Source organism: Dioscorea cayenensis, chromosome 15, assembly GCF_009730915.1.
Source record: "Dioscorea cayenensis subsp. rotundata cultivar TDr96_F1 chromosome 15, TDr96_F1_v2_PseudoChromosome.rev07_lg8_w22 25.fasta, whole genome shotgun sequence".
Classification (NCBI taxonomy): Eukaryota; Viridiplantae; Streptophyta; class Magnoliopsida; order Dioscoreales; family Dioscoreaceae; genus Dioscorea; species Dioscorea cayenensis.
Window position 1 is genome coordinate 10,597,926 of NC_052485.1, and position 60,948 is coordinate 10,658,873.

General features: G+C 33.1%; 1 protein-coding gene and 1 long non-coding RNA gene across 2 annotated transcripts in view; one reads left to right on the forward strand and one right to left on the reverse strand.

Moving 5' to 3' along the window:
* The window catches only part of LOC120278045, a 2,008-nt gene extending 1,331 nt beyond the window's left edge, over positions 1 to 677 (reverse strand). The window contains exons 1-2 of the long non-coding RNA XR_005541547.1: positions 481 to 677; positions 121 to 380 (exon numbers count right to left, since the gene is read on the reverse strand). This is a non-coding gene — a long non-coding RNA (uncharacterized LOC120278045). The remainder of the gene's footprint in view (positions 1 to 120; positions 381 to 480) is intronic.
* Positions 678 to 52,892: 52,215 nt separating this feature from the next.
* On the forward strand, positions 52,893 to 57,813 carry LOC120278096 (WD repeat-containing protein 13). Its single transcript, XM_039285003.1, has 12 exons — positions 52,893 to 53,257; positions 53,345 to 53,454; positions 53,553 to 53,622; positions 53,788 to 53,932; positions 54,026 to 54,163; positions 55,290 to 55,429; positions 56,152 to 56,199; positions 56,325 to 56,435; positions 56,521 to 56,699; positions 56,786 to 56,907; positions 57,441 to 57,517; positions 57,597 to 57,813. The coding sequence occupies exons 1-12, from the start codon at positions 53,036 to 53,038 to the stop codon at positions 57,705 to 57,707; spliced, it is 1,473 nt and encodes a 490-aa protein (XP_039140937.1). The 5' UTR covers positions 52,893 to 53,035; the 3' UTR covers positions 57,708 to 57,813.
* Positions 57,814 to 60,948: the final 3,135 nt, after the last annotated feature.

Below are 60,948 nucleotides of genomic sequence, written 5' to 3' on the forward strand. Positions count from 1 at the left end.
CATGATTGAAATGTCAACTCCATGTGTCATCAAGTTTTTGTGCAAATTTGTAGTTTCCTCCCTCAAAGATTCATTTTTTTGAGGGCATAATGATTTCACCCTTTCAATTAGCTTATTTACCCAAAAAGATTCCAAGCCATTGTCTTTTCTAACAAGTTGAGGATGAGATGAGCTCATAGATGCAACCCCCATAGCTTTTGGAGTAGAGTCTTCTTTTGCATGTTGAGGAAAAGGGATGACTCGTGGTGACTTTGAAGCTTTTTTTTTAAATGGGCTTTCTATGGGAGGATTAGCATCAAGGATGGGTATGTAGTTATCGTCATGTGCAAAATCTGGAAACAAAGAGTCATGTGTGGAGGGGCTCATCTTTGGGGAAGAAGCTTCATGAGGGCATGCAATAGAAAATAAAAAAAGGGTTAAAATAAATAAGATTGACAACTAAGAAGAAATAGGGAGAGAAAGATTTGTTAAGTAACATACCTATTGGGTTAGATCCCAGTCTGGAGACGCTAGCTTGATCTTCCCCATGTTCACTTATGTCAAGAATATCACCTAAATAGAAGGAAACCCACACATTTAATAAGCTCATAATATATTAAAGCAAAAAAGGAGAGTCTGAAATCTATTCAAAATAAAGTTTGAGATCTACTCAAAGATAAGGTTTTAAATCAATTCAATTAAAAAAAAAAGATTCTGAAATCTATTCAAAATAAAGGTTTAGATATACTCAAAGATGAGGTTTGAAATCAACGAGAGAGATAGATAGAGAGAGAGAGAGAGAGAGAGAGAGAGAGAGAGAGAGAGAGAGAGAGAGAGAGAAGAGAGTTTAAGACTCACTAAAAAAAAAGAGAGTATGAAATCTATTAAAAATAAAGTTTAAGATCTTCTCAAAGATAAGGTATGAAATCAATTCAATTAAAAAAAAGAGCTTGAAATCTACTCAAAGAAACTTTTAGATCTACTCAAAAATAATGTTTGAAATCAACTAAAAAAAAGAGAGTTTGAGATTTACTCAGAATAAAGTTTGAGATCTACTCATAAATAAGGTTTGAAATCAACTCAAAAAGGAGAGAGAGTTTGAGATCTACTTGAAAAATAAAAGTTTGAGATATATAGAGAGAGAGAAAAAAGAGGAGTTTGAGATCCATTCAAAAAAGGGATTTAAGATGTATTCAAAAGAAAATAATAAAAAAATTATGAAAATAAATCAACAAATAACAAAATAGAATAAAAATAATATATGAAGTGCGAAGCTTGAGGTGGCAATTGATAAAAATTATGCGAAGGTAACAAGTGAGTTCGCGATGATGTGGTAGTTCAAATCCTTCTAGGAGAAATCCTTGATTATGCTGTTGAAGATACATGTGTTGCCACTGGTCCGACTGGGCTTTTTCCAAGATGAATTTCACGACTATCTCATTTTCTTTTTTGAGGAGGGGTTTCCTTTTCAATTGGAGCTTTATCCTTGAGAATTTGTGCAGATTGGTCTTTTTCATTAAGAAGATCATAGATGGACTTCAAGGTTGTATGCAACCTAATTGACCAAAAGTGTGCATACATGTATAGAGGTTATCCCTCACGCTTGTGAGATGGGATGTAAAATTGTGCCCTTGTTTTTCTTCGACTAAAATGATGCCAATAGCCTACCAAGAGGCCAATAGATTGGGGATGTTTCGATACTTGGATCTCTGTAGGGAACCCTTGGTCGTAGCCAATCTTTCGGTGAACCTGTGGGGGTTGTATTACTGAGCATGAAGATTATTTCCAAGACGTAGAGGAATGATACTCTACCAAAGTGAGATGAAATACTCTGCTTGGGTCAATCCCAACCTATTACTGTCTCTTGGCTCTTTGTGATCCTCATACCAACCCTCACTTCTGAAATCAGTATAAGTAATTAGGCGCCATTTCAAATATTCTTATTTCCTTAGTACGCTATGAGCTCTCTTAAGAAAGAAGGTGGCAGTTCTTACACTTGATATGTAAGCCAAACTCGGGACCTCTTGCAATCTATTTATATTTCTGATATGATCATTTGGCATGTTAAGCTGAGAATAGGTCCCTTCAAAGTGTGCATCAATCCAGCCATAAAAAAAATGATACGGTAATGAAATTGAGGTATACCATGGCCCTTGTGATGCAAAGCTATTACATCTAAATTGGTGTATATGTATCCCAATACAGCGGGGCTAAAGCGACCCTGGTTCCCCTAGCTAATCTGGATGCCATTAGAAAAGTCTCTAGGCGAATGAGAGATCCTTTGTGTGGCATGATGAAATAGCACAACCACAAGCATAAAAAGGCGGCAAGTCTGCACTCATCTGAAACATGTGGTACTGGATGGAGCTTCATCCACTACAAATTTACTTTTTCCATGCCATTCCCTAAAGGAAAATTCTATCCATATGAGGTAATAGACCTTTTTAGTCTTTCCTAAATCATAAAAGTGGATCCACTGGTAAATGTTAACTAATTTTCTCATAGTGGTAAGATGAATGTCCTCGGAGTAAAGATCATTGTTTGAGGGGACGTATTCTTCATAAAGATGTCCATGATTGGCAATCCCCCAATGCATCTCAGATCCCATAAAGAAATTCCAATTTCTACAAAAAGGGTGATAAATGTGTTGGTATTTGGACACCACATTTAATAAGCCTCTTCATGATTGATGGGTCAAAATTGTATGATCTGGTTGAAACTGCAACTACCACAAGAATACTGACTTGCTTAAGTGCATCAGATGACTTCCTTATGACTTCAAATGGCCACTATTCATAACTTGCTGGATGGGGGGTATATTTGTAGGATGGAATCTACCCAGCCCATATAACAGTTCTGGGATCTGCGTTGACATGGTAGCCAAGTGTGTTTAGATTGAGATTTGTTGCAATAGACTAGCATGGATTTCATAATATCACTTTGTTTTATCCTTTCCACTCAAAACTATTTGGTGTGAATTTACCAAGGTCATGAAATGCTTTTGGTATACTAGTCTACTCATTGAAGTTGCTTCCATGGTACCAAATTGGCTTTCCCGAGTTTTTAGAGTTGATGGGATATGTCGTGGAATTGGTAGTCTGTCGGGAGCTTTATCATATGGCCCTTAACGAGGCTCTATTAGTTTTTCTTTGGAAGTGGGAGCCATTTAAAAAAAAACTAAAAAAAAAAAGAGAAAATTATTAATGATAAGTATTGGCAAAGAAATTTATTAAAAAGATTTTGGAAAAAGGGCAGTGACAATCCATAGGAAAACTTATGTAATCAGAACAAGCTACCCATGGATTTTTTTTTTTAAAAAAAGGATGGACTTTCATTGCAAACAAATAAAAATAGTCAACGAAAGGTGACATGCTATTCATGGAATGGGCAAGCATAGGGTCATGATTTCAAGGAAAGGACAAACAAGCACAACTATAAAAGAACACACATAAAAAAAAAGAGAAAGAAGCTATACATGAGGTAGTTAGGAGTCTTGGTTGCATGAAAAAGAAAAAAATTATATAAAAGAAAAAACAGAGAAGTTGCACATAGAAATAAAGTAAAACAAAAAAAAGGACAGTTAAAAAAAATATAGTAATAAAAACTCTATCCTCTTACTTCAAATAAGAGTAGGAGAAAGGAAAGGAACAAAAAAAAGGGTTATTATCCTATTCCAAATAGGAGTAGGGGAATAAGTAAAATAAAATAAAATAATTAATATATAGATATATATTTAAAAAAAGAAAGAGAGAGAATATATATATAAAGATATATTGATTTAAAATAAAAAACAAAGGGTATGAAATTCAAATTCAAAATAAAAAAAAAATTTAAAAAAAATTGAATTGAAATTTTGAAAATAAAATCTCCCAACATATGGGGAGTTAAGGATATGGTGGAACAATAAAAGGTGAAAAAAAGAGACAAAGGGTTTGTTTTTTTTTCTTGGAGAAGAGGACGAAGAGGAAGAGAGGAAGAAAATTTCTGAGTTCTTTTTGGGGAGGGAGACGGAAAATTTGGAGAAGAAAGATCGCCGGAAGGTCATCATTGTTTGACAACAAGACATAATATCCCTCAACTAGTGTTCAACAAGGTACACCACCCATTTTCCATGCAAGAAATACAAAATAAAAAAAAAGATTTATATTTATCAAGAGAAAGCCTTATATGTATGTATGATAAGCATATGGATATTGAATATGTTCATGGCATGATTCACATGGGTCCCACTTTCTCATAATGTTTTCTTTTAAATAAAAATGCATACCATGCATGTATGCTGCCATGATACTTCTTTTATGCATTTATGTACTGCTCATGATATTTCTTCTTAAAAAAAATAAATGCATACCATGCACGTATGCAAGCATGCACCATCTTGTACATCTCTCCCTCTCATAACTTTTAATTTGTGCAGAATGAGTCAACTGAATTAACAAGAAAAAATTCATCATCTTTGCATGGTGATGAGATCTTTTAGCGTTTCTTTAGATCTTTGTAATCGTTGGTTCAAACTTGGAAATGTTGGCCATGATGGTGGGGGTTTTAATTCCTTGTTGTTCATCCTCAAAAGCATGTATCTTGCCTGCGATAATGACGGCCATGGATGTCTCCAAGTACTCACATAAACCTGTTTACAAAGCCGTGATCTCCTACGATTGCGCCACCTTGAAACGCATCCTTAATTCCCTCCCTTGCCTCACCAACCCCTCTGAGATCTGCATCGAAGTTGCCTTCATCACCGAGGAAGACAAAGCCGACATAATATCTGCCATTATCGGCAATCGTGATGTCCTTAATTGTGAAACAACTCTCCTTCTCACTGTCAAGCTTGGTGATGCCACCACCGCTGAGATGTTCATGGTTGTCAGAGCCGATTGGAGTCTCCAGAACGAGAAAGGTTGGAGCGTGAACCAGGAAGCCATTTGCATCTGCGAGGAAACCCTAGTCAAGATCATTGTTCACCATTATCAACCCTTGGCTTGGGCCAAATGGTGCAGGAGACTAACCAAGTTTGTTGCTACCATGATGAGGACGAGGGACTTCTACATGGAACTTAGTGTTCATTTTGAAAGCTCTGTGATTCCATTCATCTCCAAGATTTCTCCTTCTGATACTTATAAGATTTGGAAGAGAGGTTCAAATCTCAGAGTTGACATGACTTTGATTTTTTTTTGGTTTGAGAATTTAGAGGTCTGATCAGAGTTTATAGTTTCTTAGTGATGGATCAGAGGATGGTATGGTGTTGCCGGGGTCTCTGTGTATAATTTCTCACAAGGATAAGGAGGTGATGAATGCCTTGGGTGGTGTTGGAGCTCAGGATGGCGAAGCTGAGATTTAGCAAAAGTTTATGACAATGTCTCTAGCTAACATTTTTCGGCTGGTGATCGATGTTACACAGGCGTTGTTGTTTTCACAATTGACTTGAAGAAGGTAGGAGAAGATGGAGATGTTTGGTTCTTGGAAGGCAAAGGTTTATGGCAGCATCATGTAATTGTTAGTATGAAGTATAGGCAGTGTCTGGTGTGCCAATGGATGAACTGCTGACATTAAAAAGAAAAATAAAAAAACATTTATGAAGGATGAGTTTATGTGTGTCAGGGGCATTTTGTAATTGTTGCAGGACCTCCTCTTGGAAAATTTTATGAGCACTTCCTTGAAACCTACCATGAGGTATTGACACCTTTTGGGGCAAAGAAAAATTTTCATAAAATTTCTTGAAACCTACCTTGAGGTCTTGACAATCTTGGGGGTAAAAAGAAAAAAATTTATAAAATTTCTTTAAACCTACATTCAGGTCTTGACACTCTTTAGGGTAGAGAGAAAAATTTATAAAATTTTTTGAAACCTACTTTGAGGTCTTGACACTCTTGGGGGTAGAGAGAAAATTTTATAAAATTTCTTCAAACCTACCTTGAGGTCTTGACACTTTTGGAGGTAGAGAGAAAAAAATTATAAAATTTCTTCAAACCTACTTCTAGGTCTTGACACTCTTGGGGGTAGAAAGAAAAATTTATAAAATTTCTTCAAACCTACCTTGAGGTCTCGACAATCATAGGGGTAGAGAAAATATTTCATAAAATTTCTTAAAATCTACCATGAGGTTTTGACAATCTTGGGGTAGAGAGAAAAATTTATAAAAATTTTTCAAACCTACCTTGAGGTCTTGACTCTCTTAGGGGTAGAGAAAAAATTTATAAAATTTTTTCAAAACTACTTTAAGGTCTTGAAACTCTTGAGGGTAGTGAGAAAAATTTATAAAATTTCTTCATACCTACGTTGAGGTCTTGACACCCTTGGGGATAGAGATAAAAAATTTATAAAATTTCTTCAAACCTACTTTTAGGTCACTTTGAGGTCTTGACACCCTTGAAAGAAAGAGTAAATAAAAAATTTTATAAAAATCTCTCTTTGAGCTCACTTTGAGGTCATTGGACACTTATTTTTAGTGAAAGGAAGAGTAAATGAAAATTCTGTAAAAATCTCTCTTTGAACTCACTTTGAGGTCTTTTGACACTTATTGCAGTGAAAGGAGGAGTAAATAAGAAATTTTATGAAAATCTCTCTTTAGACTCACTTTGAGATTTTTTGACAATCATTTTAGTGAAAGGAAGAGTTAATGAAATTTTTTGTAAAAACTCATTTTGAACTCACTTTGAGGTCTCTCGACACTCATTGCAGTAGAAAAAAAGAAGAGTGAATGAAAATTTCTATGGAAACTTTCTTTGAACTCAATTTGAGGTCTCTCGACACTTACTGGAGCGAAAGGAAGAGTAAATGAAAAATTTATGAAAATTTCTCTTTAAACTCATTTTGAGGTCTCTTGACACCATTAGAGTAGGAAAAAAAGTGTTGACAAAAATTCTCTTGAAACCCATTATAAAGTCTCATTTTCAATATTCACATGGCTGATGAGAATTTTTGCTCTTTGAAGATTTTCGTCACAGAACTACTATAAGATCTAGCGTTAGATGTTCATAAGGATGAATTGGAGAACTCAGTTGATGACTTACTTAATGAAAATCAAGTTCATAATTACAACTTGAGATCCATTCTAAAAGCAAGTCAAAATTATCAAGTTAATGACCCAATCATGTTGAAGGCCACGACTTGAAGATTTGATGGTCAAGGCTCAAAAGCATCAAAGAGTCAAGACCTAAATATTTCATATAAATGACGAATGCAACTTTGAAGTCTTAAGACACAAAGAAGTCAAAGACATAAGGGGCCATTTGGTTTGCGGTAATGATATATTACCACGTAACGAGATTTCCGTGGTAATAAGATTGGGCATGTTATATGCCCAGGAATGTTGTGGTAATTCATGATAACCATGTTTGGTTGGAAACTCATATTACACAGTAATCAACTTGATAATGTTCTAAACTTCCCAAAATACCCTTGTGTCTACTATTTTATGCAAGTTTAAATTTACAATAAAATAAAATTTTGGATAAAAAAATAACTTTTTGAAGCTGAACATATTCCCAAAATAATGTTATTTAAATTTAATTTTTTTATCCAACAAATAAAGTATGAAAATTATTATGTTTAAACAAAGGGCATATTTGTTCAAAAAAATTTTAGATTACCACCCACTTGGTAATCCAACATAGCCACCTATTTTGGTGGTAATGGGATTACCAAGTTTCTTAGTAATCTTCCAAAGTTGGTAATTATAGATTACCAACAATATTACCACCACCACCACCACCAATCCAAATATGGTAATCTGAAAAGATTACCACATAACATATGGTAATGTTTTCACATTACCGTGAACCAAACGACCCCTAAGGAGTTTCACACGTCAGAGAACTAAAAATTTCACTAGCATAAAGAGCCAAAGTCTTCAGTAATAAAAGAAACAAAGAAGATCAAGTAGATAATACATAAATGTAGAATGGCAGCAACTTGAGAGTTATGCGATGTGTCAAGATACAAACACACATAAAAAAATCGAAAAAGGCCACGATCACTGGGCTAAAAGGGTCTTCTAATATGCTTTTAGCAAAGGAGTCAAGAGCGTCAGCCAAGTCATGCAAATAAAAAAAGAGTTTGAAGAGCATGATAAAAAAATATAGTTATTTTAGTATTTTTGTATTCTCACTCATGATTATGTACTCATATGCTCTTTGCAATCAATAAAAAAATTAATTTTATGTTTGCTCAGTCATTTTTTATTCACACTTGTTTCTTAATCGGAGGTCCCCACGACATTATATGGGGTAATTAATATAAGGGATTGCCCCTAATGGAAGTCATGAAACTGTAATAATCTGAAATATATAATGATTAAATCTAATTTGTGATCCATGACTTTTAACCGGTCAATCCTAATTAAAGACCGGGTAAGAATAAAAGACCCCACAATACACACATAAAAAATACTCCTTTCAAATTTTCATTTTACTAAACTATTATTTTGTATTAAATATTTTGAATTTTTTTAATGATATTTTAAAAAAAATATTTTTTTTGGAATGTTTATAATATTTTAATATTTTTGTAATATTTTTATATTATTTTAATAATATTTAATGCCACATCAGCTTCCTTAACGGAAAACCTAACTGGATTAGGGGGAGGACCAATTTTTTCCTAATATAAATAATAGAGGGACCGCATACCGATAGAAAATATTTGGGGGACAAAAGAGGTATTCTGACTATAATAGAGGAACTATTCCAAGCATTATTCCAATTTTATTTTGCCTCATTTCACCATTCTTTATTACCATTTATACCATCTTTCCTATACTTTTTGTCCTTTCTATTTAGAATTTTGATCAATTTTTTTTTTTTTTACTTCAACTCACAATTGATGCAACTTTCCCCTCCATATATCTATATATTATTTGGCTTCAATTCACCATTCTCCATCATCATTTATACCACCATTCCAATCCTTTTCATTTAGATTCATGATCTTTTTTTTTTTTGGTTACTCCAATTCACCATTAGTACAACTTGCCTCTTTATGTAGCCATATTTCATTAGACTTCAATTTGCCATTGTAAGTTATCATTTATGCCATCCTTCTTAACCTTTTCATCCTTTTCATCCTTTCAATTTAGACTTTTGATCATTTTTTTTTTACTTCAATTCATGATTGACCTAAATTGCCTCTTTATATAGATATATTTTATTTGACTTCAATCCACAATTTTTCATTATCATTTTCATATTTTCCATTAAAGTTTTGATCATTTTTTTGTTTGTTTTACCACATTTCACCACTGATTCAATTTTTCTCTCTATATGGTCATTTTTTTTTTACTTCAATTCACTATTGGTAATTATCATTTATATTATCCTTCCCATCCTTTTAATCCTATTTATTTAGAGTTATGATCATCATATTCTTATTGACTTCAAATCACAATTGATGCAACTTGCCTCTCTATATATCCATATTTTATTTAACTTCCAATTCACCAATTTTCATTGTCATTTATTCCATCCTTCCCATCCTTTTTATCCTTTCTATTTATAGTTAAAATCAATTTATTTTCATTTTCCTTCAATTCACCATTGATGAGCATGCCTCTCTATATAGTCATATTTTATTTGACTTCAATTCATCATTCTTCATTATCATTTATACCATCCTTCGCATTTTTTCCCACCCATTCCATTTAGGGTTATGTTCAATTTCTTTTTTCCTTTTTTTTTTTTGTTTTTTTTACTTCAATTCACTATTAATGTAACTTGCCTCTTTATACAGTGATATTTATTACAATTCAATTCCCCTTTCCTCATTGTCATTTATACCATCCTTCCCATCCTTTCATCCTTCCCATTTAGAGTTATAATCATTTTTTTTTCTTCAATTCATCATTGATACAACTTACCTCTCTATATAGTCATTTTTTATTTGACTTCAATTCATCATTCTTCATTATCATTTGGACTATCCTTCCCACACATTTTATCCTTATTATTTAGAGTTATGTTTATTTGCCTCTCTATATAGCCATATTTTATTCGACTTCAATTCTCCATTCTTCATTATCATTTATACCATCCTTCCCATCATTCTCATCATTTTCATTTAAAGTTATGATCTTTTATTTTATTTTTATTTTTTTACTTCAATTAACTATTGATGCAACTTTTTTTTTTATAGCCATATTTTTATTAATTTCATTGCCTAATGGATACAAATAATAGTATTTTCCCTCACAATAGAGGAAATGATGCTTTGAACAAGTCCAATCTCCCTTCTAATAGTCAAAATACTTTTTTTCTTTTTATCATATTAGAGGTAGCTCTCTACAACCTACCCATACAACTATGATGTGTTGTGCTATCATGGCATGTATAGAATTTTCCCTGCCAAGACTGACTTCGTATTGTATATATAAAGAAAACGCATGAAATGGGAGAGATGAAATATTCTCAATTAATTTTGTTGCTTAGCCTTCTCTGTCTGAAACTTGTTGGCCTTTGCAAGGGTGGTGGTTTCATCTATAGAGAAGAAAGAAAGGTACTTATTGATTTCAAGAAAGGCCTTGAAGATCTCCATGAATGTCTCTCATCTTGGATTGGCCTAGATTATTGTTCTTTAATTAGTGTGCATTGCTACATTACTACAACCACGCTAAACATGCTGTAAGGCTTGATCTTTGTAACTTTGCTTATACTCAGTCAACCTTGGGAAGTGAGATCCAGCCTTCTCTAATTGTCATGAATCCCTTGAGATACTAGTATTTCAACTTTAATTACTTTGAAGGAACTGGATTCCATTTTTCATAGGTTCATTGGTGATTCCTCAATATCTTGTCCTTTCTTATACTGACTTCAATGGGTGCATCCCACATCAACTTGTTAACCTCTCTAGTTTATGCTACCTTGATCCTTTCTCACAAATCTTTATTCTCTTCGATATTTGAATGTAAATTACTTGAAACTTTTTAAAGCACCCAATGTGCTTAAATCACTATGAATCCTTCCTTTGATATCTAAGATACACTTATCTCATTGTGAGCTTCATGTCTCTTTTTGACTTGGTACACACATTAACTTTATAAATCTTAGATTCTTTGCCCTTACCTACAATGACATACACCCTGCTATCCCTCTTTGGTTGTTCAAGTGGACTTGAGTATGTTGATCTAAGTTGTAATATGTTTCATGACCTTATCCATCATGCTGTTTGAACCTTACTTCTCTCAAGTTATGTGGCCTTATAGAAAATGGAGTCGTAAGTGATGCATTATCAAATTCTCTAAGGAAACTCAGTAATTTAAGCATGTTATATCTCCCTGGGAATAAATTCCCTGATGATCAGAATAAATTGGGAGAAATTTTTTTCGAGTGTATTAAAAGTAAATTGGAGGACTTGCATTGGAGTGATGTAGAACTTAGTGGGTAGTTGCCAAGTTGACTAAGGAATCTCAAGTCTCTTGAAACTCCTAGTTTTTTTTCAACTCATTTTATGGGTCATTTATTCCATTCCAATTGCCATACATGCAAGACTTAAGCCTTTCTAACAAAAAAATGAATTGAACTAGTCCAAAATATTTTGGGCAATTATTTCAAAAGTTGATCTACTTAGATCTATGCTGTAATAATTTCTCTAGCATTCTGACAAAAGCACACTTGATAATCTTAGAAAGCTAAAATCTCTATATATCATCTCAAATTCAGCTAAAGTGGTACTAAGACCTAAGTGGGGTCTTTTACCTAAAATAAAAATTTTGGATATGAGTAATTGCAAATTGGGACCAAATTTTCCATTATGGATTTGAAAGTAGAACATTTCAAAAATTTATATGTCAAATGCAAGCATTATCAATGCATTACCAGTTTGGTTATGGAACTTTTTTTTGGATTTTGAAGGTGTAGATCTATCATACTATGGAATTAAAAGAAAGCTACTAGGTTCATCAAAATTACCCAATCTTTGATTCTTGGATTTAAGTCACACAACAACAAAATAGGTCTTTAGTGGCATTTTTTTTAAGTATTTAGTGACCCTTTGAAATGCTACTAAATATTGGAACGTCATTATGAAAAAAGCTAGTGACAATGGAGGTGAAGATTGCCTTGGTAATATGCCAGCAATTAACGGCACTTTTGAAAACGACATTGTTACCAACTTTTTTTAAAAATAAACTCCACAAAATTAGAGACATTTTATATAACATTTAGCAGTAATTCTAAAAATAAACTCAGCTAATTTAGCCACACTTTTCAAAAAATGACACTAATTTCACCTAATCTTTTTACAAAAATGGTAAATTAGCGGCACTTATATATAGAAGCGCTGCTAATTTACTTCATCATTTATTCCTTTCTATGGTGTTCTTGTCCTTTTTATTCTTTTTCTCTATTTTTTCTTGTTCTTCTTCTCTTTTTTAGTTTTTTTTTTGTTCTTATTTGTTTTCTCTTCCTTTCTTTTTCTTGTTCTTCTTTTCTTTTTCTTCTTCTTCTTCTCTTCTTCTACCTTCTTCTTACTCTTCTTTTCTTTTTATTCTTCTTCTTCTCTTCCTCTAGCTTCTTCTTACTCTTCTTTTCTCTAAACTTCATCATCTTCTCCTCTAAGCTTCCTCTCATTCTTGCCTCTTCCTCTTCTTCCTTGGCTCTTACTTTTCTTTTCCTTTTTTTCAGCTAAAGGGCATTTTTTATAGAAAATAAAAAAACTTGGGCATTTAGCGATATTTATTTCTAAAAATGGCTCTAATTTAGCACATTAGGTAAATTTTATTTTCTTTTTTTAGAAATGACTCCAAATTTATATTAAAAAAAATTCATTTTCGCTGCATTTCTTATAAAAACACAACTAAATTAATAAATCAATTTAAAAATATTCATCATTTAATAGTATTTATTTTTAAAAAATGGGCTAAATTAATAAATCAATTTAAAATATTTATAATTTAGTGGTGTTTATTTTTAAAACCCCTCTAAATCATAAATATTTTTTAATTGATTTATTAATTTAGCGATATTTTCTATTAAAATACAGTTAAATTGAAATTTTTAAATGTAAATTTAAATTTGTAAATAACTGTAGCGGCATTTATTATTAAAAATGCCACTAATTAGAAAATAAATTTTAAATCTACTTATATAATGTCATTTCTATCTATAAAGCGGCTAAAGTTTTATTTTTAGTGGTGTTTATAAAAAAAATGCCTTGGAAATCCTAAACTTAGTGGAGTTTTTAAAAAATGACATGGATTAAGTGTTATCAAAAACCCTTTATGGTGTAGTGTCATAACTATTTGGAAGAACAACTGTCATAGTTCTCATCAAAATTAGTAAAATTGGATCCGATGCATGGCTCATCCTCAAATTCTATTTTTTCTAATACAAGGAGCATGCTGCCAAATTTGTCTTTGTTGTATCTTTATTCAACAAAATAATAGGAATTATAACTTACATAATTTGCAAGACCTTGACATCTCACACAATATGATTGATGGAATAGTTCATAATTACTGGAATCATTCTTTATATTCAGGGTTGTCAATAAAGAATTTGTCCAATAACAATCTATATGGAGTCATTCCCACCTCTATCTACTCCCCATCCTTACAAATTTTGCATTTGAGCAATAATGAATTTTTTAGAGAGCTCCCATTGTCCTTCAAGAATTATAAGGTTGAAGACTTTAAATCTTAAACACAATAAAATTAGTAGAAGCATATCATCATGTCTTGCAAAAAAAAAACTCATAATGTTTAAAGATGCTTAAGCTCCGGGATAATATGTTTTAATTTTGGAACTATTCCTCCACAAATTGGAAACACCCTACAGATTCAAGTTATTGGTGTTACAATAATTATCTATCGAGTGCCACACCATATAGTTTTGAAAATTTCACTACTTTGAAAACTGGTTTCAAAGGAAAAGCATGAGAGGATATCTTGGCACTTTATATTGACAACGTTGACATAAATATAAAAGGAAGAGAAGTTGGATCTCCATTTCATTTTTTCATTAAGCTCTCAATTAAAGCAATGCTTGGTTCTTGGAAGTAATTATGAAGTTAGAAAGTCTAGAAGTCTCGCATCAATTTCGAATTTCTATTTCTAGGTGTTTGGTTGGTTGCATATCGAAGCAAAGCACCTCAGTCTTACTTCCACTGTTTGGTTTACAAAATTGGAAAATATTGCATTTAAAAGAAGTACTTGCCTCTGCACCTTCAAATGCCATGCATGAAGGCCACAATGTTATTATGATATAATATGAAATAAATAATCTTTAAATAAATTGTGTTTTCATTAAACTCTTTGTTTCATTTTTATAACTTACTTATTGTATTCTTATTGAATGTTGAATGTAAAACTAAAAAATAATTAATATTAATTTTAATTGAAAAGTTTTTTTTTATTTTCAGAGTAAAATATGAACAAACTATAGAATTCCAACCATCTATCACTCTTCAAGTGTTGGCCGGTTCAAAAGGTAATCTTGAAAGTTTGAATATTTAAACTATGCATATAAATATATATATATATATATATATAGTTTACTTTATACAAAAGATTAATTATATAGTTTTCATCATTTAAAAAATATAAATTGTATAGCCTCTACATAAGAATTGCTATGATTGAATATAAATTTTCTTAAATGATATTAACTACTTTAAATTATCAAAAAATAAAAATATGTAAAAGTTGATCCGAAAATAAATAAATTTTTTGCAATTATTCTTTCTATAAAGAATAGTTTTTTGTTTTAGAAAAAAAAATCTCCTTTCTTGCCTTAGTCCTTTCCATTTTAGGTTAAGAGAAAATCTATTTCATTCGTTTGAACGCATACCAATGTGCAATAATTTTAGTTTAGTTTTTATAAATTGTGGCTTTTCAGTAACAACTAATGGCTAATAATTTTTTCCAATGCTATACACGTTTAGATTGAAAAGATTATGGAGAAATATTAAGATGTAATTCTTCTTGATTAAATTTTAGGTTTTCGAAATACAAGGGTCAAAATATTCCACTTCCTATGTTGGTAGTAATTTTATAAAAAATCATATTTTGTTATTTATCCTACAAAATAGTTTTACATCTTTATTTACTTCTATAGCTAGAAATCAATTTTTAGATTTTATAAAACATAGATTAATTTTTGTTCTATTTTTTCTCCTTTTCCCTTTCCACAAATGAATATAGGGAAAATGGTCTATGGAAAGTTTAGTCTTTTAATTTATTATTTTTTTTTTACTTGATTTTTGGTTAGAAAGGTATGTAAGAAAGAAAAAAAAGTAAGGGTAAAATAAAAACTTTATTGCATTGGGAGGGATTTAATATTTTTGGATATTTATAGAGTTTATTTTAAAAAGGGGATTAATTAGATACTTTAATCAATAAAAACAATAATCAATGGTAACACCACTACATAACTATCACTTTGATTGAATATAAAATTTCTTAAATGTTATTAACTATTATAAATTATCATAATTTTAATTGGTAAAAGTTGATCTATAATGAATTATTTTTTTTTCATTTTTAAATCTCAACATTTTTTTAGATTGAAAAGTTTATGAGAAAATATTAAATGTGATTCTTCATGATTAATTTTTAGGTTTTCAAAATACAAGGATCAAACCATTCCATCTCTTATGTTGGTAGTAGTTTGATATTAAAAAAAAATTATTTTCTTATTTACCCTACAAAATAGTTATGTTTTTTTAATAGTTTTACTTTTTTATTTAATTCTAGATTTGAAAATCAATTTATAGATTTCATAAAGCATAGATTAATATTTTTGTTTTATTTTTGCTCCTTTCACCTTTCCATGAATGAATATAGAGAAAATAGCATATGATAGTTTGCTCTTTAGTTTTTCTTTCAACTTTTCACTTGATTTTGGTTTTAAAAGTATGTAAGAAAAAAATTAAGGATAGAATTAAAACTTTAACCTCTTTGAAGGTATTTTTGATGTAAAATTAAGAACTGAACTATATATATCTCAAGGATATTCGGAATAGAGTATATAAAACTTGAAACAAAATAACATTTACATATACATGAAATATTTATTTACAATGCATGAAAGGAAGGGGATAGAAAAGATCAAGGTTACAATAAAGGAGGATGGAAAAGACATGAATGAGGCTATGGTGTATAGGCTATAAATGAAAAAGATTTGTTGGGAAAGAATGACAGGAAGTCTAAGGATTTCGCCATTGATGGCCAAGAATTCAAGGTTACAATAGATAATCAAGGTTCCCATATTAGTCTATCTTCTGAACCAGATAGTCTTTTGGAACAACCATGGAAGTAAGTGATTATTAACAGACTTATAGACATCTTATTGATTATGGCACTTTGTGCAATAGTATACAATAATTATGGAAGCCTTCAAAAGACTTAAAGTTATTAATCTAGGCTATCAGCTCTTTGTGGTGCAACTATCAGACATATGTTAGAAAGTCCTTGGGTAAAAATGGGACATTGTCTTTTGGTTCAATAGTGGTATCCTACGTTAAGAGCCACAATGGATTTGTTTCTCATGTAGCAGTTTGGGTTTGGTTTCTGAATTTACCAATGCAATACTATCACGAAGCAGCTCTTACGAAAATCGGCAACATTATTAGTAAAACCTTGAAGGTTGATTATAATACCACTTCTGCTCAAAGAAGATGATTTAGAAGGGTGTAATACTGTTAGACCTGCCTAAACTTTTAATTCCAAAATTTTAGTTAGATGGGTTTTGGTAGAGAATGGAATATGAGGGTATTCCACATATTTGTTTCAGTTACGGATGCATGAGATATAGCTTATTTTTATGTTTAAAGATAGGGAGAATGATGAGGCCTCTACTACTGCTAATTCTCAGAAAACCCAATATAGACTGAAAGATGGAGTCATGATGAAGATAGCTACTGATAATTCATAGTTTGGCTCATGGATACTAGCTCCTAGCAGTAATCGGGGGATTACAAAAATGATGGTGTAAATCTAGCCAATTTGAATTAAGATGGAAAGACCAAAACTTTTGGCCCAAGATTTGACTTGATTCTTTGCAAGTTTTGGACCTCAAAATTAATGATATTCCTCCATTTACAAAACCTCATATGATTTTCAAAACTTCAAAATCGAATTTGCTAAAGGCTCCCTCTTGTAGTAGACAAGTTGATGGACGGAAGAATTAAGTCAACTTTGTTCATACCTCTGTCTCAGTTTCGAAGTCTATCTCTAATAGCCCAGTGCCTTAGGTATGGTGATGACCTACAGTGGGAGAAATCAAGTTGGTCCTTTTTTTGCCAAAATAAAGCCCAATTAATAATAATCTTGGCCCAATAGCACATGGTCTCTCTCTCTCTCTCTCTCTCTCTCTCTCTCTCTCTCTCTCTCTCTCTCTCTGTGTGTGTGTGTGGTGCTCTGACATCAATTTTTTTTTGGAAAATTTCTTTCTCGTACTTTGACAACAATTCTTTGGAAAATTTCTTTATCGTACTCTAACAACAATTTTTTCTTTGATTTTCTAGCTCCCAACACATCGGTAAATACTTTCTCATGTAATAAACCATTGGACTCAAGTAAGAAAAAAATTATAGAATTACTAAACCAATACCATAAAGAAAAAAAAAGGTGCTTCAGTTGATGACTTGAGAATGGTGTTGGCTTTCAGTTAAGGACTATCTCAAGTGATATTTCTATTGGTGCAACAAAGGCCCATGAGGTAAGTGATGGTGAGAATTCCCTTATGTAAGACTAATAGGCATGAGTTTCTCTTCTTTTTTCACCTTTATCAAATGTCTTTTATATCTTAGAATTGTCAAGTTTCATGTAGCCTCCTCTTTCATAGTTCTTTCTAGGATTTGAATAATCATTATAAACTTGATATTTTTATAATTTGTGAGAGAAGGGATAGTGGGGCAAAGGTTAATTCAACGATATTGTGAGTAGGCTTTAGTGATTCATTTGTTGTCCATTCGCAAGGATTTTCAAGTGCCATTTGGGTTTTGTGGAATTCATCCTGGATCACAGTTAATGTGCTCTGCCATGGAAATCAATGTGTCCACTTTAAGTGGATTCAAGGTTAATGTAACGACATGTGTACAGTTGTATATGCTAATCCTAGAGTAGCAGTCCGTAAAGAGTTATGGGATATTCTTAGTGTTGCTAGCAGAGTGGTTTATCTCTCCTAGGTAATTTGAGGGGATTTTAATGTTTATTTATCTAGTGACAAGAAGGTTGGCGAGTCTTTCATTAAAAGTGTGAGATGTAAAGAGTTTCATGGTTTGATATCTTTTGGTTTTTCTTTATCTTAGCTTATAGCATCTAAATTTACTTTGAGATAAGGCTTATTATAAGAAATATTAGATAGAGTGGCTTGCAATAGTAGTTGGAGAATTTCTTTCCTAGAGCTAGTTGCTCATCTTCTACTTATGGTTAAATCAAATTATTAACGAGCTCTTCTTAATATAGGGAATGAATCAGCCACCTAAATAGTGAACACAAAAAGAAGACTTCAAAAGAATCTAAACCTGGTTTTATTTGATAAATGTGAACTATTCAAGAAGTAGTATGAAGAGAGGCTTAATTGAAAGGAAGCTTTATAGTTCCAGAAATCCAGCTGCAAATGGATTAATCAAGGAGACCAGAATACAAGTTTCCTTTACTTGACTACTTTTACAAGAAGAAATAGGATTTAGATTAAGAGGCTAAAGGATAGCATAGAAGGGTAGACTAAAGATCAATTAGACTTAAAAAAATTGGCTATTGATTTTTATTTTACTTTATATTTTAAAGAAACTAATGTAGTTGCAAACATTTTTGGGAGCATTCTTTTCTAGGGTTGGATCCTTCAAATTTGGAGGTTTTAAACTCTGAAGTGGATATAGAAGAAGTTAAAAAAACAACTTTTAATATAAAAACATTTAAAGCTCTGGGTCTAGATGATTGGAACCCTTTTCTTTCCCCCAATCTCAATGGAAAACATTAAGGAGATTCAATTATTAGACTTATGAAAGATTTCTTTGCCATTGGTGTTTTTTCCTCAAGAGCTTGATAAGATTTTTCTTTCCCTTACTCCCAAAATAGAGAATCCAGAGAATTTTGTTGGTTTTTGTCTGATTAGCCTTTGTAATATGGTTTATAAGGCCATCATGAAGCTCATTGCTAATAGTTGAAAGGTGTGATGTCTAACTTTATCAGTCCAGAAGCAAAATAGTTTTTTCCTAGGAAGGAAGATCTCTAATAATATTATTATTGCTCAAGAGATTATTCATTCCATGAAAAAGCAAGGGTATAAGCAATAGATGGGCATTAAAGTGGATCCTAAAAAGGCCTATGCGTAGTCGAGATGGTCTTTTATTAGGGAAATATAACTATGGCAAGATTCACATGTTATCAGGTAAATCTCATTATGACTTGTATTTCCACCTTGTTCATGGGGTTTCTTTGAAATAGTGGCATTATAGAGTCCATTTCTCCATCCCAAAGAGTGGGGTAAGGAGATTCTCTATTCGTATATTTTTTGTCCTCTACATGTGCCTCTTCTTTCACACTTGTTTTTTGCAGATGAATTAGTCCTTTTTGTCGAAGCTTCTTTGGAGCAAGTTAGTATTTGCTAAAGATCAGTTCTTGATGATTTTTGTTCATGCTTGAGTTAAAAGGTAAGCAAGGTGAAAACTAGCATTTTTTCTTTACCAAAAATGTCATGACTAGCTCTTTTGGTTCTTCTATTCCAAGTAACTTGGGGAAATTCTTAGCTTCCTTTGTTATTCATAGTAGAGTTACAAGAGATACTTACAAATTTATCACAAGTAAGGTGAAGGCTAGATTATCTTCTTGGAAAGTGCATATTCTGTCTTGTATTACTTTGGCTTAATCTATATTACAATCTCTGCCTATTTTCTAAATGCAAATAGCGAGACTTTCAGTACATCTATGTGATGAAGTTGATAGAATAATAAGACTAAGAAAAAAAAAAAGAATGACCCATTTACTTAGATGATAGAGGTCTATAATAGTAAAAAGAAGGTGGACTCAAAATAAGGCTTACAATGCAAGTGAATGAAGCCCTATTGAATGAAGCTCAATATAAGGCTTACAATCATCTTTGGGTAAGGTTCTCACAAGAAAATATGAAGGAAGGATTTTTCTTCTAATTATGGTATCTCCCATTGATCTACAATGTCTTCTACTTGGAGATCTATTTGCTTAATTTTACTCCATATGAAGAAGGATATCGCTTCGTCTATTAAAGATGGCAGCACGGTTTGGTTATGGTTAGAGTAATGTGTTGAAAGGGCTAGAAAGCTAATTAATAATATTACTATCCCTTATCGGATTATGATTTGAGAAGTATAATGAAAGATTACACTGATGATTACAGGAATTTGGATTTGGGTAAACTCATTACAGTTCTTTCTATGGAGTCCTATGAGATAATTTGGTCAATCCCTTCTCCCAGTGTTTGATTAATGGCATGATAGCCCAAGTTGGCTTCATAGTAAATTAGGAAAGTTTTTTACAAAATCATCTTTTGATATTTTGAATCAGGGTAAGTATGTGTAATTTGAGAATAGTTGGAAACTCATTTAGAAGACCAAAGTCCCTTAGTTAATTTTCCTTTGGCTTGCTACAAGAAATAGGTTGCCAACTGGGAATTTTCATTCCAAAATGTTTGCTAATTCTTCCAATCTTTGTTCTCATTGCAAGAACAACATTGAGGCTATGTTGCATGCCTTAAAAAACTGTGTTTTTGCGAAATCTATTTTGAAAAATCTTATTATTCAGTCAGACTAGTATCAATTTTTTAATTTGGATGTTGCTCATTGGATGTTTGAGAATATTTGTGGGAGAAGAAATTGTATTTTCAAGCATGTCAAGTTGGAAGTCTTATTTGCCATTTCTGCTTAGAGTATCTGGCATGATCAAAATGTGTTTGTCCGTAAGGGTTAGAGCTAGCTTTAATTCAATTGAGCATATTTACTTAATAGTTTATATGGCAGAGGATTTTATTAAGGCGATGATCCGTGATTTTGCAATTAACAAGCAAACTATTAGTAATTTAGTCTCTTGTGTGGAGAAAACCAAAAAAGGATTGGATTAAAGCTAATATTGATGGCTCTTGTTTATTTCAAGCCTTTGCAATAGCAAAAATAGTCATTAGAGATCATGAAGTTGGCTGAAAGTGTGATTTGCCCAGAAATTATGAGTGTGTTTATTGCTAGTGCAAGACTTGTAGGGCACTCTCATTAGCCCTCATGTTGCTTGGCAAATGAGTTTAATAGGATTATTCTTGAGACAAATTCTAAGCAAACCTTTAATATTATAACTGACCACATTTCCTCTAGTTTAAAGTGTCAATTAGTTTATGATATCAAGCTCTTATTAGAAAGGAATTGGGGTATAGATTTGTTTGTATTTCCGTTCTATCAACTCTTGCGCTTATCCAGGCCCCGCCCTAGGCATAGGCAGCCAAGGACTATGCCTTAAGCCCCGAAATTTTTTTATTTTTAAAAAATATATATTTAAAATTATTAATTATTATTATCTTATCTTATAAAATTTAATTTATGATTAATATTTAATAAATTTATTGTTATAACAGGGCCCCACAATTTTTTAAAATTATATTTAAAAATTTTATTTATTATTATCTAATATCTATCCACATAGTTATGATAATGAAATTAAATTATTTTTTTTTTAAACTATAAAATTTATCTTATTTGATCATGATGATATCACTATATAATAAATTCGGCGAGTTATAATCTATTAAATTGATTAATGAAGTAATATTGGGACTTGGACCACTTGGTTCTAACGTTACAATATACTCCCTCCGTTCCTTTTTACTTGTAACATTTCCTAATTTACACCGATATAAAAAATTTGGTTAAAATTAGTTAGTCACCTATATTTTATAAAAATTTTCGTTATTTTTAAAAAACTACCCCTATTTAACCTTCCACTAGTGGAGTATGTAATTTAATACTTAGTTGATTGTGATTTATTAAAAATTGTACAAGTACATTAAATTAAAAGGTAAATTTAAAAAAAATTATTTAATGTTGCACAAAATTTCTAATGTCACAAGTAAAAAGGAACAGAGAAGAGCACCAAAACATGATAAGTAAAAAAGAACGGATGAAGTAGTTATGATTTTGAAATTTAAGTTTTTTTTAAACTATAAAATTTATATTCATGATCATATCAAGATGTAAGAAATTTGGTTTTATAATATTTATAATGGCTTTATAATCTATTAAATGGATTAATAAAGTTAATGTTAGGACTTGAATCTAACGTTAGCATTGTAACCTTACAATCTTATCAATTTTAACATTCTAACATTCCAAAATATTAAATTAAGGGTTGTTTGGTTACAAGATAAAAAAAAATATGGCATAATTTTATCATGTAATAAATGCAAGTGATTATTACAAAAATTGTAGCATATTTTATTTTTACAGAATGAGTGTTTGGTTAACAAAATAAAAAAATTATGGAGACTGGTCGGCCAGCGGCCAGACAGCTGGTGGATCAGTAGGCGGACTGTCGGTGGACCGCTGGTGAGTCATTAGAGGCCGCTCGGATGGTGGCTGACTGCCGGTGTACCTGTGGCCAGTCGTCGGAGGCCAGGTGGACCGCTGTGGTCGGTAGTTGGATCAAGAAAGAGAGAAACTTTTTACAATGTGAAAATATTTCACTCCAAGTGAAATATTTTTTTATGCCATAACACCCCCATTATAGCATAATTTTCTAGTCTAAAATAAGTACCTAAACAACTATAAAAAAAACAACAAAGCCTCTACACTTCTATTTAAAGGGTTAATTTATAATTTTGCATCTCAAAACTTAAGAAAAGTGAACTTTGATTGATTTTTTTCTTTATTTTTTTTATGCGTTGCAGTAATTAAACAAAGGACTATAAGGTTATCTCTAGATTTTTTTTCCCAAATTAATATTTTATTTATATAATTATTAATATTAATTCATATTTTTATTTTTATTATGTAATTTATTATTTAATAAAAATAATAATAATAATAAAATTTTACTATTTTTCCTAGGGTCTCATTTTCACTAAGACCGGCCCTACTCTTATCAAATGGCATCTATGGGTTGTAATCTCTCATGGGGTTGGTTTGTGTTTTATAAGCCTCCTTCAAGCTTACTAGTGTGGCTTAGTCATGATAATAATAATTTCAGTAACTCGTTTGATTATTCATTTATGGTTCAGGCCCTAGGGCTATGATGTAACAAAATAAGAAATATATATATATTTATTTACTAACTATTATTATTTTAAGATTTAACCCTCTTAGTCTATTACAAAAGTTAAATTTTTTTTTTCTCATTTATATATTATTTTTTTTTGAAATTTCTTAATTTTATTCTTCATGTACTCAATGAACAAACACAACTTCTCCACAATGGTACACCTTAACATGCTTGATGAATCTTTAAAGGTGTCTTTATATTTTTGTATTTTTATTAATTATTTAAAATATTTCTTTTATATTTTTTAAGTTAAGTTTATCTACTAAATTTATAATTACTTGGAATAAAAATGTCTTAAGCTTCTTAAGATAATGATTTTTTGTTCTATTTAAAATAATTAATAGATTTCAACTAGTTGAGCATGCTTGTGTTGTTATGGGTTGGGAAACAATGGGTCGGGGGATTTGGATAAAGTTTATATAAGATTATTTAAGTTTTAAAAATTTAAAAGTGGAAATTGCCAAAAAAAAACCCTTTAAGTTTGTAAAATTGCCAAAAACACCCCGTTAGTTTTGCAATCCCCAAAATCCCCCTCCTTTTAAACTCTATGTTTTTCAAACCCCCAAACCCTGTAACGGATGTGAACGGAGTGAGTTTCAAATTTTTTGGACGAAAATGCCCTTGCATGGGGAGTCTTGGCTGCAGCCATCTCGGCAATTTGAGAGGAAGTGGGCGGTTTTCCGTAGGGTAATCCCGAGAGACGAATTTATTGGAGCCGTTTACTTGCTTTTTCTCAACTCACGTCTTGACTTTTCCATTTCGAAGTCGTCTCCGAAGTTGTCTCTACCGCGAAGCCTCCGTAATTGCCATTTCATCGACTTTTCCCTTTCCACGGGTATCTCGAAGGAGAAGTCCCCACGCAACTAGTTGGCATTTCATCGGTTTGCAATCTAAGGTATTGAGTATGGTTTTATGTTAACTGTTCCGTTACAAAGAAAGATTTTTTTCGGTTTTGTTTTTGTGCTCCTGTTTTTGTTGGAAGATATTGAAGTGCAGAGGGGATTTCTGCTTTGGGGTTTTTGTTAGTCTGCAGGGGAGATTTCTCAGTGGGGTTTTTGTTTTGTTTTGCATTTTCGTATGTATACACTATCGAAATAGTTTTTTCGATTGTTATGATTTGTGTAATATTTATAATGTACATTTCCCCTTTCGTTTGATATGGTTGCAGTTTTACAAAGGAGGTTGACGTTTAAGAAATGAGATGTTACAGTTTAAAATTTGTTGTCTCTGTTTAAGTATTCTCGTCTCTGTTTAAAAAAATGGGTCTCTGTTTAACATGTTATATCTCTGTTTAATAACTGAGAGTTTACCGTTTAAAACCTTATATTTCCGCTTAAACTTTTGTCAATACTGCATGTTGAATGTGTTGTTATTGTCGCAGGCTTGTGATTATGGCGGTCAACCTAGTTAATGGGCGATGCTATTTGACACCGGTTGTGGAGACCTTAGCTGAATTGAAAGATAACATGACCCCTCGACACTGGGAGATTATTCGAAGGACACCGTTTGCAGCGTTCACTGAGCTGGAAGCTATATACCAAGAGAGGGCCCTTCTTGATTCTCTTTTGCAAAGGTACGATGGTCGCACCAATAAATTCAGGATCGGGGAAAGCCTCGCTGAGTTTCGAGACCTCAAGATGTGGCCCTCGTTCTTGGTGCTGCGTTGCGATGGCGACGCGGTGGTCTTTCGAAGAAGAAAAACCGGTCGGCGTTCGAAGGGCGGTATCTATCAAAGACCTACGAGAGACACGGAGACTCCATCAAGAGCACTCCGGTGCAACTTGTTCGACGAGAGGGAGAAGAAGATAATTTTTGTCAAACTCGATGGTGTACCTCATGGGGACGATCCTCTTCCCAAATACATCATGCTCGGTTCGAGCCGGATCGTTGATTACGTCGATGATCTACCGACCATGGGGCGATACGCATAGGGCGCAGGGCGACGCACAAGTGGCTTATGGAGGATATTCCATAGCGACGCCCGAGTGCAAGATAGATGCTGCGGGAAGAAGACCAACACAGGGTACATTAAGGGTTGCTCGGTCGCGCTTAACGTCTGGTTTTACGAACTGACCGGAACGGGGAAGAAAGTCTGTTTCGGTAAGATCCCAAGGATGCTGTGCTACGGTGAAAGTACTTACCGGAAGCAAGCGACGGTAGAAACGAGCTTGTCATCGCTCGATGGAAACGAGCTTGTCATCGCTCGATGGAAAAGAGGTAATAAATCATGGACAATGTTTAACATAAGTCTTTAATGTTTAAACATTTTATTTAGCGTTTAACTTTAGTATTTACCGTTTAAAACTTATTCATACTTGGTTTTAAATATTTTTGTTCTCCGTTTAATTATATTCTATAATGTTTAAATATATAAACACTCTGTTTAAATATAGTTTTTTTATAGTTTAAAATGAATGATTTCATTTGAAATTGTTTGGTTTACATATGTTAGTTTCCTGAGCTGGTTCCGGCGAATCCTGAAGAAGAAATATTTGTTGGGGCCAACCGACGGATGGATGCCATTGCTCCGGGAACCACTTGCTTGAAGGCGGGATGAGAGGGCGACCTCTATCGTGCTGCTACTGGGACGTCGTTCTCCTACTTCCAGCACACCACGCGCACGCATTCCTCAACGCCGAAGAAGCCCTCCCCTACCCCGGCAGATTGCAACAACACCCCTACCACGACAACGAGCGGGTCCCCCGCGATTGTGGCGGCCCCGACCATGGCGGCCCCTCCGGGCAGTAGCGGCCCCACCGGTGACATTAGGCGAAGATGTCACCGCAACTCTTATGCAGGCATGCCAGATATTGATGACCGAGTTTCCTCGGCTTGTCGCTCGTGTTGAGTAGCTGGAAGGGACGTTCACAACCGTGCGACATCCCTCGAAAAGAACTGAAGCACCCGGGGACGAGCGAGGCGTCGGGAATTTGGCGAGCGACGACATCATCGGGAAGGTCATTCCAAAGGCGGCCACATTCGAAGAGACTTGCGAAAAAAAGAGGAGAACAATCATCGCCTCTGTCTCCACCGCGGTGACGATGAAACAATAGCAACACCATCGGCGGTCGATCTTTGTTGTTGAGAAGGACATCGTAGATGATGTGGCCGCTTGCATTGTTGAGAAGGTCGTTGACTCTCTTCTCGATGAAATCCTCGACCCGGTGGAACCGGCTGCCGAGATTGCGGCATCATAGATGGACACAATCCCTGAAGATCAAGAACAAGTTAAGGGTGTGTCTCCAAATGATGTTGTTGTCATGGCCACGGTTGATAAGATCGTCGAATCCGTTGCCCTGGCCGACAGTACCGCAGCCAAACAGGACACAATCCCACCACAACAAGAACCATGTAAGGATGTGTCTGCGGTTGATGCTGCCGCCATCGTCCCCGCATCGAAGCCAGACACAATCCCACAACAAGAACAACCATGTAAGGATGTGTCTGCAGTTGATGCTGTCACCATCGTCCCCGCATCGAAGGAAGATGCTGCTGAATACCTCGACCGAGCAACAAGAGAGATGATCAAGGCCAATCAAAAATTGGACCAGACGGCTCGGAAAGCTTTTATTCCGAAAAAGAAGAAATGGGTTGGCTCGAGTCGTCTTTAACAAATCTGACGAGGGAGTTGATGAGGATCTTCCTCAGCGCTCTATGGACGAGTAAGTGTAAAGTTTTTTTATGATATTGTTTAAAGGTTTTTATTATAGTGTTTAACTATTACCTAATAGTGTTTAATACCTTTATGTTATCATTTAATTTGTCTACTTAACGTTTAATTATATATAATATCATGTAACAATTGATAATATCATTTAAATATTTACAATATGGTCTTATTATATCCATTATCGTTTAACCTCGACAGCATGCGTGTGGAAGAATGACGCTGTCGACTCACACGCGACAAATTATACATGCCGCTTGAGGGGAAGGAGATGGTCATCGATGATGTGATGGGACGCTTTTCGTATGCATAATACAAAAAGTCAGCTGAGCAAAGAGCCATATCCTTACAATAAGCGCACCTCCATCACCAGACCGCTTGCGCTGTTTATGTCAAAGCAGGACGACGCACATGACACAATTATGGTGTTCCATGGGGAGGGTTCTTCCTGGTTATTTATGGTGTGAATTCCACAAGCAGGCTGACTCTTCATATCCGAGAAAAAAGTTAAACGCACAGTGGCCGACATTGACTGATGAGAACGAACGGGTGTTCGGATATTTATGTTACCGTGCATAAGAATTAATAACGACATTAATTCTTATGCATGGGATACCATAACCTTGCCACCTGCCCGTGCCACTTGCCAACAATTCAGATCAAACGAAAAAGATCTCCGTTTTACGCAGAGACTTTGATAATTTACACATTAATATTAATAGTTATACATGTAAAGATAATGTTAAAGCGGAGATGGCAAGTATTAAAGCGGATATGACAATTATTAAACATATTAGTAATATATTTAAAGCGGATAATAGCAAATAGTTAAACATTATTTAAACAATAGTTCTTCTCGTCGTAATACAACTTTACAACCATAAACAAGAAGGCGACAATGGCACATCACGTGCCTCGACAATAAAAATCGACTACGACTCATTTGAAGATGAAGTGCACTTGACCAATCCGATGGAAATCAATTTCATTTTTCGTTTGAGAAACCGATTTATATATTTCGGGTATGATAATGAGGAGAACAACAAGATGTAATGCAACTCCTTGGCATTGTCTATCAGAAACCAAACAGAAAGCCCTTCAAAAGGTTGAACATGATGTTATTTGGCGCTTTCCTTTCCCACCATTTTCAAGGCCAAAAATGAGATTTCACAACATGGACCCATTTGAAGTGAACGGTAGGGGGTAAAAGGGAAGTTAAACACTAACGGAAGGGCTGTCCGGGGTGTGTAAAAGTAGGAGGGGGTTTTTGGGAAGTTTTGAAAATTACGATGGGTGAACAGTAATTTTCCCAATTTAAAAAGGTTTGCTTGTGTGTTGCCTGGTACACGTGACATTGTCATCTATATAAATCTTATGATTGTAATTCCATATTATATGAACAAAATAAGATTGTTTTAATGAAATCTTCAATTTGAAGTTTTTCTGTTTCATTTCTTTTCTTTCAACAAAGTAGACAAGTCATGTATCATTGGTGCGTGCACCGCTAAAAATTAATCTTCTGATTTGTGCACACTCACTGGCCAAACACATAAGATTGGATTATAAACCTGCTCCCATAACATCAAACGTTTTTTTTTGACATGATTGCGTATAATGTATTTTGGACTATAAAAATGAAAAACTCCATAATATAAAAAGTATATACACAACTAAAGCAAAACTGATAAAATAAAAAAAAAAATATCAAATAAAAATAGTATCACCTACGGGCAAGAACTATATTGGTTAAACCAAAATTATCTATTCTACAAAGCCCAATCATAATCTCTCTATTTTTAAGGAGAGAGCACCTCGACGAGGATCCCGTGAGCACCTTGATAAGCACCTAAAAGAAAAAAATCTTAATAAATAAGAAATACAATAATATAGTTGTACACACAAGTAATTGTAATTTCCATTGAGTTATTTCCACTCTTTTAGATAATCTCCCTAGTAATTTTATCTCCTTTAAATAATCTCCTTGGTGATTTCTAGATGTATCAAACATCCCGATCTAACACGAACTATCAACCCCAAGACCCAGCTCAGTCAACAAACCATTTAGTTTTAATTTTTATTTAAAAATAAAAACAAAAACAAACCTCAAAATTTTTAAAAGAACTCTAAGAGCATTTAAAAAAAATTATCCTAAAATAATCATGCACATAAAAAAGAATAATCCATTCCGTTAATAAAAAAATATATACTTAAAGTTATATATTAATTAAAATTAGATTTCTTGCGGCCTCATCTTTTTAACAAAAAATTAAGATATATACTTGAAGTTTTTATTTATTAGAATTTAAATTGCATAAATTTATCTTATCATCAAGATGAGGGCCTCAAATTTTTTGGGCTAACCACAATTCATGTTTTTTTAATTTATAGATAAAAATTCCATTTATTATTTTTATTGTTGTGGTTGTTATTATTATTATGTTATATGTATAATCATATTAATAAAAATATTAATTATTTTTTAAAATATAAACTTATACTATTTAATTAATTTATAATAATGTTAAATAACATTAATTTTACACACGCAGAGAGGGCGAGAGAGAGAGAGAGAGAGAGAGAGAGAGAGAGAGAAAAAAAGGACCACGAGCCACCACCATCCGGTCCACTACGGTCCAGAGTCCGTGCCATGTCTAGCACATCCCATTTCACAACTCTTGTGATTTCCTAAATAATATCAAAGGATTAATAATTTATGATTTAAATATAAAATTCTTTTATATTTAATGTGTATACTTCAAATCTATCTTACATTAAAGAATGAAATCTAGCATAAATGCATTATAACGAAATAATTAATGAATTCCTGGTCAACTCTTTTAGTAACTCCTATTCAATGCATATAGCAGACTGTTACCCTTCTGTTTTTTGTGTTTTTCCCTCTTTGAATGCCAATCCCTATATAAATATGGGCATCTCGCTTCTCTCTAGACACCACCAAAATTGCTTGTCAACATGAACCAAAAGCACATTTCAATTCTTTTTCTCATCCTATTCATTTTTTATGCCGGTAAGTTCGTTTTTATTTTTTTTCGTGCCAATGACTTCTTTTTCTGTCGATAATCTCTTAGTCTATTTGTATTGATCCAGTATCTGGATAGGGTGTTTATGTCTTTAGCAAAAAAAAAAAAAGAGTTCGAACTTCAATTCACGTAGAGTGAAAGCATAGATAGATTGAAGTATTAACCTCCTTGTCTGTGCACATCCTTTATCTTGTTCAACCATTTTGCAAAATGAAAAAAAATTTACCTTCATCTTTATTTTCACATAAAAACTCACAAGTGATAGTTAAAAATCAAAATTATACTTAATATAACAATTATGATATTATTTATGTGATTATAATGTTAATTTTATTGTAACTTATATTTTTGTTTGTTGATTGGAAGGAGGAATAGTTGCCAATTCACAAGACAAATGTGCAGAACCAATACCATTGGAGCATGAATGCCGTATTGATGAATGTGTTAATCTCTGTTTGGATTTGGGAAGGCCAGTAACAGTCTCTGCTAGGTGTGTAAAGGGCTCCAACATTTGTGTGTGCACTTTATGCTAAGCATGAAACTATAATATGATATGGAATTTCTTGCATTATCATGGGCGGTTATGTGCCTTTGATGAGAACAAATCTAAAATTTTAAATAAATTATTTTTGTTTCAGTGTTAATATCTTTTATTTATAAATATTTTTATGGGGCTTCTGTAATTATCGGGGGTTATCTCCAAGTGAATCTTTTGCTATTTATTTTTAATTTGGTTGATTGTCTTTTTCACTATTCATCATTGTGCTCGACATGTCGTGTATGTTTTCATTTTTTTTCCTCTGTCTGTGTTTTCTAAGTGTTTTGTGACTTATTTTTTCAATTAGTGGATTTGATTTATTTATTTATTTATTTTTTAAATATGGAATGTTAAATGTGATAAAAAAATTTCACTTTATTTATTTATTTTTTAAATATGGTAGTACCCGGCTTTTATTTTTTAAAATATTTGTTAATTATGTTGATATCCTAATTGAAATGTAAAAATGGCATGACACTAGTTGCCATATCACTAATTTTCCCCATATTTAAACATAGCTTTAAAATGATAATTCGGAGTTCCAATATCTACCTCAATATTCTCTCACATCAATTTCAAACATTCTCAAGGAATGAAACTATAACTTAGTATTCAATTTATTGTATTATCATATATTATCATGTGATTTCAATACAAATAAATCAGAACTTTTCAATTAATTATCTTTATTTTAATATGAAAGTTTGATTTATAAATGTTTTATTGAATGTTTGACTAAATGCTATAAATTGTGATGGAAAGTTTTAACATATGTTGCAAGTTATGAAACAAGAAATAAAGTAACTTTTTTTTTTTTTGAACATTTTGAATATTTATATTTATAGCTATGATGAAATGAAGAGTTATATATACAACTTTATAAATTTTATAATTATATATATTATAAGGAAATGAGGAAATTGTTTTTATTTTTATTTTTTGTAGTTCTCCTTCTCAAGAATGAACTTAGCAAAGTTACTTATAGATTATAAAGAATTAAATAAGAAAACAGTATTCGATAAATATTATATCCCCAATAAGGAAGTGTTAACATTTTCCAAAAATTTGATTGTAGAAGTGGATTTTGGCAAACAAAGCTAACAGAAGAATCAAATCCCTTATCATCAATTAGTGCCCTTCAAGGGCAATATGAATGAAACTCTGATTGTGGGATTTAAGAATGCTCTACAAATATTTTTAAAAAAATAGACAAAATATTTCGCAAATACTATAATAAAAATATTAGTTATATTGATGACATAATAATATTTTTGCCATAAAAAACAATATATATATATATATATATAATATAGGACTTTTTACAATTAGCTCAAAAATTCGGATTAGTATTAGCTAAAAATAAAACAATAATTGAAGTCAATAATATGCTAATAAAAAGTCGCCACGGCTCCTGTCTCCTTTTTTCTCCTGCTCCTGCTCTCCTCTCTTCTCTCCTCCTCTCCTTCCCCCCTTGCTATGGCAAGCGGGGGACCTGTTTCCTCTTCGCCTCTCTAGTGGGCGGAGATACCCTCAGTGGTTCATCATCGTCCTACCCCTTCTCCCCTCTATGATGGTCCCATCTTTGAGAAACTTAAGGCTTCCACAAGTGAGTTCATTCGCATAGATGATGATGCGTTGGCTAAAGCTCGTATGCATTTTCAACATGCTCTATATGGCAAGTTCTTTGGTAAATCTCCTCCTTTTGAGCAAACTAAACTGATTCTTCAATAAAAAAAGAAGTGACTTTAGTGTAGTGCATATCCCTAATCTCCCTAATGGTTATTGTCTCTTTCACTGTAAAACTAATGATATTATGCAGAAAATCTTATTTGATGGCCCTTGGGCTATTAATGGCATTGTTTTACAGCATGCACCTTGGCATCCTTTCTTTGAGCCGACCTTTACCAAACTCCCTACTGCTGCAATTTGGATTCAATTACACAATTTGCCAGTTGATTTCTGGGATGGAGATACATTAGAGACAATTGCGTCTTGCATGGGTCTCCGCCAGAAAATTGATGAGTATACCTCTACTTTATCTAGATCTAAATTTGCTCGTTTATGTGTTGAAATTGACTTATCAAAACCTTTAAAGCAAGGAATCTGGATTGGTGATGAGTTTAACAAGGTTTTTGTGGTTGTTTTATATGAGAAATTGCCTACTTTTTGCTATATTTGTAGCCTTGTAGGACATGGGTCCAACTTTTGCAGCCGCCGGCGATTAGTGAATCAGGGAATTTCCTCTCCACCCCCTGTCATGTTCCTTTGGAGCAACAGGGGTTGGAGGTCAGGGATTTTCAGAGTTCTTCGTATATTGGCAGGGAAGCAAGGGTTGATCCTAACCCTACAGGCATTGAGAAAGGTAAGGAGGTTATGGAATCTTCGGATCCTATTGAAATAGACTTCGGCTCCTGAATTCTAGTTTCACTGTGGTGTGGTCACGGTGGAGCTGGAGGCTTTGTCTCACGTGCGGAACAGTTCTCTTCATGTGATACCTCAAGCGACAAACTCAATGAGAAGGGAATTCGTAACGGCTCTACTAATGTGACATGTGGCGGTTCCTTGCCGCGGGGCAGTGGCGGTTGTTCTGTAGCGTAGACTTGTTATACTATTTCCCATGCTATAGACACCCTTCCCAATGCCTTGAATAGCGACCTTGAAAACAATCAATCAAATCCTCAAGAAATTGTTGGGATTCTCTCATATATGCTTGTCCCCACTTCTGGAGATGATATGGTTCCAATGCACTCAGATTCAATTATTGCTCCTAATAAGACTAAAGACGCCTCGAGTTCTAAGGTTGCAGGTGGCATAATGGCAGCCAAAAAAGTAGTGAAGAAGCTGGATAACTATAGTGCTTTTCCAGGAGTCTCTTCCTCTTTCTTTTCAATCCTCCAATTCTTAGACCATCCCCAAACTCACCAGCATTCCGAGAGCCTCTCTGCAGTGCATTTGATGATTGTGGAAAAAGTTTCAATAGTTGTTCTTCCCTCTCACCCTCTTCCTAACAACTCAGATGATGGCATGAATGATTTTGAGGAAGATGAAGACATGAGTGAGTCTGAGAATGAAGAGCCTGAAGATTCAATGACCTTAGACCAGTTTTAACTTGAGTTGCGTAAAGAAGTTTTAGCTCGGAAAGGACCGCAAATCACAGTTGCTTCCCAGAAGAAGGGAAGGATTGATATCGGTGGGGATGAACCCTAAGTTAGGTTGATGCCTTCTTCATCTTCTGTTCAGAAGTTGGTCAGTAGATGTTTTGATTTTACAAGATGATTTTCTACTCTTTTTTCTTGTTGCCTTTATTAGTTATTTTACGGATCTAATGAAACTCATATGTTGGAATTGTAGTGGCGTCTCTAGTAGAGATACTTCTTCCTGTATTCTCTACATGCTAAAAAAATTGAACCCTCTCTCTGCCTCGTTGAGACCAGAGATGACTTGGATGGTCTTAGCAGGTTCTGTTCTAAACTAAATCAAAACTGGACATGGGCAGTGAATGAAGCTGATGGGTACTCTGGAGGCATCATCTTTATTTGGCAAAATCATATTGGTATGGTCTCTCTAGTGGTTAATTACAATAGAGCTCTGCATTTAGTCATTTCTACAGGTTTCTCTAAAGATTGGATCCTTTCTGTTGTTTATAACTCCACTCGCATTCAAGGTCATTGGTGATTTTAATGATGTGGTTGATAGGTTTGAATTCTTTACATTTACCTTGGATTGTCATTGGTGATTTTAATGATGTGGTTGATGTTTCTGAGCACAAGGGTGGGTCTAATTATTACTATCTTCAGAAAACTCGTTTATTTTCGGACTTTATTGCTAAAAATCAGCTTTTAGATGTGGGCTTTATTGGTTCGAACTTTATTTGGTGTAATAATCAGTCTGAGTTATCTAGACGTTGGGTCTGTCTGGACCGATGTTTAGTTAATTCTGATTGGTCTTCTAAGTTTGATTTATATTTTCTTAAACATTTTTCTCGTTCTTTTTTAGATCATGCTCCAATTCTCCTTTCATCTTCTCCTCATTTTAGCTCCAAAAACTATATTTTCCATTTTGATAACTACTGGCTTGAGTATTTAAGCTGCCATGAGATTATTAGGAAAATTTGGAATACCTTCCCTCATTCTTCTACCATGCATTATTTTACTCACTTAATCGCTAGATCTAGGTTTCGGCTTCTAAATTGAAGAATCAAAGGTATGAATTCTATTGATACTGACCTCAAAATCCTAGATCATGAAATTTTAGAAGCTAAACCCAATAATGGTCTGAGTGATTCTCATGATATTCCTTCTAGTATTTTATCGATTATGTATAGCAAATATTATGTTCTTTAAAGACAAAATTGCATTAAATGAGCCCAAAGAGCCAGAATGTTGTGGGTTCATAATGGTGATCATAACACTAGTTTTTTTTCACAATTTTATTCGTGTTTAAAATCATTTTAATTCTATTTCTCATATTTATTATTCTGATAATAATGTCTTTACTCATAGGGAGGGTATTGAGCATTACAAATTATTTCTCTAATCTTTGGTCTGATTCTCAGAGTTTAAGCTATTCTTAATTTTTATATGCTCTTCCTAATGATCTGTCTTCTGTTTATGAGAATACCAGTCTCATGCTTACTAAAGAGGTCTCCAAGAATGAGGTGTTCCAAGCTTTAAATTCTCTAAGCTCTGGTAAAATTCCAAGACCTGATGGATTTAATGTTGAGTTTTACAGGTTTTTCTGGAATGAGATCGGTGTTCATTTATTTTCTATGGTTAGTTATTTCTTCTCAAACTCCATTATGCCTAATTCTTGGGGCCATACTTATATCACTCTCATTCCTAAAAAGCCCAACCCTAGGTATGTTTTTTATTACAAACCCATTTCTTTATGCAATGTTTGCTATAAGATTATGTCTAAGATTTTATCAAATTGTCTTAAGAAATCTTGCTTGTTCTTATTGGCCGGGAAAATGTGGCTTTGTTTTGGGGCGGACCCCTTTTGATAATATTATCACTCTCCAAAAAGTTGTTCACTCCATGAATAATGATTTTAATATCCCCCTAGGATGCTAATTAAATATGACATTGAAAACCTTATGATGCCCTGAGCTAGAATGCAATTCTCGCCACTCAAACTAGAATGAACTTTCCTCTTGTTTGGATTTCCTGGATTCATGCTTGTCTTAACTCAACTTCCTTATCTATTATTATCAATAAGAAACCTTCTTGTTGGATACCCTCGTCCAGGGATATTAGACAAGGAGACCTTCTTTCTTCTCACATGTTCATTTTGGTTACTCAAAATTTGACTATTATCCTTAATCATGCCATGAGCATTAACATGATTCCAGGTTTTGATCTTAACTTGCATTCCAATTTTAACCATTTGATGTATGCAGATGACTTAATCTTAGTCACCCAAGGTTCTGAAAAAATTGCCCGGAATATTTATCTTTGCTTCTCCATTTATGATAAGCCTTTTTGGCAAAGAGTCAATCATACTAAGTCTGTAGTTTATTTTCTTGATCGTTTTAATTGGAAACTCAAGAGTAGTATTTGTGCAATTCTAAATTTTCAAGCTGGTAGTTTCCCTATGACTTATCTTGGCATCTTGATTTCTCCCAAGTAACTTTTAGTTTCCCATTTTTCTTCAGTGTTAGATAAAATTGACAAAACTGTTTCAAACTGGAATCATGCTAGACTTTCTCTTACTGGAAAAGCTATTCTTATCAACTCCTCCATTTTCTCCATCCTCTCTATTATCTTTTAGTTTATCCTATTCCAATTTTGGTCCTGGAGAAAATTTCTAAATTGACCAGGAAATTCTTCTCTTCTAAGAGTGGCGATCGAAAGGGTATTTGCTCAGTTAACTTGAAAGATAATATGCTTGATCAAAGTCTGGAGGGTGGGGGGTTGGGGGTGGGGGGAGGGGTCTTTCAATCAGAAATCTTACTTACTCTAAATTGTCCTTGATGTCTAAAAATGTTCTCAGCTATGTTAATGGTTGGAATACTATTCGGCTAGGTATTTTGGCTCATAAGTATGGGAACTTAAACTTCTGAACAGATTCTATCCCGAGAAAGTGTTCTTGGTTCTTTTGTGGGCCTTGCAAAACCGTTCATATTATTAAGCCTTACTTATAGATGAACTCTTTAAATCCGAATACTACTTCTTTCATGACAGATCCGTGGTACTTTGAACTTCCTCTAGGTTTTAAACCTACTTATTTAAACATGGATCTTGATATTTATTCTATCATCATTTCTGAACTTTTATTAGACACCCATTGGAACCTCAATTCACTTCATACCATCTTTGGTGAGCATTTGAATTTTCAGTCTCTTAGTTTAGGAAACATTGATCTTGAAGGTTCAAATAATCTAGTTTGGTTTCCAAACTCAGTTGGTAATCATATTTCCTCTAAAATTTACTCTCACTTCAACCGCAATCGAAATTTCATCGATTCTTGGCATTAGTGGAAGGGTTGGGAAATTCTTTGCCGTTTGAAAGTGGCCCCCAAGGTCAAACACTTTATTTGGCTGATGTTACACGTCAAAGTTAAAACTTATGATTATCTTCATCATTTGAATATTGGTCCTACCTCCCATTGTGTACTACGTGGCTTAGTACCAGAAACTACTGAGCATTTGTTTAATCACTATCCGAAAGCTATGCTTATTTGGACCTCAGTTGGGAGTATTACTAACTTCAATTTCATGTTCCCTACTAGCATTACTACTGGTGACTGTATCAGCATGAACAATAATAATCACTCTATGTTTATTCTTTCTGTTATAGAAGCAACTATTTGGTTTATTTAGAAGGCTCACTGCAATTGTATTTCCAGAAATGAGGTTTTTGATTACTTGGTTATTTCCAGAAAAATTGTTGCTTTTGTCAGGGGTTATTTTTTTACCTCAACTTTTCACATGGGAAAGTGTCTTATACTGTCAAATTTTCCTTCTCATGTGGGCCCTTTCCTTTTTTGTTGCAGCTAACTGGAGTCCAATTCGTGGGAGAGGAGGTGATGGGTTCTTCATTGTCAATTCTAATGCAAGTATTTTGGTGGCAGGTGTTGTAATCTTTCGACCAACACCTAGATGGAAGCTGATGTTAAAGCTATCTTAATTGCTTTGAAGTTTTCACTAGACGTTGACATCTCTTTAAGTCATATGTTTATTTCCAATTTCAATCTTCATGATGTTGTAACTCTCAATAGAAACAATCAGAATTAGAGGGACAAGATTTGGATTAATAGAGTTAAAGATATGCTCCAGGTTGCTACCAATCCCACCATTCACTTCATTCCAAACAATTGGGTTGGGCTTGTTAATAGCTTAACCTATCATGGTTCCAGCCTGCATGATTTATCCCTATTTCATCAAGGTCATGATCTCCCATGTTGGATAATGAAATTTATTTTGAGATTTGGTTTCTATTTTTAGCTTGTTGTTAGCCGTTTTTCTTCTGTCTATCTCTTTTGTACAGAGCATGCTGTATTGTTTCCTCTTTCTTTGTTGTTTTGCCTTTACTTTCAATAAATTAGCCTTGAGCTCATTTTATCAATAAAATAAAATAAAATAAATAATTGAAGTCAATAAAATAAGCTTTTTAGGATTAGAAATAGAATATGGCAAAATAAAATTACAACTACATATATAAAACTTTCAAGAAGAAATAGAAGATAAAAAACAATTACAAAGGCTTTTAATTGCAAAAATAGAGGGCTCATACTATTGTATCCGTGTCTTCTTCAATCGAATGATTCAATTTTTTTTAGTGTATATTATTTTATCTAAAAATAACAATTAACTTTTCTTGTAAATGTCAACATTAAATTTTTTTTCATAAGTCGTATTTATTTATTTATTTTTATAGACAAAATCTCTTTTTCCTTTTGGTGCACACTTATGTGCAATGAGAAGATTTTTTTATTTAATTTTGAAAATTGTTAGGTTTCATTGAAAAATTAACACTTACTGATTACTTTGTTCTACATGATATTAACTTGAAAATTTTATGGAAGAAATTGTTTGTTTGCAACTTTTAATGATTAATTTGTAGGTTTTCAAAATAGAGCACCAAAATGTTATGAACAAGGTATTATGAACATATAAAAGCTAGCAAAGAAAAAAATTAAGAATATTAATTCGCCAATTTTCTTGAGTTATATTTATACGAGGGAAAATTGGAAAATTAATATTGAAGTCTTCATTGTGATGATTTGGAAACATTTCCCCAGCTAATTTGGAATGATTAATAATTTATAATCTGAATTTAATTTCTTAAATTTAGTGAGTTTAATGACAAAAAATTTATTCATTTTGCAATAGAATCTCACATAAATACACGATATCAAAAAATATAATAAATTCCTATTAATATTTCTTATTCAATGCATGAAGCAATTTTTTCCTTTTCTATTTCTTTAAATACAATCTCTTTATAAACATAAATATCACAATTTTTTCGACCACAAGTAGAATTCTACCCAAATTGAATGCACAAAAATGCATGTCAGTTTTCCTCCACATTTTGTTTATTTTCTCCCATAAGTACACTAATGTGCTACTACTTTACCTTTTTTTATTTAAAATATAATTTATAAGTTATATTTTAAAATCAATTGTATTTAGCATAACAGGTCACAATTTTTTGAAGTAAAATATTATTATATATTATTTGTGTGATTATAATTTTAATTTTATCATAATTTGTATTTGTTTATTTATTTATTTGTTCATTGGTAGGAGAAAATGTTACCAATTCACAATGCAAACACTCATGATTGTCATATTGAAGAATGTGGTAACAGTGTCTATTAATTGTCATGCACTTTTGATTTGAGTAAATTATTTTAGTTCCATGAAAATGTGATATATATATATTATGGAATGTCTGATTGTAACTATAATATATTTAAAAATAAAACAATTATGATACATATGAAAATGGAATTATGGGCTAAGGAGATGGCTGGGAAGAAAAGGGTAACAATATATTAAAATAAATACAATATTGTATTGCTCCACCACAATTAATACTAGAATAGACTGATATATTTAGAACCAGTGGTGTGGAACTAAGGGGGCTTCAGCCCCCCAGCTCCGGTGATCACTATAGCATAATTATCGTAATAAAATTACTATAGCAATTCTTTGGCCAATCTCTATGTGGACTTCAGTGTTAGAGGCTCTCCAAAATGTACATGATGATGGTGTTTCTTATGATAATAGAAGTATAGTGGCAAGTTTGATTGAAAAAATGGAAAATTATCAGTTTGTATTTATGATGTACTTGATGAGCCGTTTATTAGGGATAACGAATGAGTTATCACCTGCTTTACAACAAAAGGATCAGAATACTGTTCCAGCGATGCATTTGATTAAAGCCGTAAGTGCTCGGCTTTAAGACTTTAGGGAGACAGGATGGGAGGAATTTTTGGAGGAGGTTAGCCATTTTTTTGCAAAGGAAACTCAATCCTGGTGCTTAATATGGAGGATAATATGAGAATTCATGGTCGTTATAGGCAGGAGGAGTAAGTTATTACTCACTTTCACCATTATCGCGTCGAAATTTTTTGTTGGGTTATTATTTTATATGTTTATTATGTTTTCATAAATCCCATTGATTTATTTTTTTTTTTTTTAAAGTTTTTGTTATTGATTTTATTATTTATTGTAATAATAGGTTATTAATTTGATAACGTAAGAAATGCAAAATCATTTCCCAGAAACTAGCACAAAGTTACTTCTTCTTGTATCATGCCTTGATCCAAGAGACACATTCACCAAATTCAACATCCATAAACTATTCCAGCTTGCAGAGCTTTATCCTGAAGACTTTACTGTGACTGAACGCATGATGCTTAAGGATCAACTTCCCACTTTTATTTATGATGTGCGGCGTGATGAAAATTTTGCAAATGTTGGAGACTTAGGTGGTTTTGCAAGGAAAATGATTGAGACAAGTAAAAGTTTTATTTTTTTATTTTTTACTCATTTATCGGCTTATTGAGTTTGGCATTGATTCTACCAGTTGCGAGAACCAGTGTTGAAAGGGTGTTTTCAGCAATGAATATTGTGAAAACAGACTTGCGCAACAAAATGGGAGATGAGTGGATGAATGATAGTTTAGTTGTCTATATTGAGAGAGAAGTTTTTGCAACTATTGATAATGAAGTGATTCTACAACATTTTAAAAAAAAAATGCAAACTCGCCATATGAAGCTACCCCCTCTTAGACACATGTCTTACAAATCCGGCACTAGCACTCGAGGCAATTCTACTTCATGTGTGCATAAGTAATTGCTTTATGGTTTTTTTTGTACGTGTATTCAAATTATGGTTGTTTTAATTAAAATATATATTATTACAGTATTTTATATTAGAAACAATTGTTTTGTTGGATAACTTTTTTTTTACGCTTTGCCTTCAGCCCCCTATCAAGTATTCCTGGTTTCGCCATTGTTTAGAATGAATATAAAATTTTGTGTATAGATTATTTTGAATTAATAATGAAATAAAATATTTACTCTCCTAATATATCAAAGATAAACTATGAGTTTGACAAATACAATATGTCATCTGTGAATGTTTGTAGAATATCTGTAGAGACGAAAAAGTAAGAGAGATGACAAGTGGGGTTGGGGTTGAAAATTTGTTAACAGTAGTTACAAAAGCGAATGACAATAACAAGCTGTGCATGGTGATGATGACTAGTGGAAAAATTAAAAGGAATTGATAAGTAATAAATTGCAATATGCAAAAATAAAACATACCAGTTTTTCTTATTTGTTAAGGCTATGGAAAACGTATGAAACTATCCCTTTGTCCTTATTCAAGAAGCTTATAAACCTTAATAAAAAGATGTTGGATAAAAGAAAATTCATTTAATTGTAGATGAACTCGCTAGATAAATATCAATGATGTGATTAGCCTTGATTTTGCTACAAAAAAATATTAACTAAGGAGAAGAACTAGATGATTGAAATACTCTACCACAATTAATACAATTTTTAAATGATTGGCTAAATATGGGATCTTTCATGATAATAATATTGCCAAACAATGGAGATTAACAATGATTCAAAATATAAATTTAATTATATAAATTATCTAACCTACTAAAGTCCCTATGAAACTAAGTATAATATAAAAACTTAAGTGATATTTTCAATTGATAACAATATAAGTTTTACAAATTAGATTACCTGCCACTAAGTTCTTCTAAAGGTTTCTAATATCACAATTTAAAAAATGCATAGAATGATAGTTAATGAGTTAGGTAACCCTAATTTGTAAGAAATGTTTGATTGTACAAATATCTCCAAAGAAATTATAATTATATCTATATATATATATAGTTTCCTTGTATAACATTGTTGTTGATACTAGTAACTTTTAGTTAAAATCTAATAAAAAAATAAAAAAATGTCTATTTTCAACATTTATATTAATTTCAAAGATAATCTAATAAAAAATTGAGGGATGGACTATATAAAATTGATCAAACTAGGAAAAACGTTGTTAAAAAATCATTTAGTGTGAGTGGAAAACCACAAGACAAGTCAATTTGTATCTCTTCTGTGAGATTAAGTTAATACAAAGTTTGGCACTCTTAAGCTACTCTATGAGCTTAAGATCTAGCAAATTGAGATTAAATACATGAGGAAATAAGTCTTTGGGCAACAATAATCCGATCTGAAAGGAAATCAAACTTGTTATAGACTTATCTCTTACCCTTGCAATATTGATTGTTATTGTAAGAATTAAGAAGAAGAGCTCAGTGGTACTTTTAATTTATCTCCTTCTTCTCCTGGCTTCTAAGAACCTTTAATTGACAAGAAAGAGCTTCTCAAGCTTCTTCTCCTAAGTCTTCACTTGATCTAAGACTCAGGCCTCATACCTTCTACCCTTTCTCTCACATTTCCTTTAATAGCAACCCTAGACATTATAAGAGAGAGTTACAGAATTGGCATGGGTTGAGCCACATAGAAAAAAAAGAAGACAATTGGCCTTTTCTTTTATAATCACTTACATATCTATATTGCCTTTTTCTTTTTGCTATAGATCTTTTTAGCATCTATTTTATAATATTTTACAAAATTAACAAATTTAAAAAACTTTTTTTTAAGAAAAATAAGATTCAATAGCAAGATAAAAAAAATGTTTGCCCTTCATGTATAAAAATAACTTGGGATTTGCCCTTCATGTGCCTCATCTGCATACATCTTACTAAAGAAAGATCCCTTCTTTTTCTTCTTTTTTTTAACTTCATTTAATAGTGGATACTTTCAACCAAAAATTGCACAATTTTGGAGTAAACATTCTCTCACTGGTTTAAATTTTTTCTCTCAGATATCAACTTTGGAGAGTCCCACATGAAGTGATTAATACTAAATTCTAGAAGCATCATTATTATTTGTAACATAAAGACTTATATCAATGACGTAAGGTCTATCACATAATTTAATGATCTACTAAGATGTAATAATGATCTTACTTTGAAATTAGTGAGAATAAGAACAAATATTTTATATTCATTGTTTTATAGGCTTATAACTCTAGCTCTAAATTTACCAATTTCAAGTGAAACTATGTACTGGGTTTTCTTTGATGTAAAATTTATGACGACTCGATTATGCAATAAAATTATTGATCAATTTTTAGTTGATTACTTGGTAACATATATTGAGAAATGAAATAATCATTTGTTGCTTTCAAAAATATAAAAAATCATACAGTTAAATTATGAATATTTTATTGTTAATTTTTTTAGTACTTGTTTAAGTAAAAGGGGTTTTTTTTAATGTGAGAACCCAGATATACTATTTAACTTGTGTTATTATAAATTTTTTAATATACTTGGACTTGGATTCATCAAGGGGTTTTTTGGTTGGTAGTAAGTGAAGTTACATGAAAGTGAACTTATAGTGTACGTGAAAATACTGCATTTCAATTTACATCATTGTTGTTTAGTTTGATGTCATTGAAAATATTGTATTTACTTTTTCCATGTTTGTCTTGATGTAAAACAATAGGTACACTCCTTATGTAAGTGAGATGATGAGATTACCCCAACTACATGTTATTATTTCTATTAAATATTTAATGTACTTAATAAAAATCAATTTATAAAATAATTAATTAAGTTAATAAATATTTATTAAATTTATAAATATTATTAAAAAATATTTAAAATATTTAATATTTGATACTCTCCATATAATTAATATTTAATTAATTAATGATACTAATTATTAAGAAATAGTTAATATATAATATGATTAATTTAAACTATTTTTTTAAATATTTTAAACAATAACTTCAAATAATAAGTAGTACTTTCTTTATATCACAAATTTACATTACAAATTATTTGAAATATAATGCACCATAAACATTCATCCAAATATAACATTCTATATTCAATATTAATCACATTCATAAGTATAATACTCAACATTCATAATTTACATATAACATCATTCAAAATCCAATAAAATAATAAAATAATAGTATGACACTTATTTCATCCAACAAAAGAAAATATAATATAACACTTGTTTAACCAACAAAATAAAGTACAACAATGCATTTTATCCAATCAACAAAATCACATTCTCTAAACAATAAAGTATGTTACAACATGACATTGTCTAAACAACAAAATAATACACAACTTGATATAGTTTTTCTTGTGAATTCCTTGAAAAGTGCATCTCTCCACTTGATCAACAACTAAATCCAACCTCACTACCATCTCCACAAGCAAATAAAACACTAATATCTTCTATCACCCTGTGGGCCCTGCACAATCAATATTTCTTTTTAATTTTGCATGCTTGGTCGTTACAGATAAAAAAGAAACCCCCCTTTTATGTTTATCTTTATATTTTATTTTAGGTTTTCAAAACTCTAGTTGTTTCTTCATTTCTTCCATTGATATCCCTGTTTGGATTAAGAAAGAGGGAGAGATCTAGCATCTTTTCTCTTCTCCCTTTTTGATGTGATGCCGACGGCAAGGATGGGAAAGGTCTCATCATCAAGGGTTTTGTGTCAATTTCGTTATGAGGTAAGTGTTCTCTTCCTAGAATCTAGGGCTAAGTGGTGGAATTTTTTTTATCTTCTAGATCTTGTCGTGACATTGTTTAATATTCTTGTTTAGGGTTTATGTTACATGCTTAGTGGGTTGATTATCTCATGATGAAACCGGCCATTGCATAATGAATTTTCTACATTGATTTGCAAGCTTGTTGTTGCCTCCGCTAATGCTCAAGTTCTCTATGTTTTAAAAGCATTATTCTTGATTTGGGAAAAATCAGATTTTCATTTTCCAAATTTGGTTTTTATTGAATGTGGGATTCAGTGTGTTGGTGTCCACTATTTTAGCACAACCATATTATATATGTATATATATATATATATAATAAATTTATGGGTTAGGATGGTTGTGTTCAGTGTAAAGATAGGTTCTTTATATATTGATAATATATATTGCTTTTTATTATAAGGAAGCATAGTATTGTAATTCTATTTATTTAATTAATTTAATAGAATTTGCAAATGCTACTGAATTTTGATGATGGATGTGAAATAAAATATTTGTTTAATTTATTCTTAGTTCGTTAATTTGGATGATTGTATCTAATTCTGATTTGTGATATTGTCAAATGATGACCGTGTGATGAGGGTTTAGAATGCTGTAAAGGTTCCGAAAATTACTGGTTAGTTTTAGTCAAATGCCGACATACCATTCTTAGTAGTGGGAAGCATTATTTAAATTTGAGTGATTATATTGTTTGCCTGTGGGGTCTTAAACCTACTTCTTAAATTAGTATAGGAGTCTTTGATACTCATGCCAAAGTTCCTTAGTTTAACCTTGTTATAATTGTCTTTAGTAGGTAGTCGTTAATGAGTGAGGTTAATTTGGTATAACTTTTAGGCTTGTGTGAATCATTGTTATTGATATCCTTGGAATGTGTTCTCAAATATAGGGTATTCCGTGGAAGCCTAATTTCGGGGTGCATTTAGTTTTTAGCGTTAGATAAGTAAGTAAACCACCTATAAATATTAATATATGATGTATTCGTGACACTTGCTAAATTGTGTGTAATTAATGTTATAAATAATTATGTGTAATTAATGTTTTCAATTATTAATATTATATAAATATAAATAAAAACTTAAATGTTTTAAAAAAAATTAAAATTGTTCCTTGAAATGCTCTCGAAGTAGATTATACATCTACTTTAATAGTATGTATAGATAATTGGAATTATTTTTGTTAGGAAATAGGATCACTGAATTTCTGTATTATTGTGTTGACGATAATTTTGTACCCGACATATTTTTGCTATAGAAACTCATAGTCTCCAACTGACTGTACAATAACCCTGTCACTGGGGGTTAAACATTGACCGTGTCGATATGTACTTATGACATAGAAATTATAGTTTCGCACCGTTCCATTAGTGAATAATAAAAGGCTTCTGACATTATGGCTAGGGTCACCGAGGATAAACATATGAGCTCTGAAATTTGACTCGGGTCACCGAGTTTAAACAAATGAATTCTGATGTTTTGTTTTTGTATTAGTTACTTGGGGGACTTATATGCTCATTATTTTGGTAAATTAAATATGTTTTGAATTATTTCTGATTTCTGTGTTTCATTATGATATTTATTTCACAATGTTACACTTTTGTATGATTTTTAAAAATATTGAACTTTTTGTGATCCAGATATTTTTAGTGGTTGCTTACGGGGCTCCCAAGCTCATTAAGTTGTTCTCTTTCTCTTTCAGATTAGGAGTAAGGTTGGGTGGTGGACAGCTTAGCGGGGTCATTGAGCAAGCCGCTATCTAGTTCTTAACAAGTTAATAAACTCCCTTTGTTGCGGACTTAGATCTTTTTGTCTTTTGTTTAATTGTCATGTCAGACATTTGCTATTTGATTTTGTTGTATTTCGAGCATTTGGTTCTCCTTTACTTTTGAAAGTTAGTGTCTTTGTTAGATGTTGTTTTTTTTCTAGTGAGACAGGTATTGAGGCCTTGCGTGCCTACTTGGTTATGGCCTTGTAGGTATGCGGCTGTTGGTTAATGCTTCAGGTTCGGGGCGTGACAACCCCATAATTAAATAAACAAATAAATAAAACCTAATAAATCAACAATTATAACATACAACCAATAGATCTCAATTAAAAAACTACACAAAACTTAAATCCCAAATCACAAACAACCATGCCCTAAAATACAATCAAGCAACTCCATGAATAAAAAAAAAAAAATCAAACCAACAAAACCTTAGCTACTACCACACTTCTCAACAATACAATCAAAAGATGCAATCAAGCTAAACCAAACAATCAAAACCACCACAACTAACATAATCCTCTTCAAAATCTCAAAAATAGATCAAATCCTTAAACCCTTTCAAATATCTCAACCAAAATTTGCAAGAAGATCCTACAAAAAAAAAATCCATGAAAAAAAAAGATCTAGATAGAAGGAACAGAACCTAAGCATTATCAAATCATATCACAATGAGTGCAAGAAAGCTCGATGCTTTGCTAGCGTGTGTTTTTGTTCTTTCTAACACATTGATATGAAGCTAGGTTGTGGTGGAGGTCGTCTCCAGCAAGTCGGTCACCACTAGCCAATGGATATATGCTTTCTGAAATATGATGTTTTCATTCTTTACCTTTGTTTTGTATTTGGGGGTAAGTATAACAATCTCTTTTGTAGGATTTCAACTCACTTCAAAGTTGATGTGAGTTGAAATCTTGCAAAAAAGGGTTTAGTGGTAAGTTGTTTCACATGTTAAATGTAGTTTTAAATCAAACCAAACATCAAAAAACAAGTTTCACATGTAAAAATACTTAAATTTCACCTACTTACCTTTACTTACTGCCAACCAAACGTCCCCTAAATTTTATCTCCCCTTATCTACAATCTCTTGCTCCATCATTGGGAATTGAGGTTGGGCCTAAGTGCTACCCATCAATGCCTAGGAACTCAGCTTGTTTTCTTTTTTTAAGTTACAAGACCTAGGTGCTAATGGCTCCGCTACTTTCATCTTTTTGGATTGGCTTGCCCCTAGGCGTCTTGACATGGCACATTGGCTCTAAGTTTTCTGCATAGCTTCCTCTCCATCTCCTCTTATACATTGTTGGGTGTTTGACATTCATTAGTTTATACTTTATAGCATACTAGTTATATTGCTAGTTGCTCTATAATTATTATTTTTTTGCTAGCTCAAGAATCAAGAGGTGTCACTCTTTAAAACATTATGGTAAAGCCCCCAAAGGTGATGATTTAATTTGATGTTAAAAAGGCTTCTATTATGATTACTTAAAGTAGACCGTGCCATCCTTATTTGTTTGAGGTTCTTCTTGAAGGATTTTTTTGTTGCATTTTAGTTATTGTTCAAATATAGTCTTTGCCACAAACAAAGTGACCCACTTTCTCTATATCTTTTTATCTAGTTCGCTAGAAACTTAATTGCTAGCTATTCTCAAGAATGTGTTTAATCTTAATCTTATTTATGGTTGTAATAAAGGCTTAATTATAATTATTGATTATGATCATCTATTTTATGCAAAAAATCTAATTCTCTTACCTTTACTTCACCCAAAGTTGCTACATATGTAATCTAACATTATTCAACCTAAGTCTAAGGGTTATTAATGTAGTAGTATAATCTATATATTGATGGTAATCATTGTTAACATATTATAGTTTAAAATCATGTATATTAATTAATACATATATTTATAGTAAAATCTCCAATGTTGGGGGACACTAGGAGCACGTGCCTACATATGGTTTCACTGTGTTGCTCATGACCACACGTAGTGGTTTGTATGAATTCCAATACTCAATTTTGCAGGCATGTATGATAAGATGTGGAGTGTTGGATTTCAAGCAACTTGCCCCTCAGGTAAAGAAAAACTTGCATAAATTTCAAACCATTAAACATTGACTATTTTCTTTTTTTTTTATGAATAAACAATTAACTAACCGGTTTTTTTGCATTTATAAAGGAATTTTGTTGTACAGTAGAATAGAAGGGCACTGAAGGGAATGTAGATCATGGGGAGTGAGCTTGAAAAATGCATGGGCAATGGCAGTTTAGTTGAGATCTATTCATAATGAGAATGAATTATTTTTTTCATTTGTATGAAGATTTATTTAAAAAAAATATAAATAATTTAATAGCTTAGCAAAATTAATTAGAAAAATAAATATTGGCACAAGTGAGAATATTGACGAAAGAGGATAATACAAGTTGTTTTTATTAAATGTTTGCAATGTAGGTCATGTTTTGAGTTATTAATTTATAAATAATTATAATAATAATAATAATTTATTATTATGATATTCTTTATTTCTATCCATTCTTTGTTCCATGTTTTTTGTTTCTTTAATTAAAGATGGCATACTTCTTATCGGTTTCAAGTATTAGTTTAAATCATCATTGAATTATTATTCTCTCCAATCTCCATTATTGTTAGTCCATGTTGATGTTTTCCCTCTTCTAACACCATGTTTCAGGAATTTTTAATAATTTAGCAAAGTGATTAGTAAAATTTGACATAAACCTATAGCTTTGTCTAATTATGCCTAAAGTAAGTGGATGTTTATCAACCAAAGAAAGCCTCTAGACTCTAATTTATATGATTTTATATATTCTCATGTGATCATCAGTTTGGAACTTAAAGTGTCAAGAAATGAGCTTAGTGCACAACTTAACACTTAGAGTCAAAATGTGGCTCATGACTACATGCCACTGACCTATTTAGTGGTGAGCATAAATACTTGCTATTTCAACTCCATACTATAAATAAATACTTGCGAATAATAAAAAAAAATTATTCAACTAACATTATTAAAAGGTATACAAGCGTAGTCATATCAACAATATTGTATAATATGGTCCAAAGGCCCGCTCTCTAAAAAAAATCTTTTGGGAAAAGATCAAGGTTAGCAATGGTGTTATCCCTCTCCCTTGGGTGATTTGTGGGGACTTCAACGCGATTTTTGCCCTTCAAAACAAAATGAGTGGCATTCCCAATCTTGTAGATATTCACAATGTGCAAAACCTCATAACTGAACTCAAAGTAGTTGAACCTCCCACTTTTGGTAGAAGGTTCTCTTGGATGAATGGGCAATTAGATCCAAACTGGGTTAGATTGGACTGATTTCTAGTTAACAATGATTGGATCGCGTATTTCCCCAAAGTGTTGTAAACATGTCTAACTAGACTGGGCTCTGACCATCTCCCACTCCGTTTGGAATCTGAAGTGCACATTTCCAAGCCTAGGTCTTTTCAATTTGAATTAGCATGGTGCAAAGTGGAGGGTTTTGTAGACTTGGTCTATGAATGGTGGTCTAAACTAACACCAGACGCTTGTGGTGCTTTCATAATGTCGAAAAAGATCGCACATCTGAGGAACAAATTAAGTCACTAAGCCAAGACCAACTTCGGATCAATTAAGTTAAGGAAACTAGCACTCCTTCATGAAAATAAATCTCTTAATATTATTAAAGAAATCCAAAGCCTCTCCTTGAAGAATTCAAGAAGAAGATTAAATTTCAACTTTCTTTTGGAGCTCTCCTAAAACAAGAAGAATTGAATTGGAAGCAATGTTCTCTGTTGTGATAGCTACAGGAGAGTGATGAAAATACTAAATTCTTATATGCAATCGCAAGTGGCCATAGGAATAGAAACTTTATTTCATGCATCTAATTGGATAATGCTAGGATAGTGGAGAACACAGAGATTTGAAAGGCTTTCACTGCCTTTTTAGAGGTCAATTCAAGATGCGGAGTGAATCCAGATTTAAGATATCATGGACAAAGCTTCTTGCAACTAAATTGTATGTAGACATTTCTATTATTGAAGCACCTTTTTTTTTGGAAGAGATTAAAAAGGCCACATTTGACTTGAGGGCCAACAAGGCACCAAGTTCAAATGATTTCCCAATTTTTTTTTCTTCCAGAAATACTAGACTACAATTAGTACTGACTTGACCAAGCTATGCAAAGATTTTTACTTTGGAAGAGAAAATTTAGAGCGTAACAATTGGGTTAGCATTGCCCTAATCCCTAAGGTGAAGATTTCTGAAAATCTTACATATTTGTGGCCCATCAGCCTCATTAACTCGTCCCTTAAGATCATTTACAAAATTTTGGCCTCCCTGCTAAGTCTAGTCATTGACTCCTTAGTGGAAATCTCACAATCTACATTCCTCAAGCAATGATGTATTCTTGATAATATAGCTGTAGTTAAAGAATTAATTTTTAGTTTACAAAAACATAGGATCCCATGCAACATCCTTAAAGTTGATTTTTCAAATTCTTTCGACACAGTGGATAGGAACTTCCTATTAGATCTATAAGCAATATGCGGTTTTGATATGTGTTGGACTGGGTGGATCACCGCTATTTTAAACTCCTCTAAAGCCACCATTCTAGTAAATGGATCTCAATTTGGGTATGCCCGCCACTGCCATGGACTAACACAAGGGGACCCACTTTCTTCACTTCATTTCATTCTCATAACTGATGTCCCAGGCATGACATTTTCTCATGCCCTAGATTCAGGGATTCTTTATGGAGTCCCTCTTGGGGATCATGGGAAGATGTGCAACCTCCTATATACTAATGACCTTCTAGAGTTAATAGCAAGGTCAAGAGGACCTCATGGTCATCAAATTGATTATGTATCTTTTTGAAGGGATGTCTGGATTGTCCATTAACTTCTCAAAAATGTGTCTTTACTCCACCCAAATGAATCAACTTTCAGATGTTGCGTTAGCACAGGCATTGAACTATTCAACTATTCTTCTTCCCCTAACATACCTAGATGTTCCGATTTTAGGGAGAAGGCCTCGACAAGAGGACTAGAAAAAAATATAATCATGACAGCGTGATCATGCTTGTTGTCTTGGAAAGCAAGGTTCCTTTCCCTAGGTGGTCGTCTTACCTTAGTAAACTTGGTACTATCTGCAATTCTCACATACTGAATGTCAATTTTTAAACCCCCTCAGTAGGTGATTAATGAGATTGACCTGATCAAGAGAGATTTTCTATGGACCAAATATTGATCATCTTAGATATTTCCTGGTTAGTTGGAAACAGCTTTGTAGAGTAAAGGATTAAGAGGGATGGGGTATACTTGATCTAGAATAATGCTAAGGTTTTCTTGTTTGATTATTATAAGGACAAATCCCATTGGAATTTGGTTCCTATATTTCCCAGAATGAGACCTTTATTTTGGAATGGTCTACTGAGTTGTTTACCCGGTTTTAAGGCTTATATCATGAATTTCATCAGAGATGGGACTACAACCTTGTTTTGGCGGATAAGTGACTTAATGATCACACCCCAATGAACATATAGCTAGATCTTTATAGGGCTTCCCCAACTTCCATGGAGTACTATCAGGGATCTCGCCCAATAAACCCTTTTGTTGCCTTTAACTCTTGAGATTGAACCCCCTGACAAGTTCTCGATCAAATCCTTCTATCGTTATCTAAGCGATATGGGCATGAGCTGCTTTGTGTCACAAACTTTCTGGAAGAATGTATGCTGACAAGAAGTAAATCTCTTTAACTAGTTATCTTGGAAAAATAAGGCCCTTACTTTGTGAAAACTTGGCGAAGAGATATTGAAACAAGTTGCCAACGGCAACATGTGTGCTCTATCACTCAACAACGGAAACAAAAGGTCATCAATTCCTCCAATGCAACTTTGTTGTGAAAGTTTGGAACCACTTCGGTTAACTTTTCCAATTTCCAACCATCTCATCCTCTGTAAGGAAGCTATGGAGTTCATGGAGAATATCTCTCAGGCAACTTGTGAGGAAAATTGGGGAGCTTCTAACATGAGCCATTATCTAGAACATCTGGCTTGATTGGAATGAGCACATTTTTAATGCGAATCATATGTTATTATTGTGGTTATTTGAGGTCCTAGACACAAAAGGAGCAAAATTTGAGGATTCCATCACGATCATCCGATGTAGCCTTGAGTTTATGGGTCCTAGTACTGACACTGCTGGAGCGAGTGATGCTTGCGAGGAAGTTTCTTCTGAGGGTAAACGCTAAATCTTTTGCTGAACTTTTTCCCAATCCAGGAAATTCCCTTTCTTCGAGGAGTTTTATAGTTGTTCTATTCTGTTGTTTTTAATCAAACCTTTAGTGGATCAATTGTAGTCTTTATTTATTCTTTTTTTTTTTTCATATCTACTTTTTTTAATTTTAATGAATGTGGTTTATCCATTTTTTTTATTTTTATATAGTTAAAAATACATCATTAAAAAAAATATTTATAATGATGATTTCTCCCACTTTCAATAACAGATGCATATTGGAGAGACCAAGTAATTTCACTATTTACCATAGGCTTAAATAAATAAATAAATAAATAAATAAGAAAAAAAAAAACACAGATCATGAACAAACACCAAAAAAATAATTTTCCATTCCGATCCAAGATTTGTCAAACGAATCAGTCAGCACAGAAAAAATGAATCACATGATGCTGCTTCTTCTTCTTCCACCGCCATCTCCGACCATCTGAGATCCAGTTCCATCAATGGAAGACGCCGAGGAGCAGGAGAAGAAGAAGGAGGTCAATGCCTCCCAAGGAGAAGCCCCAATGCTGGAAGAAAACCCCAAGATCTCCATGGATTTGGAGTTCACCAGTTGCTTGCTCCAACCTCCCATAGCTCATCACGATCCCAACTACGTCGCCCTCCGCCGCCTCCTCCTCCGTCGCAAAGCCCTCTCCTCCCCCGACGCCATATCTCGCCGCAAGGTATTCTTTGATCACCACTTGTTTCTTTGATTCTTTTGCTGGCAATGGAGTTCAGTGCTTGTTGTTTCTTTGGATTGTTGTTTCAAGGAGTGGCGATGCAATGGAAGAGGATATGTGGCTTATCGGAACTTCATCAGCAGGCCTAAGAATTGGGAGAGCTTCAATGTTGCGAGCCGGAGCAGCACCCCTGGGCATAGGTTGGTGTTTGGGTAACTGTTTTGATTCTGGTTCTTGAATTCTGGTTTTTTTTGTTGGTGTTTTTTGTTTTTATTGAAGTTGTTTGCTGGTGAATCAGTGGTAGATGGACTCCATTGCCAGGTCCCCAGTCTATCATGTTTGAAGTTGATAGTTCGAGTTCTAGCAGGGTTCGTACGCTAAAGCTATTGATTTGTGCTTGTTGTTTTTGCTTTTAGTTTCAAAAAAGGGTTTCCTTTTTCTAGGCATACTTTTTTGGGATGGGAATTGCAAGTAGAAAGCATTTGTATGATTATGTTAACCATTTTTATTGTATTATTATTTTTTGTTGTTAGGATTTGAGAGGTTACAGTCAGGGTTTTAGTCGCGAGGCAAGCTTTAACTCTAGTGTTAATGATGCTGATCGGCACCTTCGGGTTGTTGAGCATGCATATTCGTTTGTTGGTATGCATTGTATATTTGACAGCTGCAAAGTTTCAGGTATTTGAGGATTTCATTACTCATTTATATCTGTTTGTGAAAAGCTAATGTAGAAGATGTTTGGGTAAATGGAATATGGGTTACTTGTTTCAGTCACAATTTTGAAGTTTGGGCACATGAGATCTGATTTGCTTGCGTATGGTGCGTCTGATGGAAGCCTAACGATATGCTGTGTTTCGGAGCCTCCAGCAATTCTTCATCAGTTAAAGGGGCATTCTAAAGACATCACAGGTTAGAATGAAAGTAATCGAATTTTCAGTGCTTTTGTGATGTTACTGTGCTGAAGGAAGGCCATGGTGCAATAGCTAACTTTTTAGGTTGCTTGTATGCAACTAGTGCTCCGCAAGTGGCTTCCTCATGAGAAGAGCTTGGCCTGCCATTTGTATGATGTTATTGGATTATTCTCTGATAGCTTATTACAATTGCATTTTAGAGCTTATTTGGCACTGGCATGTGAAATTTAGTCATGAAATCACATTGAACCCAAAGGGGCCTATTGTCCCATGGGTTTTGAAACAGAGTCCCTTAATTTGTAAGGAGCCTTAGAAATGATTGTGAAGCTATTCTTTTTTCTAAAAAGATTCACATTTCTACAAGCTTCGGGTGTAGTAAAGTAAATTTGTGCATTACCAATGGTGAGGTACCTAATTTTTGACATGCATTCTTTTATGCCATTTCTGATTTAGTTGGGTATGGTTCAGTGTCTTGTTAGGATGACCTACTTTTAACTTATGGGAGTTTGCCATCTGGTCAAGAATCCTTTTTGTGAAAAGTTTGCCTCTATCAACTCTTTGAATAGATGCATCCCATAGCAGTCGATATCTTTTCTGATGAGATCCAAGTTCCATCCCTAAATGGTTACTCTATTATAATTTGCCACATTTCACATTAGACTTTCCGTTTAGCTGAAGAAATTTTTACCTTGACTAATAAAGAATAAAGTAAATTAGTCAAGAAGATAAACAAAAAAGAGACTAGTACTGTAAAGGAAAAACTCTTGAAAGAATTAGTCAATGGAAATAGAGAATACAAATTGCTCTACTCTTGAATAATGTGGAAGTTTAGCTCCAGGATGCCTAAATAATTTTTCTTTTCATAAGATAAAAAACATATTCAAATTGTCTCTTAAGTTATATCTTTGTACCAAATTTAATTTATTTTATTTTTATCAATTGTCTTGAACTTAGCGTTTCAGAATAGTTAGTAGTGTGAGCATTCCTTATTTGTTAAAATTTAGCCACTTGTATGATTGAATGACATTTCAGCTGAAACTTGTGTACCTATTAACTGGAATTTATTTTTGCTGATGTTGATCATAATACAAACTTTTACCAAGGAAATGCTGACAAGGTTGCAGATTTTGATTTTTCATCTAATAATCAGTACATTGCTTCATCATCAATGGATAAAACTGTTCGAGTCTGGGACGCATCCCAAGGTCATTGCATACGAGTTATATATGGAGTTTCTTCACAATTATGTATACGTTTCCATCCGGTATGTGAACTGAATTGATAATGAGTGTTATTTTATTTATTTATTTTTTACTATATTATGATACATTGATTTACAATTTACAGGCATGGCCCATTATTTCTTCTAATGGAAATTGTTTCTGACATGTTCCTTGGCTTAATCTTCATTCTTTTTTCTTTGAGTTGATATGTTGCATCTTATACGAAATGCAACAAGAGAGGCAAGTGGCAGCTTCTTTAGGAATAGTCCTACTCTGCGGAGAAAACATTAATAAATAATAGAACATACCATATGGACATAGTTAGACAAATTCTTTGAAACTGTACCAGATAGCTTAACCAAATTATACACATTGAATTGCAGGATAAAACTTATACTTATCTCATCATTCTTTCAAATAAACCACCAATGGCATCATTCAGGCAATGACTTGCATTAGCCTTGGATAATGGTATTATACCAATTGAATAGCTGGTTAAGCTGTTAAGGACCTTCGTAGCTGTAGTTTAAAATGTAACATATGTTTCTGCTATACTTCAATATCTGTATGTTTGTAACATGTTCTCTCTCTCTCTCTCTCTCTCTCTCTCATACTTGTTAGACCTGAAGTTTCTCTTATGACATGCCACAATTTTTTTTTAATCTGATAACATTGGTAATTATTATTGTGTTCAAGAGAATATACTATGCACTATTTTTTGTGTGCGTGCTTTCTACTCATGTTTCTAAGATGCTGGTTGCAGGTGAACAACAACTTACTATTTGTTGGCAATGCGAACAAAGAAATCAGTGTAAGAAGGATATTATATTTTTGCCAAATGCTTTTCCCACAGATTTGCAAAGGCTAATTTATTACTTCAATTCTATCAAGATTTGTTTTAACTGTTTTCTGTAATTGTTGTAATCAAATTTCCAGGTTATGAATTTTAGTACTGGACGTGTCATTAATAAGGCTGTTTTTGAAAATGAAATAACGGCTATGGATAATGATCATACTGGTCAGCTCATTTTCTCTGGAGATGCACAGGTTTGATTTTCATTCATTTAGCAAAAACAGTTTTGAAGATTTCCATGATATACAAATGGTTGCAACTTTTGAGTTAAAATCACAGGGATGCATATACACTGTTAGTGTGAATTCACACACAGGGTCAATATCCAGGTCTCATCGAAATAGAAATGGCAGGAGCAAATGCTCAATCACCACCGTACAGTATCGTACATACTCTCTGCTGGCAAGATCTCCAGTGCTTCTTGCATGTGCTCAAGATGGAAACCTGTATTTCTTCAGGTTATCAATTTCTTGTCTTTGGATTCCTAATCCTATTGAGTGGTTGCCTTATATTCTGATTTTAACTAATCATGTTTGTTGCACAGCGTTGCTTTGGAGATCAAAGGATATCTGACACTCCTTTGCTCACTAAAATTAGCACCGCAGGTGCACAGCATCCGAGCTTCTTTCTGTCCTCTTCTTTCCCTGGAGAAAGGGGAATTTATTGGTATGCTTGATGTGATTTTTATTTCCTGAACTTCCATGCACAACAATTTGATATAATTAGTTTATTATAATTCTTTACCCTTCTGGGAAACAATTAATTATGGCTTGTGAAGTTTTATACATTTTTACTTTATACTGTGGTATATCATTCCAACTTATGAAAGATGATTTAGTGCGTACGTTCACTGCCTTTGGCATTCCCAAGCTAACTAAGTTAGCCTAAACTCCACAATGGTGACACCAACAAAAATTTGCACTTTCTTAGTGCTCATTTAGAAGATGATATTATTTAGTTTGAACCAGCTCTTTTAACCACATTTTTTTTTATTAAAACGAAAAGGTATCCTTAAAATGTGCTTAATCATGATGGTAAAATTATGGAGAACTTAATAATCACTGCATCTAAAGAAAATCAATTTGTAGTCAGTTGTTCTTTATAACACACAGTTGCACTTAATGTAATTATTCTCATTTCTCTGTTTCTATGGTTTTTTATTAATCATGGTGATAACTAAGTACATGTTGAATGTGAAGTTTCGGGCAGCGAGGATTCAAATGTGTACTTCTACGATCTGACAAAGCCAAAGAACACATGCGTAAATAAACTTCAGGTCTCATTCTCGCAACAATTTATCTTCAACATGAGTATTGAATCTCCTCGCGATATTACTGACACATTTAATACTCCAGGGACATGGTTATCCTGTTATAGGAATTGCTTGGAATTACGGAGAGAACCTGTTGGCTTCTTCCGACTCCAATGGAACTGTAATTGTCTGGAAGCGAGCAAAGATGAGTTGAGTTTAATCCAGTGACGATCATTATGAGAACTGTTACTTATCATAGATAACGAGAAGAAAGAAGATGGTGTTAGTTATATACAGAAAAGTTGCATGTTCTTGCGTTTTTTTGTGCATTCTTTTGTGAAGAACAACACAAATGATGATAAATCTTTGTATAGATCACCCGGGTTTTCTCCGCATTTGTAATATTTAATGTTAGTATAGCATATAGCCTTTTCTTGTTCTAAACTTTGTTTCAGTGATATGTGATTGATGCTTAGTTCTTGAAATGGAGGAGTTACTATTGCAGTTATAAATGTGGCAATGTTGCATGTTGCATGGTATGTCTTCCAAACTTTGGTCAGGTTGATAACATTCTTAGAGGTTTTACATATATACTTCTCATAAAAGTACCCTTTCCATATACCTGAAAAATTGAATTTATAGTGTGTGTTTGCGTTTATATATGTTTGCGACACCTGAAATAATTTATAGAGGCTAGAGAGAAAGAGGCGGGGTAATGGTTATTGGTGAATGGGAGGCATGGATTTGAAATTTTTTCTTTTTTACTTTTAACTCTTGTAGAATTTAAATTTATATATATATAGTTATATATATATAACTATATGAGTATATAACTCTTTAAGTTATTTGATTAGTCATTTAGACATTTTTTTTTATTTTTAGCCCTTGTAAAATTTAAATGTATTAATGTGCATATATATATATATATATATATATATATATATATATATATATATATATCTTTTAAAGGGTTGAGATGAGAATTTGGATTTTTTTTTCATTTTTACTTTTGAGACCCTATAAAATTTAAAATTATATATATATAATAATAATAATTAAAAACCGGATTGAATTCGGGTATCCGATTTTTAATTTTCCCAATCAGGATCCGACCCGATTTGCATCTAAAAAATTGGGATCGGGTACCCGACCCTCTTTTTCGGATCGGGTACCTAAAAAATTAGGGTCAAAAAACCGGATATCGGATCGGATCATCAGATCCGGACTTTTTTGCTCACCCCTAGGCATCATATGATATGGATGAATAGGATATGTGGAGTGGATAAGAGTAAGAAAGGATACATGCATGATAAGCTCATATTTTATCTATTGGATGCCTTTCAACTTACTTTGGTTTCCGTCGGTGATGACTAGGGATGACAATGAGGCAGGAAGGGGGCGGGGCACGCCTCTACCATCCCCGCCCCGGATAACAATGGACCGGGGCTGGGCGGGGCACGCCTTTACCATCCCCACCCCGTCCCCTTTTTTTTTTCATAAACCGCCCACCCCGCCTTGTCCTGCCTTGCTCATAGTTACAAATAAGTAACTAAATTTCTTAAAAACATTTTTAAAATAGATTTTTTTTATAAAAACATATACTTATAAAAACAAGCTTATAAGAAATTTAGTGAAAATTTTTAAAAAAAATTTCATTTACCCCTACACTATATAATATTTATAATAAGTTAAATTAATAGTGGGGCGGGGCGGGGCATGGAAAAACCAAACCTACCTGCCCCGCCCAAAGCCGCCCCGTTCGGGGCGGATCGGGTCGGAAACCACAGGTCAGTTCGGTTTTTGCCATCCCTAATGATGACGCCGGTGAAAGGTCTAGAGAACAAAGTGAAGTAAAAGGTAGGTCAGAAGCTTATATATATATATATATATATATATATGCAAGAACAAGAGAGGATTTAGCATAAAAGCTTAAGGATTTTTATTCATTCAAAGGTGTGTTCACCTTACAAACACTAGGGAGCCTTATATAAACTCCAAGGGACTCAAAACCACTTACAAAACCATGTGCTAAAACTACTCAAGCCCAAGGTTTTACAATAGAGCTATGACAAGACCCTTGACTTGACTGACATGATGTGGAGTACAAAGATTCTCCACTATCTACAGTAATACTATAGTGACAAGTTTATTTTACACACTGAAAAAAACAAACTTTTCCTATTTTACATACTAAAAAATAAACACTCTCCTTTTACACAATAAAAAAAACAAATATCGTTTCAGTCTTCAAAAGGAGGGGTAATGTGAACAGTGATCTCTAGTAGAACTTTTGAGTTTATCCTTCCATCATATTGTCTAGATTTTGTTCAGCAATGTTATCTAAGCCTTCAGGAGATCCTTCTGGGCTTGGTAGCATTTATGCTTCATAAGGTGTGCTTAACTTGGAATAATCTCCAAATCGATATTCTCTTGCCCATGCATAAATCTTCTTCATATGATGTTCGGTGGATGGTGTCACGCCCCGACCTTAGTCGAGCACGTGGCAATCACCACAACAACAAGGAGTGGACCCTACAGCGCCCCACCTCCTAGTCGTCGTAAGGCTCAAAACGACTTTGCTAACACAACTAACTAAAGAAGAAGACAACAACAACAACAACAACAACAACAACAACAACAACAACAACAGAACCAGCCAGGGTTCCAATTACAACCAGAAAGTGCAAATACAAAGTACAGGAACAATGCACACAAAATCAAGTTTAGTGGATCCATAAAGTTTACATGCACACTGCACACTGCACACTAACCTAACTAAGGGGAAAGGGTGGGTTAGTCTACTGCTTACCCAGCACAGTGATAATAACATATAAAAGTAGTTCCAAGTATTCAACAAATTAATAGAAATCAAAAAGATTTATAAATAGTACAGGTAAGTAGCATTTTCCAATACATTGAGCACAACTCAAAATACAGGTTGGTCTCAGACAATTCCCAAGCTAATCGTGGCCGCGACTAGCTACGGGACCACCAAGGTGTTTTTAAAACTTTTAAAATTCACAAATGTTGCCTTCCTTGGTGTTAGTCACTGAGATCCCCGTGTGGTGACCCCCAGGTTTCTCACATATAAGAACCCTCCTGTCAATGGCTCCGGACACCTCTTGACCAGGGTAAACTCAGGGTTGACCACGCCGCCTCCCATTAGGCCGGACTGTGAAACCACACACTGCAGTGTCGAACTGAAGTCCACTGTCACCATCAAAATCCAAATGCCATAATGCAATTCTTTCTAATTCCAACTCGAGGAATCAAGCATATGATGTGTAAGTACGGAAATATACATCAATCCATATTCCATTTGCATGTAAAATACATTTACATGTAAAATACATTTACATGTAAGCATGTTTCTTTCAAAATAAATACGCATAAATATACTAGAATCATTTTGCCAAATAACTCGATGCTCAAAATATCCATATATATAGCAAATG

What these genes read in the sequence shown, in the direction of transcription:
- LOC120278096 (XM_039285003.1), top strand. Translation starts at nt 53,036, where the DNA reads ATGGAAGACGCCGAGGAGCAGGAGAAGAAGAAGGAGGTCAATGCCTCC. An exon ending in GGAGAAAGGGGAATTTATTG is followed by an intron (nt 56,908 to 57,440) that starts GTATGCTTGATG and finishes TTGAATGTGAAG; the next exon opens with TTTCGGGCAGCGAGGATTCA. An exon ending in CATGCGTAAATAAACTTCAG is followed by an intron (nt 57,518 to 57,596) that starts GTCTCATTCTCG and finishes TTAATACTCCAG; the next exon opens with GGACATGGTTATCCTGTTAT.